Source organism: Euprymna scolopes, chromosome 17 (genome assembly GCF_053919585.1).
Source record: "Euprymna scolopes isolate OS-2025 chromosome 17, ASM5391958v1, whole genome shotgun sequence".
NCBI classification, from domain to species: Eukaryota; Metazoa; Mollusca; class Cephalopoda; order Sepiida; family Sepiolidae; genus Euprymna; species Euprymna scolopes.
Window position 1 is genome coordinate 30951364 of NC_136498.1, and position 72089 is coordinate 31023452.

A 72089-nucleotide genomic window follows, 5' to 3' on the forward strand; every position below is an offset into this window, starting at 1 on the left:
AGTCTTTTCTTCCTCCGGCACATAATTAAATGTGTCCATGCTATTAAATATAGTTGTATGCGAGAAATTAGTACTGTCGACAATTTCTCGATTAGTCTTTAATAGTTCCAGTGTTTTAGCAAAACGTTCATTTTGCCTTTCTTCATATTCAAATTGTAATTTATTCTGTCTTTCTTCTTTTTCAAGTTGTAATTTCTTCTGCCTTTCTTCTTGTTCAAGTTGTAATTTCTTCTGCCTTTCTTCTTGTTTAAGTTGTAATTTCTTCTGCCTTTCTTCTTGTTCAAATTGTAATTTCTTCTGCCTTTCTTCTTGTTCAAGTTGTAATTTCTTCTGCCTTTCTTCTTGTTCAAGTTGTAATTTCTTCTGTCTTTCTTCTTGTTCAAGTTGTAATTTCTTCTGCCTTTCTTCTTGTTCAAGTTGTAATTTCTTCTGCCTTTCTTCTTGTTCAAGTTGTAATTTCTTCTGCTGTTCTTTTTGTTCAAGTTGTAATTTCTTCTGCCTTTCTTCTTGTTCAAGTTGTAATTTCTTCTGCCTTTCTTTTTGTTCAAGTTGTAATTTCTTCTGCCTTTCTTCTTGTTCAAGTTGTAATTTCTTCTGCCTTTCTTCTTGTTCAAGTTGTAATTTCTTCTGCCTTTCTTCTTGTTCAAGTTGTAATTTCTTCTGCCTTTCTTCTTGTTCAAGTTGTAATTTCTTCTGCCTTTCTTCTTGTTCAAGTTGTAATTTCTTCTGCCTTTCTTCTTGTTCAAGTTGTAATTTCTTCTGCCTTTCTTTTTGTTCAAGTTGTAATTTCTTCTGCCTTTCTTCTTGTTCAAGTTGTAATTTCTTCTGCCTTTCTTCTTGTTCAAGTTGTAATTTCTTCTGCCTTTCTTCTTGTTCAAGTTGTAATTTCTTCTGCCTTTCTTCTTGTTCAAGTTGTAATTTATTCTGCCTTTCTTCTTGTTCAAGTTGTAATTTCTTCTGCCTTTCTTCTTGTTCCATTTGCCATTTCAATAATTTCTCCTCTCTACGTGCATCTAGCTCGGATTGCGCTTTTTGTTGCGTCTGCAAAAATTGCATTAACATTCTAGATAAATCTTCCATTTTTTTTGTATCCTTCAGTAGCAGTAATGCAGTTACGAAGAAAAATTGTACAATTTCAGATGCAACACAATATCCGTACCATATAAAATGGCTTGTGTTACAAAAAATTGTTCATAGTTCCTGTTTTCAATAGTAATATCGCTTGCTCGAATAATATTTTCTCACTTTGCTAGGGAGTCAAGCTCATCCAACCACAACATAAGAACTGAGGCTTTTGCTGAAACCACAAAATACGATTTACTTTTCCGTTTTAGGCATTTCCTAATAAATAACAGCCGAACTTAAGTACAACTCTTTCCATAGAAAAAAAGTTTTTCAACTCGAGTCACAATTGAAAAAAATAAAATGTATGGACTACATTTAATTTTTTTTTTGCGTGACGTTTTACTGTCTTATATACGTTATCCAGTTACAATTTTAGTTTTAAAAAAATCTTTCCTTGATTTTAGTTTAACTGTGGTATTATTTTTTTAAATACCGAAGAGAAAATTTTGGTTTACCAAAAAGTCTTTAGTTGGTATTTACAGCAATTTAGGAAATCTAATGGTGAACTTTTTTTTCTTCATATGTTACTTCCTTGTAATTTAGTAATACGAATCTGTTCTTCGTAATTTAGTAATACGAATCTGTTTGTCGTTTTACAAAAATTCACTTTTACAGTTTGTTATTTTTTTTTGTTAAGATGGATTCCACGGGAAACGACGTAAATCGTCGCATTTTTTTTTTGCCACGTTCGAGTTTTTTTTCTTTGAGACTGCAATTAAAGGTTTTGGTTTGTCTGTTTTTTTTCCGACTAGTATTTTAGTAAAAAAAATACTATTAATCGAGTTTTTTTTTTAACCTGAATGTAGTTTTGTTCTTGGAATTTGGGAAACAACCGTTTCTTTCTTTTAGTGTTGTACTTCGCGAGGAAAATATTTTACAGTTTTCCAATGTTTGCTGAATTATTCATTTTTTCCGCTTGAGTCGAACTTCTCTTTAGCGTAAAATCCGTTTTTACGACTATTTCGTTCGTCAAAACTTGTATTCCTTAGAAAGGTCAACCGTTGCGTTGTACTTTTTTTAGTGAGTTCTTTCCATTTCTTCGTCAAACTGTTATATTTGATGTTCATCCTCGTCGTCACTGTTAAGTTTGCAGGTTGAAACAAGTAACGTAGAAAGCAATACAAATGACGACTCAACAAACAAGGTAAATCAAATAAGAAGTGTATTAGGAAAAGGTATATTTACAGGATATTTACATAATGGTGTCAAATAAGAGAGTCTTTGCTGGAGAAACATATCTGCTCTCGGCGGCCTTCGGTGGCTTCTGGTGAACACCCCCCCAGACTAACTGAGCCTTCCTATTTATGTGTAATTACTATCCACATATGCAAAGTAATGTGTGCCACCACAACATATATATATATATATATATATATATATATATATATATATATATATATATATATATATAGTGACGGAAAGATTCTAATATATTTCCCAATTCCACTACAATTACCGATTTCTTAGTAAATTTCAGATTCCGATACAATTGCCGATTTCGATTCTTTATTAATCTCTACATATTAAAGTATTAAGTTGTTTTTTCCCCACGACTAATGTAAAAACGCATGCTAAATGCGGAGATATTTTCCTCAACAACAACAACAACAAAAATAAACTTGTAGGAAATCATCTATCGATTATAGTCTTACTAGTAGTTAAAAATCAATAAAACATTATTTTATCATTATTATCGGTAAATGGAAAAAATTGCTTTAAACATATTCAAATAATAAAAAAAGACAATTAAAAGAATCGTTTTGGCATCGGGAAATGTGCACAATTGTTTCCGGTTCCGATACCCCCAAATGTTCCGATTTTCTTGATTTCAGATTCCGATTCCGATTCCGATTAATCGTTCCAATACTAATATATATATATATATATATATATATATATATATATATATATATATATATATATATATATATAAATATATGAGACAAACAGTTAATAAAACATGTTAAAAACACTTTGAAAATGAGTTAAAACATTTAATCTGAAAAGGAAAGACTAGATAAGTGGATAGTCCTTAATCCGCGGAGTTTCGAAGAAATACTTTTATATTAGCAAAATGCGGGATCGGATTTTGCATGCAAAAGTATTTGATGAAACAATGAGTAAGTCAAAGATCTTACTTGAAAACAAAAAAAAGTGAAGCAGAGGGAATATGGCGAAGAAAAAGGTGATTACACATTAATGGATAGTCTGGTGGAAGATAAATAATCCAGTGACGGTAAAATCAAAGTATATAACCTCAAGAAAGTTAATTGAATTTATATATATATATATATATATATATATATATATATATATATATATATATATATATTGTTTTCAGAGCTACTTTATTTCATTTACTATGTGTGGTTAAAACTGATGTGCATATAACTATACTGTCGTATTTAATCACATATGTGCGTCCGGTTCTGTATGTATATCTGTGTGCGCGTCTATATGTCTGTCCGTGAAAACGTATAATGCACCTATGCACAAGAAGAAGAAGATGAAGAAGAAGAAGAAGAAGAAGAAACAAGAAGAAAAAGAAAAACCCTCTTCAAATTTGTCACTAAAACCGATAAACAAATTTACGTTAAGTCCAATTAGTTTATTTGAGACATTCCAATCTCCGACTGAGGCAGAAATTTATTTGCAGCCACTCTACCTTCCAACCGCCCTAGTGGCCTTTCTTTAGTAATTGACTTTTCTCTTGTTCCTGCTACAGTGCAAATTGTCTTTTCGCTTTGTTTGTTTTATTGTTTGTAACAAATCTTTTGCGTTGTTTCTTTTTTTTTTGTGGAAGAAAATATTGCACATGATAAGCTACCGCTGTTGGCCGCCTCGTTGTTATGCGTATGACAATAGTGATGATCGGCCCCACGAGTCGAAAAGATATGTGACAAAACTTACTTGTTGGGGACTGAACACTTATAACGTAGTCATTACATGTCAACACTCGGGACCGACACGTGGTATGCAGACAATCGCAAGGAAATAAAGACAAAAAAAAAACAAAAAAACTGGACACTCTTTTTTCAGCTGAAACAACAGACATTTATTTACAGGTACTTCCAGTATAACAACTTGTCTTTTGTTCAAAAGTCTTCTCGTACTCCAGTGTGCTTAATAAGACTATACCGTGTCGAACATGTGGCACGTACCACTTTGTCTTTGTCCGATCGCTTCCTGCTTCGCACACGGATCGGCCATTTGCATACACTGCTGCTGCTGCCATACGCGCTTTCACACAATGTTATACACATATTTGACCGTGATTCTTTTAGTGGTAGTTGTTCTGTGTTAATTGCAATTAAATAAATGGATAGAGAAACACACACACACATATAGATAGATAGAGGGCATCGGCCTTATTCTCTTTATTTTTTTAAGAGTTCATTTTCTCAATACTTTATTATTTGCCTCTAAATAGGTACTGTTGAAAATCATATATACGGGGTCGTCTGAAAAGTTTGTTCGTTTTTTTTTTAGGAAGAAATAACTCCAAGATCAAGTTTAGAAACATAACCCAGTTTATGCAATTCACTCTCGATTTGATAATACTGAGAATGTCTGCGATTTGTCTGGTTGTTAAACGGTAATGTTATCCAGCAAAATTTTCTCTTAGTTCAACCATCTTTGATCAGCCAGAGCGAGGAGAATTTCTAAATGAAACGTGTCCTTTACAGAACATAGCAAACCATTTCTGGCACACCTGTTCTGTAAGATAGTTGACAGTAACTAAGTTCTTGCTGAACAAGATTGTCATTTAATAAGCAGGCAAATCGCAGACATTCTCAAGTTTTACAGATAAGGTCTAGAACATGAATTGAATTAACTCAGTGATGTTTCTAAACTTTCTAAACTTGATGTTTGAATTCCTTCTTCCTAAAACACGTGCGCGTATATGTGTATGTGTGTGTGTATGTGTGCGTGCGTGTGTATTGTGTTAAAGGAAATATGCATTGTCTGAAATAAAGCTATTTAGGATTAACAAGAAAGAGATAGATAGAAAGAGAGATGGGGACGGGGAAGAGAAAAAGAGAAAGAAAAGAGGAGAGATCACGAATAGATTGAAAGATAAAAGAAAAGCGCTTTCTTGTTTCTTTGAACATGTTTTACAATAAAAGTTCGTCTTAAGTTGATTACCTGTTTCATGGGAAGACATTGCTTCACACAGAAGAAACACACACGGATACACGTACGACTTCATACACGTAATGCATATATGCACACTTAAATTTATACACATATAGACGCAACATGCCCATATACATCCCGATACGTACACACGTAGTACTCAAATAAAAAAATAAAAAACAAACAAGGATACACCTGTGCATGCATAAAAGTAGAATCACACACGTACGCATTGAATATTCATAGATTTTCATAGAAGCACATACATATGCAAAAGATTACTTTAATGTAGTCCGGGAACCAACACGTTGTAGACTCAGTCGTAAACGAAACAAAGAATAGTAAATAACTTCAATTAACTGCTTTAGGTTTTAAGGAAATACCTTTATTCATCATTCTTCCGCCACGCATGACTTCTCGTTACGTCTGTAACGTCATCCATGTCTCTAACAGGATCGTCATCTCTAACGTACACGTCGGCCTGTGCACACGTTCTTTCTACAGTATTTTTCTTTTTCCTTGCCGCGATGTCAGGTTGAAAAAAGTTCGGAATTTGCGCACAGCCACCAAACGCGCGCCCGCGCTCTGTTACAATACGCTTAAACACATAAATACACACACGTACACATATACAAATGCCTACGCACGCGAAAACTTTTACATATCTAGGGAGCAATCACGTTGGCACATCATTTCTTATTAAATCACAGAAGTTAGGCAATTTTGAGCCTGGTCAGTACCAGATGGGTGACCATTTAAGAATATTAGGCGCTGTATGTAGGATGACGTCTATACCTCCCTACACAGACTGCGAAAACCTAACGTTGTCATCTCTTTTTACAAGAATATGCAAGCGACTAGCCCCCCCTTCCCTTTGAGCATTTGATGTTCCCTTGAACATTTTTACTTGGGGAAGCCGTTTCAACTCACCTAGAGTAAGTGTTGTTGCGGTACGTACGGCTGGTATTGGTTTCCTTCTAGAAAGACACCCGGTACTTGCAGGAAAGACTACGTGAAGGTTGTTAATATCCTGAGTAAACGTGTTTCTGTGGAAAGAACTGGATTCGAACTTGGTACACATTTGTTGTCAATCTGTGTCGTTAACAACTGAGACACTGTCACCTCGCCACGTGAGCATTAAAAGATGACCGACAAAAACAATTCTTCGGTATTCGGTTCTTCCACATGCAAACGTATACATGTAAATGCGTTGCATATCTGTTTCTTAATACAAATAGAGTAAAATAAAAAAAAATAGAGAAAAAAGGAACTAACGCCCGGCACACTGACCTCTCTTCTTCCGAATCTCCATCACAGGAATTACAGCAGCTGAACATTTCAGGTAATTTTTTTGCGGAATTTCATCTAAATTTTTTTTTCTTCATTCTATTTATAAATGACGCACGAAACTCGTCTAGAGAAGTTCAAGAAAAAAAATGGGTGGGGGAGGATACGTATTGCAATTTTGGAATCAGACCGAACATTGTTAGACAACTATGGCAAAACGAAATAGAGACGGGATAAGATAGTGAAGCCTTTAAGACCATTCCTATGTGGTCTTATGTTTTGTAGACGTTGTTCAATTTAAAACTACCTTGGTATTACACGATTTGAATTTTGCCCCTGTTTGATTGTATTTTTAGAAGAAAATCATGTTGTTGGATTCTTTCCGTGGCTGTAATTTCAGAAACCATGTATATCTGTCGATATTCTCTTATATAAAAATAGCAGGGCTATCTGGCGTTGCTCGGAACCATATAAAATTAAATAGAAGCGAAATAATGTGTCTTATATCTTAATTAAAAAAAATTCTATCTCCCTGCCTCTCTCCCTAACTACTTCTGTATCTTTCTCTCTTTTCCTCTCCTCTTTTTACCGGCCTTCTCCGTAACTTTCTCTTATTTTACTGTGTTGAAAAAATGTTATTAAGCATTCCAACAGACTTTTATGGTTCCCTGGCCTTGGGACTAAGATATCCCCTCTGTATTCCTTCCCAATCTACCTATTTTTCATGTTCCCACCTAGCCCCCACTCCCATTTAGAGGTCGGCGTACTTGTTTTCGGTTCTCCCGTGAAACAGTGAGCGATCTAACACTTAAACAAGGGCTAGAAGGGACATCACTAACATACCCCAATAAGCATTTTGTTTGGTTTAATCATTTTTTGGGTGTTTTTTTTTTAAATTTCTTTTTTATTTTTATATTTTTCCACTCCCATCATTAATCATAGATTTTAAACACGCTCATCAGGCAATTAAAGTTTTTACAACAAAGATTCTTTCAAATAAAATCGCATAATTGTTATATGATAAAAAAAATACACACATACACATGTACATAAATTCACTCATAAAAACGATTGGGATTCTATTAAGTAGGGTTAACTCCACAGTGTAAATGTGGTATTGTGGCAAAGGGGCCGGCTAAGAGTAATACCAAAGTATTCTAAACAATTAGAAAGCCCCACAAACCTCCGCCCCCAAAGTTAACAGGGTTCAATGGAAATTATGTTGATTTTTATTATTTTAATATACACATTATTGTAATATTGTATTAATATGATGTCCAACAAACTAAATATACAAGATCAAAGTGTAGTATAAAAAGTCGGTTCGGGAATCTTAGGTAGGACGACTCCTGGAATGAATGTAATATAAAAATGAACGAAGACTGGTTAGAAATAGTTTGGACAATTAAACATGTAGAGTGACAAGAATAACTATAGACCCATCTCCTCCAGATTTTGAAATGGCTTTGTGTCCAACTTATTTATGACTTTTGCATCATTTTCGTAAATGAATAACTGTTTTGCGATCGGTAAAATTTAGTTGTTTTTACGGGAATTTAAACTGCATTCTTTTTTTTTATTTTTACATTTTTTCTACTCAAATCTGTCTTAGACTATATATATATATATATATATATATATATATATATATATATATATATATATAATTATTTTTTTTACTATAATAATTAAATACCTACAGAGACTAGTATTTCATCCTTTCGGGAATCTTCAGTGCAGGATGTCACGATTAACACCAGTCGAACGATTAGAACTCGGCAACACGAGGCATCTCTGGCTCGATTAGCAAAGACCGTATCCATTCGGTTACCATTAACCGCATGAAATAACGTTGAATTTAAACATTTTAATTTTTTTTTCATTTTCTTTACGTCAGTCACAGTGATCTAATCGTTATACGATGATCTATGCATAAGAGCTAAATTGACCGACTTAATTCAACTGAAAGTGTTCAACGATAAGAAACGAGTTTCTTAAAGGGGCTGTTATAATTATTTTTTTACTATAATAAGTAAATGCCTACAGACACTAGTGTTTCATTCTTTCGGGAATCTTCAATGCAGGGAGAGAGAGAAAGGGAGAGAGAGAAAGAGAGAGAGAGAGTAGTTATGGTTATGTAATGCAGATAATTTATACTGGGGTTATAAAATAGTGTTCAATAGTATTGAAAATCTTAATATAAATAGTTCTATTTATGGAGCTATTTATATTAAGATTTATTAATATTTTTCTTTCATTTTACTTAGGTCAAAGTTCTCAGAAATAAAGGAATCTCATTGCTTTGGCTAACACTTGATTTCTACATGAGATAAATAAATATACAAATATTCCATTAAAGTTATATCCTTTATCTCTCAAACACCGAGTTAGTAAAGAAGTTGAGAACATAATTTCCCTCTCCACCATTGGTTATTTCATTGGTTCACTATGGTTATTTCATTGGTTCACCATTGGTTATTTCATTGGTTCACCATTGGTTATTTCATTGGTTCACCATTGGTCATTTCATTGGTTCACCATTGGTCATTTAAATATGTCATAATATATTTTTCTTGTAGTCTTACTGAATGTCAAGACAAAAAATTCATATAGTCTAGTGGAGTATCCAGTTTTGTGCTTACTTGAGGTAATATAACCTGATAAAGGTGCACCATTCCCCGAGGACACTATGTGGGTTAACCATACCGAAGTTTATTTGAGCTGCGAATGCTATGTGATTTTGAATATTTAGTCATGGTTTACTTGCAGGGAAAAATATCCTCATGCCATATTGTCCTGACACAGCCATGTACAGAGAGACCTTCAACTAGCGAAAATAGTGTCTAGTAAGCACACACACACACACACACACACACACACACACACACACACACACACACACACACACATATATATATATATATATATATATATATATATATATATATAGTAGGAGCCCGGTATACGGTGACTTAAGGTTATGTTTTTTTTTTTAGGTTACGGTGTGGAATACGATGTTTTCTGGACCCTGGTTATGGTAGTTGCCCCGCTTTACGATGTTATTTATAATATTATTTGATTATATACATGTGTATTATATACTTTACTGTACTTTGTTACTAATTTTTAATGCCGTATCCCGGTGTTCTATTTATACATTAGGTTGGGGCAAAAATAATGTATTTTTTGTCGTATGTGCATATCTGATAAAAACGACATTATTTTTGCACCAACATAATATATATATATATATATATATATATATATATATATATATATATATATATATATAGATAGATAGATATATATAGATATATAGATATATATATAAGTTTGGTGGTTAATTTTTTTAATTCTGAAAAAACAACATATAGACACATATATTCGAATTAAGAATTCATTGTTTGATAAAAGGAATATATAGAAGGGGTTATGTTAATTTCCTTAATCCATGGATTTTTAATAATGGCCATATCATCAGAGGAAATGAAATGCGGTTAGCAAAATGTTCAGCTATGAATGGACGTTTATTTTTTTGAGTGGTTGTAGATAATTATATGGAAAAATTATACGAAAAGAGAATTTGATACAACCTGGGCAGTCCATTATCGGAAGGAGTACAATGTCCTTCGTGGTTATAAATCCAGGTGGGCAGAAAATAGGTCCAGGGGAGAAAGTAATATTCCCATATAGCAAAAGCGTATTGCTCCTTATTGATTTTTCAAAAGGTATACGGGGCAGCAGTATTCGTTGGTGCGTTGTGTGTGTTGGTTGATGTAGTCCAAAAGCTTTCTCGGTGTTGACAAAGTGTATCCGATGTTGAGTGAATATAGCATTTCGTTGTAATTATCCCCGTAGGTAATAGAATTTGAACATTGAATTATGCATGGAATGGACCTCGAAATCAATAGTAAGGGTAGCAAAATAGCAAAATATTCCGGGAGATGATATTCAGAACGGTGCGTTGGACGATTAGCTTCTGGTGTGAATCCCAGTAGATAGATAGTTCGCTTTCTTGTTGATAGTGGGTGAGGGAAGCCTTTTAGATGAGGGAAAGAGGAAAGTGGGGTGAAGTAGAGAGGGTAAAGAGAGAAGGGAGAGGGTTAAAATTGGGCGAGCATACAGATGCTTAATGGAATGTTTTCGGGGGAGGGAGGATTTGTATTTTAGTATTCTGTAAAAGGGTTGACCTCTTGATTTTAAGTTCAAATGGGAAATGGATATTCTTGTGATTTTCAACGGGAGTGTGCGTGATATGGGGTGGGTGTGCTGTTTTTGCTGTGCGGATGGGTGAGCGGGTGAGGTGGAGATAGAGACGAGTCATGGTCTGGAATTTTGGAATGCTTGGAGGGTTACTTATTTAAGTGATTTCAAGGTTGGGTTCTTTTAATTTTGAGTGTATATTTAAAGGTAAATTGATTAGCTGAGATACAGTTAGTTCATTACCTTGTTGTAGTTGTGTGATCTGGTTTAATTAAGTTTATTTGAAATCTATTTAAAATGTATATATTTCTGTTTGGAGGCGATCTATGGATGAGTTTGTTTTGCTGCTCGTTGGGTTGGAATCGATGTTTGAGTGAGCGCTTTATATACTGTGGTTGATTAGGTATTTTTATAATGGGGAGATTTGATTTACATGCGGGGCTTGGTGTGGGGTTGCCCAAACGTGGTTGAATTTAACTATTGATATAATAATTAACTGTATATCCATCTGTCAAACCTAAACATAAGTGCAGATATAAGCACATATATACCCACAGACACACATACACACGCACATATACATATATATACACACATATACATAGTATACATATACGTACACACACTGATCCATACCATGCATACATAAATACAGACTTATATACACACGCATCCTTATACTAATGCACATGTGTACTCAGTTACACATATACAAATCATAACACATACACGCAAGCACACATATTAGAAACTTATACTACTTATACATCCGGATGTTGTTTTTTTCAGAATTTAAAATTTAACCACCAAACTTATATATTGCTCTATTCTTAAATATTGAACTTTTCCTTTTTGGCTAGGATCACCTTGGAAGTATTACTTCAAGTAATATCTATCAGGATTTTTCATTTGAATTCTATCAGTGTTTTATCTCGCTTATATATATATATATATATATATATATATATACAGCCGACACAATAAGTCCGTACTTGTAATTTTTTTTAAAAATTGCAAAGTTATGCTAAATTTAATGTAACTGTTTAAACACCCTATATCTCAGTTGAGTCGCCGTTTATTCCTCTATAATTTTACCTGTTCATATTTGACTTTTTAATGAAATAATCTTGTGTTCACGTCAATTTAAAAAAAATAACTTCAAATTGAGGAGGCAAAAAGAAAGTCCTCACAATGGAAAAATGTTATTTAAATGTAACTTTAGGACATTAATGCAACACAAATACATCAGGAACACGATTAACTTGTTAATATTAAGTAGCATAGCCCTTCTTCAATCTTTTAGGAATACCTTGAATTAGACTGCAGCAATACTCCTGGGAAAGGGCACCCCACTTTTCTTTAATTTTTATCCAAAGTTCTTCGAAATTTGAAATTTTATCATTGCGTAGCTGTTGCTTGATGTAATATCATATGTTTTCGAAATGACTGAGGTCTGGAGAGTGTGCAGGCCAATCCAAACACGGGATATCATGCTCTTCCTGAAACCTCTTAACATTGCCAACAGTGAATAGGAGTATTATCCTGCATGAAGATGAGATTATCATCCAAATTCCAACCAAAGTAAGGTAGAAAATTCTGTCAACATATTAATGTACTTGGTCGAATTAATTCAACTTTGCAGGCGAACTATATTCCCTAAACGGTTCGTACTAATAATGCCCCACACCAAAACTGAAGCTCCACCATTTTGCAGTGTTGAAACTGAGCACCTAGGATAAAATTATTCGTCTTTCCTCCGACGGAAGTACTGTCTAATATAACCGCCTAGCCTATTGAACTTGCTTTCATCGCTAAAAAGCACTTTTGACCAATATGAAGTCATGATCTTCATAGGCATCTGAGGAAGTCCAGACGGCGCTTTCTGTTCTTTACAGAAATCATTTGCTTGCGTCTTGCAACATATTCTCGCAAATTAAATTGCCTTAATCTGTTCTTGACAATAAAAGAGAGCACTTTTTAACAAGATTGCACTGTTGTTAGATTTGGAGAGCCGTTTCAAATCTGTTTCTTAGGCTGCGGATCTTGATAGCATCGTCTTCCCTATTAGAAGTAACTCTAGTACGAGCAAATTTAGGGGCATCACGAAAACTGCCGGTGTTTTGGTGCTTTTGGACAGTGTTTCGTACCGTTTTCTCATCACATTTCAATCTGCGGCCGATTCCCGATTGGATAAACAAGAAAGGTGGAGAGTAATGAGCTCGTGACAATCACTAAGAGAAAGTCGTGGCACATGGACAAAATGTTACGTTGTATAACCTGGAGCAACAACAAATACGATTAGAGATGCTCTGTTGCCTGTTGGTGGATATTTTAATCTGATTTGGGGCGATAATTTAAGCTGGTTTTAAGCGAATTTGTGGCTATGGACTTTCTGTTTGCCTCCTCAATTTGAAGTTAGTTTTTAAATTGTCGTGATCATTGGAATATTTCAATTTCAATTAAAATATGAACAAGTAAAATTATAGAAGAATAAAAAGCTAAATGAGGTATAGTTTGTTTAAACAGTTACATTAAATTTAGCTTAAATTTGCAGTTTTTGAAAAAATTACAAGTGCGGACTTCCTTTTTGCCGGCACTATATATATATATATATATATATATATATATATATATATATATATATATATATATTAGGTTATATATATATATATATATATATATATATATATATATATATATATATATATATGCATGAATTAGATTTTATCTTCCAGCCTGGAATATGCTTTAAAACCCACAATTTATTTTGTTTTTAAAATATTTTGGTATATACCAGTATTTATTGGATTTTACAGCTATTCTTGTATCCTCATTCATTCAACTAGGGAGAATCCTTTTTACATTATCATTTCAAATTTAATTTTCTATTAATGTGCTAATAAGCAGAATTTATAATTGCTAATATATATTTGCTAATAACATTTCATCCGATGAGATAAGCCATTCAGTGAAAATCAATAGATTATGGAAAAACTTTAATAATTATTTGCACTGAAACAATAAGATTTGTTTTAATTCTACATAAATTAATTCAGACTTTCCATATATATATATATATATATATATATATATATATATATATATATATATATATATATATATATATATATATATATATATATATTAGGTTGGTGCACAAACAATATCGTTTTCTCACATATGTTACTTTTACATACGATTTCTGAATTAATTTATTTATATATTTAACCATGTTATATATCATTTTGAAACGCGTTTTTTGCTCTATCAAATTATGTTATTCGTTACCGTTCTTAATCTCTTCATTAATGTTTTGCATGCTTTTCGACAGCATGGACACCATTCAAATCCGCACGATTTTCAGTTCAAATTAGGCCGAAAAGCTGCCGACAGCTTGTGATATCAATATTGCGTGTGGTCCAGGAACCACTAACGAACGTCTGGCACAACACTCGTTCAAGAAATTTCGCAATGGTGACGAGAGCTTCGAAGATGAAGACGGTCGCGACTGGAAGACTATGGTTGATAGCGAAGATGTGAAAACCTTAATTGAAGCCGATCCTCACAAAACCACATGAAAGGTTGCTGTTGAACTCGAGGTCGACCACTCAACATTCGTTCGCCATTTAAAGCAATTAGGGAAGTCCAAAACGTTGGATAAATGGATGCCGCATGAATTGAAAGATAATAAAAAATCGTAGTTTTGAGGTCTCTTTTACGCTCCTTCTGCACACGAAAAACGACCCATTTATCGAGCGGATTGTGACGTGTGATGAGAAGTAGATTCTCTATAACAGCCGGCGATATTCGGCACAGTTGGATACCGGAGAAGCTCCACAACACTTCCCGAAGCCGTAATTGCACTAAAAAAATGGTTATGGTGACTGTTTGGTGGTCTGCGACCGGTCTCATCCATCACAGCTTCTTGAATTTAAGCGAAACGATTACGGCGGAGAAGTATAGCCGACAAATTGACGGAATGCACCAACGTATATGCACAAGATTGGCCAATATGAAGGGGCAGCGCTTGCTCGCATGTTGATCAACTGGCCATGCAGAAGCTGAACGAATTAGACTACGGGACTCTGCCTCATCCGCCATATTCACCGAATCTCTCGCCGACCGATTATCACTTTTTCAAACATCTCAACAACTTCCTGCACGAAAAATGCTTCAAAAGTCGAGATGATGTCGAAACGGCCTTTAATGACTTAATCGTTTCTAGAACTCTGGATTTCTATGATAATGGGATAAATAAACTTGTTTCTCGTTTGCAAAAATGTGTCCACTCTGATAGATTTTATTTTGATTAATAATGTTTAGTATGAAATGAGTTATGATCTTTTGAAGTTGAACGTAAAAAAACGACACTATTTTTGCACCAACCTGAGAAATAACATTATATTAACTCCAGATAGGTTTGAGTATGACACTATTCTTACGTTTGTTTTATTCAAGAGAAAAATCAATCAAAACCTAGGAAAGTATTTTGACTGAGAAAAACTTGGTATTCGATGTTTTATCATCGGTCTTCTCCATTGACGCAATAAAAAACTATTGCTTTACATTAATGTTGGCTAGACAATGGAGATGAATTCTATTTTATCGCTTTATTTTCTGAAATGTTTTACGAGAAACCATATATATATATATATGTATATATATATATATATATATATGTATGTATTTATTATGATATATGAAGTATAATCGTTGGTAAGTTGTTTAACAAAAGCACACTAGGCTAAAAAATACAAGCGTACCAAAATTACACACCACACACACACACACACACACACACACACACTCTCTCTCTCTCTCTCGCACACACACATATATATAAACACGAAAATTATATTATTACATTAAAAATTGAATAAATATCAATAGTTATTGAAAAAATCAAACAAAGACTAATAAAAAACAGGAAATTAAAAAAAATAATGAAAACAAAATAATAAAAATAAATATCAATCAATATGTATATATATATACATATATATATATTTATAAAAAGTATACTATATAGAATTTTAAATATAAAATATCTTTTATATGTATTTATATAAAATGTAGAAATATGAAAAATATAGAAAAGTAAGGAATTATAATAATAATAAAATAAAGAAAACTAATTTTTGTTTTATTTATTGTCGAAAAAGACAGCTGAAAGGATATCGTCCAATTTCAAGCATAGTACCATTTATATTTTTTATTAGTAAAAGCCAAATTGTAATTTTGCTGTTAATAGGTTAAGACGCTGCAAGAGACATACCACCTTCAACTCCTGTTTCAAATTTTAAGAAAATACGTTCATTTTTCATTCTTTCGCCACGCGTGACTTCTCGTTGCAGCTGTGACGTCACCTACGTCTCTAATATAATCGTCTTCCCTAATGTGCTCCGTCTCCGTTTTATTATCGTTTTCTTTTTCCTTAATGTGAAGCCATTCCGCCCACAACTCAGTATTTGCATATAGCCGCCATACGAGCGTCCTCGCTCTGTTAGAAAATTATATTTTCCTTTTGCTTAAGTATGAAGCCTTCATGGCATTACAAGTGTGCTTACCTGAAGTTTAGCAACAAAGCACTATTTTCTTCTTTAACTGGATCTAACATTGTCTTATATTTTAGTCGAAATGCGATAGCTAATGACTCAATAGTTCCAAAGTTTCATTTACTCTTTGATGATAACGATTATGACGATGAATAAATTGTCAATTTAATGATGAAAAATATTATTACAGGAGTAAATAAAGATTCAATCACATTGTAACCTGCAGAGACTCAGTTCCGTAGTAACTAGTTCCACAGATATGAATGCTACATTAAATAAAATTTAACTTATAGCTAAGATTATTGAAAAAAAAAAACACGTTACAATTTTATGCCAGGACTAAATCATCTACATCCAAAATGTTTTTCGGACTTTAACTCAGTTTTTTTCCACCGGCTGTTTATAAATTTTTATATACGTAGTCCTTTGCGTTATTATTGTACTCTGCAAGAACTTCAAAACTGCATTGTTTTAGTATTAGAGGTTATACAAAGCAATGCTAGATCATACGGTCCTCTTTTTCACATTAGTGGTGGGTGTCGAAATTATTATCATCACTTTCAATGAAGGTCACTTCGACGTATGAAAACGTTTACAATACAAAGACAAAGAAAAGCAACAAACAAAAAATTAGAAGAGAAAAAACTTGGTGGATAGAAACAAACAAATAATTTTATTAAAGAAAGAAAAAACTTAGAGCCAAAAGAAAAGTTCACAAGTTGTCTGCTGCTAAGATTTTGCTCTCAGCTACAAAGAAAGTTGTTTGTGTGGTAATGATTACTAATAATTAAAGACGTGTTGAGAAGGTTTGATATGAGATTTAAACCAGTACAGGATTTTTAAAAAATGTTGAAATACTTTAGCAAAGGCTTAAAAGAGTTCGCTCCCTTTAGTCGTAATTGAAGCTTACATTTGGTAATGTCGTCCATTTTAAAACAAAGTCGACCCGTGTAGATCAGTTGAAACATCTGTAGACAAAGAAAACTTATTATCTGAAAATAATGTTGCGAGGGTGTTCCTTTATAGCGTGGAATTTATTTTCTTATTTTCCTGAAGGAATAACCTGAAAAACAAAAATACACAAATTTCTTTATATAATAACGTTCTCTAATGAGGCAAGGAGTCAGGTAAAAAGCTTTTAGAGTTCTTTCTTTGAATCGGTTCAGGATAAAAAATATTCTTTTGATTTGACTTAGAAAAACTGCAACTTGAGACGTATTCAATTTTCTTTAGAAGAAAATACCTAGTTATTGTGATAGACACTTCCACTGCATGTTCAATATTTCCCAGTGAGAATATTTCCCACATGTGTCTCCTCTCCTGCAGGTTTGTAGTTCTCTGCCATATTTAATTGTCTAAGACCTTGACAGATTTCTTTGATTGCACATCAACACTTCAAGTGTCAAGCTCAAACTGCCAACCTCAACTTGAATTTTTAACACAAAACGTGGGAAAATACAGTTCAACCAATCATCAGGAAGAAATTAGTCGTATGACCAACAATATCAGCAGCAATGAAGCAAACTAAAGGGAAGGAAGAAGAGGAAAAAAAGAAGAAATATATACCCCCCCCCCAATTTTCTACAGCAGATTGTTAAGTCGCTTTTGTAGCCACGTCATAACAGTTTTTATCGCCCCGTTTATGTTCTCAAACGGTTGAGTGTCCTCACTTGAACACACAAGGCTTCCTAGCCAAAGTGGAGGACTTCTGTGTCAATTAAAGGTGCATTATTATGGTCCACAGATCTTGTCTCCTCCTCCTAAAATGTTGTTAGAGAATCATCATGAACGAGGAAGCTTATGCATGACTTTAATCATTCGAGCATTAATTCACATCTATTAAGCAGATGATGTTCATAACTGTTAGCCTTAAACGTAACTGATTCAGCAAAACTCTGTAGCATATTTCCAATTTTGCCATTAACCAATTTTATTAAAGTTCAAATATTCTTTTATGTTTAATTCCATACTGTATAATCACGGTGACATACTGGTTTCCGTTAGATCACATAAGTTAAGCGACGTTGAACCTGGCCAGTATTAAAATGAGCGATCATTTAGTAAGACCAGGTGGTGTATGTGCTCTGGAGTCTGGAGAGGAGATGGGCGCCGCTAGCCTTTTTTTTCCAAATACACGCTGCATGAAATAATGCAGGAGCCCACGACCCCGGAGGCAGCCTTTATATTTTAAACAGTTTAAATTTTCGAATTCACCCCATATCAACCTCGTTTGCATTATTAAACGCCGTAACATAATGCTTATTATAATGGGTTAATTGTATTAGAATAGTAAATAATGAATTCTCATAATTATATTATTTTAACATGTGTCACTATTTAGCAATAGCAGAGAAAAAATATTAGCTTATGCCTTTTTTCAACTGCAAACAATAGATCTGAAGTTATTTTAACCAAGTTGACTTCATACGTCACAAACGTTTTCAATCTGCCAATATTCGGAAATTTATCCATACGGATGGCCTTAGGGAATGTTTGTCTAAACTGTTTGTTGAGATACTTCTAATAATGTCAGAGTTTGAGTTCAGGGAAAACTACAAGGCACATTTTTTTTTCCTTTTTAGAACATTGACTCAACGCTATATTCCACTTGGTGAAGCTAGCGTCATTCTAAACATATTTGACAGATACGTTTTAGATAATGGCCGTCTTAGTTTCAAACATACTTTAACTAAACTTTTGTTTTCTTTATCTATACATATCAATTCTGATGGAATTGTTCTAATTGTTTCCCTTTATATCGGCTCCGTAACGTCTGGATAGTATTCGACTATATTTCTGAGATAAGACACATGCCCAATTGACTTTATCTGTTGGTTAAAATATACTCTATGGTTAATCGTACATCGTGGTTTTGAGTTCAATCCCGAGTAAATAAGAAAAAATAATTGCTCTCTATTTATAGTTAGGTGTATGTTTCTATCTAGAGAGTTTTATTTGGATTCTTCAGTGTAATTTTTGCAATGTTTCGGACAATGGTATTTCCGATCTTCTTCAGGGCCCATGTCGTAGTGGATAAAGCTGTAAAGTTACACTCTTCAGGAGATTGAAATTTAAATCTTCAGTGCCGGCGACACTCAAAATTATAATTGCGAATTACTTAAGACTTTTGCCCAGTCATGGCTGACGGAACGAGAAAATGCTATACCTGTGGATAAAATAAAGCGTTCCGTATGAAATTCCTTGTATATTACCGAGTTTAACAGAAATGTTCCCAAGTTAAACAGAAAGATTCCCGAGTATGACAAGATACACCTGAACAAGGTCGGAGATTAGATTGGCCGAAAAATTGTGAAAATAACACTCGAGATGAGAACAGTAATCCGAAGAATCCAAATGACACGAATTATGAATCGTCATCTTAAAAATGCAGAAAACATAGATGATTTACTTCTAATATAATGAACCGATCATTGTGAACCTTGGAAAATAGTTGCTAGGCGTTAAGTGGGTTATATTTAGTTGAATTTAATTTTATGAAAAGGGTGAAAAGGATCGAAGCTTTTCGTGAGAATTTAGATACCTCCAATTTTTTGTGTGGTTGTTCTAATATGCATTAATTCATGAATATTCTTCATATTTAAGCTTCTTTGTGGATTTTGAAAAAGATTTCGGAAGACATAATATGTGTACATTTTCCCACTTGACCCTTCATCCAGCATGCTTTGAATCGACCTGTTACGCACACCATTTGAAAAGGGAAAATTTTTCGAAATTAACAATGGAATACGTCGCACAGACTTACAAGTAAGACATTTTACCATACAACTGAATATATATATATATATATATATATATATATATATATATATATATATATATATATGTGTGTACTTATTGATTTGTAAATCGCCACTTGTTCTCGTCTCCTCTTACCAACAGCGACTATAATTCATTCCTCGCATTGTGACAGCCTTCTAAATCTCTTTTACACATCTATCCCACACAATGCTTCAAGCAAACTACATATCAATCCTATATATATATATATATATATATATATATATGTATATATATATATATAACTACTTCATTTACTCACATAAAATTAAATACAAAAGTATAAATTTATGCGTAAACTTTAAGTATTTACTTCAAAAGTGCTCAATACGTAGGTAGAGCTAGTTAGTAATTTATAAAATATATATGGCGATTAAGCTACACTGAATATTCCGCGTTTCATCCACTCTATAACTCTTCAGGCTTATGCGCGAATTCTGTGGTTGCCTGTCGTTTTTATATACGCACCTTCTATTCAGATTTTAGTTAGTCAATCAGCTTTCTAGTATCCACCTCGCCCTTTCTATCAGCCAATGAACATGCACTTACAGAACAAAGGCCTATTTGACCTCTGGTTGACCTGATTTTGTGTATGCTCTTTTTAGCCTGGATATCTAGTGTCTTGACCTGTTTTAAATCCAGGTTAGGTATTTTTTTATGTTAGTTTATACACACACATATATTAATGTGGCATTGAATTTGAAGTAGACATTAGATACTAATTAAGCAATATTTCCTGAATCGTAGTTTTTTTAAGCTTAAGCCTTAATTGTTTTATATTTAATCGAATAAAACCGGTATTGTATACCACTTTTTAATATGAGTTAGTTTTCCAAGGGAAGCAGATTGCCAGATGGAACAGCACTTTTCTGTAATAATACTATTCAAACAATTAAATACACGATTGCCTAGCCAGATGTCCATGACTCAGTATTTAATTTTAAGAACTATATGTAGTTATTAAAATTAACTACTGAGTCATGTAGTTATTAAAATTAAATACTTCATTATTATTTGTCATTAGGTGTTATTAAAAAGTCGATTTATATTAAATCAGTAATGGTTGAACATTTTATGTGAACGCTATACTATTTGATTTTGTGTGACATTTACTGCTGATCTGCAATAGAAGACTTACATTGTTGACAATAGAGTCGGAAAAGTTGTTGCATCATTTTACCGATCCATAAAATATCTCACGCCTGACGCAATCCTCTACCTGTATAAGAGCCAGATAGTCTTAAAATGGAGTACTGTTTCCATATCTGAGCGAGACATTCTCAGAGCATTTATCCCACATTAACAAAGTTCAAAATTAACTTCGAAATCTGGTAGGTGATGCACTTTTCCCACAGAAGAGACATTGCAAGCCTGCCTCTGTTCAATCTCTCTGAGCTTCAATCTATGCTTCCCTTGGTAAACTTTCAAAAAACACCCTTCTAACTACAACTATCCACAGTTCTCCCACGCTCTATTTGTGCATACATCTAAACACAAATGAATATAGCTTTTTTCCTGAGAACTGCGTACCTGTTGAACTCTGTTCCGATAGCTTGCTTTCCAACTCACTGCAATATGGTCGTCTTTAAGTCCAATGTAACACGATCTTGTTTAGCCGTCCCCTAAATAATCCATCCGTTCGACCTTCACCTAGCAAATTTCATTTTTTAATTTTCACACTTTTGCACCGATTTTCCCCGGCTAAAACGCAAATAAAGTTTCGTATGGGTTCGAATACCCTGTATATAAAGTTTCATGTCTGCAAACCAAACACTGACAGAGGAATTGTTAGGCAAAATCTTTTAAACAAATATATATATATATATATATATATATATATATATATATATATATACACGCATACATAAATATACATAGAAAGATGTTTGTGTTTACTATAACACTTTTACACGAATATTACGCATCGTAATATTGTATCATATTACGATGATAATCCCTTAAGAAAACCGAAAAAAATTAATAGAGAATTAATTAAAATGAATGTTTTAAAGAGTATCCAAATTAACAAGATCTTTTGCAGATAAGTGAAATTTAACGACTCATATATAACAAAGTTGTATTTTCTTTTAAAATAAATAGGAAAAAGGGTTTGGATATGAATATCAATAGACAAACATCCCAAAATTATAGGGGTACAGATTCATATATATATATATATATATATATATATATATATATATATATATATATATATATATATATATGAATAAAATAAAGCAAGATGTAAATGATGCTTTAGACGTTATGTGAATAAAAAGGAAAAACCTAAAAGAGTAAAAACAAAAATAAAATCAACGTTTCGTCCCCATTTCAAGAAAAAAAAATGCATATATGTATATAACCCGACCCCCCTCCACACACTTGATATAAATTCTCTTTTCATCATGAAATTTTTTCTCCCCAGAACAGAAAGAGAACTAAACTTCTCCTCTTTCGCATGTGATAATTTATATAAAAAATTTATATATATATATATATATATATATATATATATATATATATATATATATATACACACACACACATATGTATATACACATATATATATATACACAGTTGGTAGTTGCTTGTCTAGCCGCAGTGATGAGCTGTGAAACAGCGAAACAGTACTGTACGTGGATGACTATATATATGTATATGTATGTATATGTGTGTGTGTGTGTGTGCGCGCGCGCGCGCGTGTGTCTGTGTAATTAATTTATGTTAAACATATTGGTCCTCTGGCGAACAGTTATTGGTTCAGACAATGTGTGTGTATATATATATATATATATATATATATATATATATATATATATATATGTGTGTGTGTGTGTGTGTGTGTGAATGAGATGAATGAGAGACTGAGAATATATATATATATATATGAGACATAGAGGCAGACAGAAAGAAAGACTCTGTCCATGTACCTGTAAACTCAGTAAAAACCAAGTCTGGCCTGTCAATCAACGAAGGCTCCTCCTCAACCAATCAGACGGACTTTCAGTCACTGCATCTATCTTTCGCGTTTAGGGGAAAAAAGGAAAGAAACAAAAAAGCAGCAAAAACAAAAACAAAAGCATTCGATACCGTCAACGTCAAACTCTGAAAATGTCGTAGAAAACAAAACGTGATATACAAAAGAAAATAAATATATGCAACAAAAAGAAGTTGCTGCCTGTCTTGAGAACGGTGAGAGAGATAGGAATCTTCGGGAATATTGATTTAGCTTCTGGAATTTTCCATTGATCCGGAGAAAGTTCCTTCCTAAAACTAGCCGCATCTCGTCGGAGAAAACTCTTCGCTGTAAACTGATCGTTCGCTGCACTTTTTTTTTCATTCTTCTTTATATTCTCCCTTTTATTGTATTTTTTTTTAACTTTACAGAATCTATTTTCTTATCTTTCTTGCTTATCTATTCAGTAATTGTTTCTTGTTTGAAAATACATTTTTCTCTTACGAAGTCTACCAAGAAATGGAAGCCAACAAGTTCAAAAAACAAAATAAGGACAAACATTTTAAAGATGCGCCCTTCTTATTTGCACGGTTAGCAAAGGAAGTACTTTTAAAATTTAAAGGATGGCAAAGCAAAGTAAGTGTTTTCTTAATTAAACTGTGACAGACGAAGGAATTCGTTACTTTGAATTTAAACATTGTAGAACATAAAAGGTGTGAATTCAAATTAAAGCATAATCGACCAAAAGAAAGTGCTTTTTTGAATTTAAACCTGATTGATGAAATAAATTTCTGTCTCCAATTTAAGAATTGTAGATGAAAGATGGGTGTTATTTCGAATTTAAATCTGACAGACCAAATTAAGGGGCTATTTCAAATTTAAGAGTGACAAACCAAAGTAAGGTGTTATTTTTCATTTAAGTTCGACAGACCAAATAAAGTGTTATTTCGAATTGAAGAATGACAGACCAAAGTAAAGTGATATCTCAAATATGTTAGAATTTAAATATAACAACGGAAAAGCCTAGTGTTATTCCAAATTTGAGCGTGACTTAAAAATAGGTGATATTTCAAATTTAATCAAGACAAACTAGAGAAACGTACTACTTAGAATTGAGATTGCAAAAAATAACGGTCTTTAACTTCTAACTTTTTAATGCTCAAAGAACAAAATGCAGAGATTTACGCCAGGCCAAGGTCAATGTTTTTCTTTTCAATTTTTACTCATTAGCTGTTATTTTTATCTCTAATAACCAAATCGAGATCGTGCTACAGGTACAAATCTATATATAAATATATATAGTGGCGCCAAAAAGAAAGTCCGCACCTGTCATTCTTTTAAAAAAAAAACGCAAATTTTGGTATCCTACACCTGTTTCATTGAATGACATAAATCAAATAAATCATCATAGACTTTTCAGTAGTTCATCAAAGAAGAAAATTTACAGTTATTTTTCCTTGGTTCAAGAAGGAAAGGTAATTTTAAAACGAATTGAATAGGTTTAGAAGACATAAAAAATCCCAAATCCAGTAAAAACAGACAAAAACATCCACTTGTTATAGCTAAAACATACACACACACATACACACACATGCATATAGTATATATGAAAAACAGATACAGAGTCAGTATTCCCGACTATCATCACTACCAGAAGTGGAAAATATTTTAGCTAAAAATCGACAAAAGACAAACCCTTTTGGAATCAATTAGAATCTTTGAAGATTTTAAAAGGTAATTGCTACCAAAAGTTGTCAAATGCAACATCAAAAATTGCTTGAAAGTGTGTGTTCCAATCACGTTTGCTCTAGCAAAAATCACTTAAATCGTTTTACTTGAAATTCTAATGAGATTTCAATAACAGACAAATACCATTAGCTTCTTTTACTTTCTAACATTTGATCCGATCCTAATCATTTATTCGCTTAAGCTCAATTCCCCCAATTCAAACATTTTATCAAGCAAAATGCTCAGTTTTCAACATGACAGAACGATTCTAGAACGAGTGCAGCCTTAATACCTTATGCTACCATATCCGGCTATTAACAGAGAGCGGCTTCCCGCACAAAACAGTAGTCTTATTGTTATTTTCTTTTCCCTTTGCAAAGCTCAATCATGTTCTGCAAAGTCAAAAACTTAAACGACAATTTCTCTCCACAAAACAACCAACCTAAATGCTATGTATAAGTATTTGAAAATATTAACTACTAGAAGCATATTAACAATGTTTCTGTCGATGTGACCTCTGATATTCTTCATATATATAGGTCGCTATGTTTGATATTGGAGAAAGAAATTACTCTATGCTACTGAGGTTTCTTATTTAGGTTCTAGTTTAAAGTAAAAATTACAAATAAAAATATTAAAAATTATCAAACCAAACACCAGGTGATATTATTTATAAATATTTATAACAAAAAGCGAGGTATATCTCCTCACGTTTCTTCCTGCTAAATTATTTGCACAAATGATTGAACTCGAAAAGGATTTATATGCCATAAAACAAAATACCCAAGCCAAACTTCATGAATATTTACAAAATATAAAAAAATTGAAGTTCAAAATTATCGAAGTTGGTATTAAGTAACGAGAAAATTGTTGATATAGCGGAAAAGAAACAATCAGATACTCTTAATATAATATGATCCCCGGGTTAACAATCACAGGTAATATGAACTGGAAAAAATACACTAAGGACATTGCTTAAACTTCTGCAAAGAAGGTGGGCTCCCTCTATCGTTCTAGAAGATTACTCACAGCTGAGATCACTCTGTACCTCTACAAAGCCACTATTCGCCAATGCATGGAGTATTTTTGCCACATATGGACTGGTGCATAATACTACTAGTCTCTCTCCTTGGACAGGGTTAAAAAAAGAGTCTCCAATCTTATTAGTCCCGCATTGTCATCTAAACTCCAGCGCATGTCCCTTTGCCACAATGTTGCACCCTTGTTCCTGTTTTACAAGTATTTTAATGGAATGTGCTCTGATGAAAACTATGCAGTTGTGCTCCCTCAATGTACATACCACCGACAAACCCACATAGCAACAAAATTATAACCCTTCCCTATTGAAGTCCCTAAATGCAAGAAAGCTTTCTACTCTAATAGTTTCTTCCTTCGAACAGCTATAATTTTGAATCATCTTCCTTCTGTCTGTTTCCCTGGCTGTACTGACATGCAGAAGTTTAAATGTAACGTAAACCAACATATTGCTCACCTTCTCTAAATATGGTCCCAAATAGTGGCGATGTGCCTTGTTTGGGGTGAACGTGCGTAAAAAAACGAAGATTATCGCCAAGACAGGAGATGTCTATTGACCTTAGTTTTGAAAATACTAATGCTGTAGGTAAGATGAAATCATGCAGCAGGAAGAAACACGTGGAGATATATCCCGCTTTTTGCTATAAATATTTAGAATATTTAGAAAGAATATCTCCTGGAGCTTTGTTTGATAATTTTTATGATTTTGTAGGGTAATAATGGAAGAAGAACACCGGTTACGGCGTACACCGGAGAGTTACTTCCCTTGAGAAAGAGAGTGTCCTTGCACGAGAAGGGAATACATGTTTTTACTCCTCGTGGACAGTTGAAACAGTAAGACTCTAGAATTAACTATATTACCTACCGCTCACGGTAGAGGCACTATAAAAGTGAGTACCGCTTTATTGAATTGTTTTGTATTGTAGTGTTACTGTTTTCGTTCACATTACTATTTTCATACACGTTCATCAACACTGGAATAAATATGTATTTATACGCTTGGGCCAAGTCTAGTCAGTCATTATGTGCTATTTACATTTGTTAAGTATTTTCTGTTTCAGGGATTCAATTAACAATAAGGCCCTAATACAACAATTTTTATTTTATTTTTTTTACTTTAAGCTAGAACCTAAGTACGAAATCTCAGCAGTATAGCGTAAACCCTTTTTTTTTAATACCAAGCATGGCGCCGTATAAACCTGAAAAACGTCGGAATTCACATCGACAGAAACGTTGTGCAAATAACACTAAAGATTAGAAGATTAGTGTAACGTTACATGGCGTTACATGGCGTTACACTTTACTTTAGTAATTCATAAAAATAAAACTGGAAATAAATAAATAAAATCCTGTTCGGAATTTTTTCTTTTTTAACAAAAGTTTTTTTTTTATTACCGTTATAATTGTTTCGACACCATTTAAAAATATTTCGCCATCGTCCACCTCGGTACGATGTACAGTTTTCTTCTTCCGACCACATGCTGGCAAGAGACAGCCCATTCTCGTCCTCGACTTTACACGTTCATTTTTTTCGACGTCGACTATCTTTCTCCCTAATAACATTATGCATTTTTTCTCCTTTTTTTTCCCCGTTTTCTTCTCGCGCACACCTCCTAATTTGCATATGCGGATTTTTTCGACTACTGCTGTTGCTAATACCTTCGCAAGCCAGGCATCCTGATATTTTCTCACGCGCTCACGTGCTCTATGTTACAATTAGTCAGATCAATCCGAATAATACAAACAATCATTCCTCATCTCAAACATTCAGAATTGTATGGTGCTACTTGTTAGACATTCATTGTAAAAGATATTTCGTGGATAAATAAAAGTTCTGAAAATGTAGGAGTTTCTATGGTAGTATTGTAACATTCAAACGAGGGTAATTATCGAATATATGTATATATAACACCCACACGCGCGTGCGCAAACACACACACACACACACACACACACACACACACACACATATATATATATATATATAAATACATGCATCATATAAAAATGTTTATACAATAACTGTTGCTTTTACAGCAGCATTGCTTCCAACAAAGCCTTCATCAGATGATGACTCTGGATCAAGGAATGGTTTCGGGGCTGAAACATCATTACCACTAGCCAAGAGCGCCCCAGCAGTATCATACGATAACATCAAACTTTGTTGGATTGTTGTCAGTCTGTGGGATTGCCATACCCACGATGATGCAGATAGAACCTTGTTCGTATTTTCTTTATGTATTTTTCCTTGTCTGACTTAGAAAGACCAAGATTATTAAAGAACGTGAAGGTTGAGTATTCAATAAACCTCGGCGTCGGACTTCGATAGGAAATACAATGGTTTTCCAGCCATTTCCGATAGATTCTTCTCTCTCATATATATATATATATATATATATATATATATATATATATATATATATATATATGATTAGTTTTTTTTTGGAAAAAGAATTCCAGCAGAGTGCTCAATTAAAAGGAAAATCCAAATTTTAAGAGCGTACTTATACGAATATTGGCTGAAGAGAGCTTGATAAGGATACCTTAAACGGGCCTTATTATCGGGCTTGAAACCGACGGTACCAATGATCTGTCTCAACTAACAACTTTCTGTACACATATATATATATATATATATATATATATATATATATATATATATATATATATATACTCTTTGCAGATTTGAAACCCTCAAGATTTTGCAATATGACGATACCAATATTTTGCGTATGAGGAAACTTTGTTTTCATAAAAAACTATATGCTAAAATTATTGTCCTTGACTCAAAGTCTATCACAATAAAAAAACATCGTTTCCGAAACGATCGTACAATTTATTGGCTTTGTTGCGCTCCTTCTTATGGAACGGATTTTTAATTTTTAATTTTAATTTTGAATTATAAATTATCAATCACCTTACCATATATATATATATGTATACATATATATAATTTTCAGAATGTGAGAGATTATACATAATTAATTATTTTCACTGCCCAAAGAACGCCGCAACTCATAAGAGCCATTCCGGTTCGTTGGCTGGCATGGCTCTTGTGGGTTGCGGCGTTCTTTGCGCTGTGGAAATAATTATATATATATAGATAGAGAGAGAGAGAGAGAGAGAGAGAGAGAGAGAGAGAGAGAGAGAGAGAGGGAGAGAAATAGATAGATATAGATATAAAGGAAACAACCTGTATTTTCCTGATGAAAATTCTATTATGAATCGAAATATTGAATCCAATTTTAATAATTATTATTTATTGAATGAGATTCTGCACTTGTTTGGCTTAAAACCGTAACAGTTTTTAATTTTGTGTTCTAATATCAACAGTGCTTATTATAAAAACAAACACACATATATATATTTATATATATAAATATGTATGTGTGTGTGTGTGTATGTATAATAGAAACAATTAGAAATAAGCTACCGGAATAGAAAGATGTATTACAACGTCGTACTAAAACAATGGATTTATGACTTATTGTAATACGACCACCATATTTCAGTAGCTTGAACGAATCTACCGAGCTGGTAAGCAGGAATGGTTCAGACGATTCTGAGCAACACATGAGATACTAGTTTTAAAGAAAAAAATAAGACTAGCAACATCACGCCTGTGAGAGAGCGATTCCAGATAAGAAGAAAGGTTTTGAGGCTGTAAAATTACAGATAGGTTTCTGTACTTCATTCAGAAACCTCAAATGGACAGAGATTCACCAGGCATGACAACAATACTCCCATGCATGGTCACATAGTTAAATTTTAAATTATAACACAAAATCAAATAGATTCTCAGAAATCCAGAAAAGCTTTGATTATTTAAGGATCCTATAATAGAGATTTAACGTTAATCACACAATCACCATTTGAATGGTTATCGATTGATTTAAACGTTTTAGATCGATTTCAAGTATTTGGGACTTTGTCCTCTTGTTATTTTAAAGTATATTGTAAGTATTGATGAACTTTTGAACAGACATTTTACTTACCATTGAATGTAATTGTAGCTAGAGCGTCTCTACTCTCGACCAAGGATAGCGTCTATCAAACATATTTATGCAGTGTGATGATTCTTGGTAGTCTGGAGAATGAGGGCTGTGGACATGCATTGCATGAAAAGATATCTGAGAATGATATGATGGATGTGTAATATGAATCTTAAAGACATACTTAGATCTATTTATTTCAAATAATTTATAGCTTGTCGTCTTGCTATTCTGAAGAACGTAATGAAGGGGCAAAAAACATTCCTAATCAACCTTTACTTACCAGTAAATTAACGTGGTTGTAACCATACATAATTGATACAAAATTACCTAAAATTTAATTGATTTTTATTATGCCAAGCAACAGCGCGGGTTTAGCTGCTGTTTGACGTAACCCGCCGATCTCACAACGCGGAGCGTTGAATTAAACGAGGCAGCGGCGCGCGCGCCTAGAAGAACATTTTGGATAAATATTGGAACGGAAAAAAACACCAGTTGTTACATGAAACTCATGTCTAGAAACAATATTATGAATCTTTAAAACTCTTTCTTCCGATTAAAAAAAAACAACAAAAAAATCTTTAAAAAAAAATCTTTAAAAAATACTTGAAAATAATTTTTTTGTTTCTAGTTTTCCTCGACAAAAAAACAAAACAAACAAACTTTAAATCATAAAAAATGGCAAAATATATTTGAAAACAAAAATGTCTATTAAAACATTATAAAACATTTTAAAACAATATAAAACATTTTAAAACATTATAAAACATTTTAAAACATTATAAAACATTTTAAAGCATTATAAAACATTTTAAAGCATTATAAAACATTATAAAGCATTATAAAACATTATAAAACATTATAAAACATTTTAAAACATTATAAAACATTATAAAGCATTATAAAACATTTCCTTAAAATTATTTTACAAAATATTTTTTTTGCTTCTTATAATCATTTCTTGACAGTTATTTAAAAAAAAGGATAATAAAACATCAAATTACGGTAAGTTGTTTTTTGGATTTTGATTTCTATATTTTACATTTATTCATTTCGTTATTTTCTTTTATGTAGCGTTTTAATAATTATATCGGCGACACTCGGCATAATCCAGCTGTTGACGTCATGTTCCGGCCAAAACCGAGCGAACGCCTGGTTCACAACATGCACCAGTACTGAAAAAAAAAAAAGGTTATGAGAGAAAAAAAAAGACTGCAGTGGGAGTCAGTTTTGAGATTGTAAATGAAATATATTACCCTGTATAGAATGGTAGTTTGCTGAGATTAAACTAAATCAAAACAGGAAGAGAAAAGTATAAAACATTTTTCTATTGTTTTCTTTTTTCTTTTTCCTACAATTGTTGTGGCCATTATCTTTGTGTTTTTCTTTTCGAAACCCGGATGCATTTCAAATCGTACAATCAGTGATACGTATCAAACGTTGGAAAACTGACAGCGTTTCTGATAACGATCTTCTTTTTAACTTCGGCATCACTTGCTTCTCCAAGCGGCCATTTTGAAACCGGCAGTTTTACACTTGAAAACTTTAACGAGAACAAAAAAACAAAACAAAAAAAACAACAACGAAAAGAAGATTTAAAGTATTATAGAAAAAAAATTACACACACACACAAAAAAAAAAACGAAAACAAAAAACAATAACAGAAGACGCAAACATTAACTTATTTACGTGATTTTTTTATACAAATATTTTTATTTTAAAACTTATCGTTTTTGCCGTTTATCTTGTTTGTGTTATTGTTGTTTACAGGTTATACATACAGTGGCGCCAAAATGTCCGCACTTGTCATTTTTTTCTAATACCGCAAATTTAAGTTAAATTCAATGCAACTGTTTAAACAACCTATACCGCATTTGATCCGCCTTTTATTTATATATAATTTTACCTGTTCATATTTGACTTTTAATTGAAGTATCCTAATGTTCACGTGAATTTAAAAAATTAACTTCAAATTAAGAAGCTAAAAAGAAACTCCGCAGCAACAAATGAGCTTAAAACAGCTTAAAATATCCATCTTTTAGGAAACAAAGCATCTCTAATCGTAATTGTTGTTGTTTCAGGTTATGCAAATGACGGTTATTCCATATGGCTCGACTTTCTATTAGTGATCGTCAGAAACTCATTAATCTCCACATTTTTGGTTTATCCAATCGGGAAATCGGCCGCAGATTGAAATGTAATGAGAGAACGGCACGAATAACTGTGTAAACAAAACAAAAACAAAAGTTACTTTTCACATGGAAGACAATGCTATCAAGATCTGTAGCCTCAGAAACAGATTTAAAACGGCTCCCCAAATCCAGTAACAGTCATTTTGTTAAAAGTGCTGTCTTTCTACAGTCAAGAACAGATTGAAGAAATGTAATTAGCGAGGTTGTGTTGCAAGACGCATGCCAATGATTTCTGTAAAGAATAGAAAGTCAGATGCAATGAAGATCATGATTCTTCATATTGGTCGAAAGTGATTTTTAGCGACGAAAGCAAGTTCAGTAGGCTAGGCAGTGATGATAGACAGTACGGATAATTTAATCCTAGGTGAACAGCTTCAACGCTGCAAGGTGGTGGAAGTTTAATTTTGGTGTGGGGCGTTATTAGTGCCAATGGTTCAGGGCCTATAGTTCACTTGCAAAGTAGAATTAATATGTGTACTGAGCATTTTCTACCTTACTTTGGCCGGAATTCGAATGGTAATCCCATCTTCATGGAGAATAATACCCCCTCACACAGCTGGCAATCCCAAGAGATTTCTTGAAGAGCATGCTATTCCGTATTTGGATTGCCTTCACAATCTCCAGACTTCAATCCTACGCAATGATAAAATTCAAATATAGAAGGACTTTAGACAAAAATTAAAGAGAAATGGGATGCCCTTTCACCGAAGTGTTGCCGTAGACTAATTCAAAGAATGCCCAAAAGATTGCAGGCTATCATATTGCAGAAAGGCTACGCTACTAAATATTAACTAGTTTATTGTGCTTCTGTTGTATTTGTGCTGCATTAATGTTTTAAAGTTACATTTAAATAACAATTTTCTATTGTGCGGAGTTTCTTTTTGTCTTCTCAATTTGAATTTAATTTAATTTTTTAAATTGACATGCACACTAGGATAGTTTGATTAAAAGTGAAATATGAGCAGATAAAATTATAGAGGAATAAAAAGGCAAACCACATGAGGTAAAGGTTGTTAGCTTAAATTTCTGGGTTTTTAAATGTGCAGCCTTTCTTCTTGGCGCCACTGTATATAAAACAAATGTTAAACACTGCAAAAGCATCGTTAATACCATGCAAAAATATTGGTCGTTTTCAAGACCAATGTTAACAAATTCTTTGTTAGGTCGCCCTATTAAATAATGAAATTCGGCTAGATCACCACCATTATTACCAATTATCTTGGTATTGTATCACCCACTCCTGATACTTATATTTACCTTTATCTTCGAGTGGCTTTTGTACCTTGATAAGTGATGACAGCTCAGTAAAAATAAACTTACATATGTCATCCACGTAATACAAAGAGGTCATCTGTTCAATTTCATAATCGACTGCTTCCTTAATGGGCTTGTGATCTTTATAAAAATCCAGTACAAAGGAAGATGTTTTACTAGGACTTTCACTTGCCATCCATTCTCGTAGTCATACAATGTCACTTGCTGCATTTGTGCCCCCCCCATTAATGCAAATATCTCAGGCAAACCCGATAATTTCACTCCTTTATTATAGAGATCTTCATATGCCGGGAAGTGAAAGAGTCGGTAGACTAAAGGAAATATAATTAAGTACATGGCAAATTAATAGAAAGTAGAATTATTAACAATTCCTCGCACGAAGCAACGTTTAATAACCACAAAACATTTATAACATAGACCTAAAAATCAGGGGACGTACACACGTTAATATAGAGTATAAAATATAAAAACTAGGTTGAAAGATCATTTGTTTTATCATCATCTTTTAGTTTTAAAACTAAAATAACAATAAATTTCTGCATTGCACTAAAACATAAAATATTGAATAAAGACACATTGAAATTACCATACCACACAAAATATAAAAAACACATTAAAATTAACATACTACACAAAATATAAAAAACACATTAAAATTAACATACTACACAAAATCTTTACAATTATATCGATACAAATTTGCTGTGTGTGTGTGTGAGTTCGTTCCTTATAGATTCCGAAACGGCTGAACACATTTTCTTTAGTGTATAAATCTGGGAATGATCTTAGTTAAGTTTTGTTTCAGAATACCCCTGATAATTACCGATAATCGATAATCGAAACCATTATTTTAATTTATCTATTATAGGTAAATCCAGTTTTCCATGTTGTCGCTTAGCAGCAATGATAGAACAACGAGCCGTGAAAATTCTACCGTGCGTAAGTTAATAGCGTTTTTTTTTAATGACGTGGTCTGTAGGCCCAGATTCCGCACGTAAATTTCGGAATTTATTTTTAGTTAACAAAGAATTTTATAAGACTTGAAAATTTATGTGTAGTTTTTTTTTTGCATGACGTGGTCTGTAAGTTCAAACCTCGCACGTAAATTGTCTTAATTTTTTTTAAAATCAAAATATTATAATTAAGCGTATTTTACGACCGGAAAACACCAGGCAGCCTGCTAGTATTTAATAAAACACATTAAAATTAAGCTATAGTTGCACCGACAACCTAGAAAAATAAACCGAAGCACAACAATAACATTATGATATAAATATAAATAATTCATTATTTTCCATTCTCGTAGTCGCACCGTAGAGTAAATCGGTATATATTAGAAGATCAGAGTAGGGTGGGAGGTCAGTTTCAAGCGAAAATATGAGTGTAGGTCGATATGACATATTCATACCGATATCGTTAAAGGCGAAGATGAGGCGTGAAGGAAAACTAGATTTTCTTTTTATAATTCTTTGATGTTTGAACGACTATAACCGTACATTCTACCCACAATGTTTCTCATTCTCTTTCGCCATATGGGCTGATTCAGCAGCACTTGTGTTCCTCTCAGACAAGATCCGAAAAAAGAGCTCTCCAATCTAATACGTCACATACCCTACATTAATAAGCTTCATCCTTTGTCCCACATGCTGCACTTGTGCTATGTAAATAGCTCAGGCAAACCCGACATTCAGGAAAATCGCACCCCCTTATTGTAGAGATCTTCAGATGCCGGTAAGCTTTCTATTCTAATATTTACTTTCTTCCAACTGTAACGTTGTACAATTTTACACACAGGTGGAGTTTTCGTTCGTAAAAGGAACATAACTCGAGTTCTTATTTTTTTGTAATTCCGTTATTAATTTCCTCATTCTCCCTACCACGCAGGAGTATTTGTTACGGCTGTGACGTAACTAACGTCTTTAACGTGATCTTTCTTTTGTTTATAGTATTTTTCTTTATAGTGACGTCATTTCACATTTCGCATGCATTTACGCACGTGCGTGCGCTCTCTCTGACAGAATTGTTTGATCTGTAATTCCCCCACCTCCTTGTTTCTCCGATTGTACAAATATGCAAACCTGCAGATGTGTAAATACGATGTAAATATCATATGAAGTGACATTTCGTTGCACAACTTTCCGCTTATTAATTTGAATGCTGTAAATGGTGTCTCTTTTCGTCTCAGTGGTAATGTGCCTTGTTTGAGATAAATTCAATTAAAACAAAAGTAAATTGAATATAGAATTATGCTTTGTAAAAACATAATAGGTTTTTACATCCTACATCTATATACCAAGTCTTATTTTCCTTTATTTATTTTATCTAATTCGAATTTAGGGATTACAAAATTCGACTAGCAGCAAGGGATCTGAAGTTGTCTCCCTTGACTCTCATGTTTAAGTTACTTGTTTTTTTTTTTGTTCTTACGTTTGTAATATGTGATTATATTTTTACATAGTATCTATATACATACGTCCTTATTTTAAATAAATATTCCTAATTTTAAATACATCTTCCTAATTTTAAATATAATCATTTCCACAATTTCTTCTAAAATAGAATCTTTGGAAATATTTTTTCAAAGATTTGTTTACTAAAGTTTGAAATGTTTTTAGAGCGACACAACACGTATGTTAGTATATTTGGGCAGCATTTTCCCTCTAATGCATGCTGCATTCAAGAGCAGAAAAAAATCCATTTGTTTTTCTTGCAATCCATTTTTTTCTTTTTGATGGGCTAATGTTCTGTTCGAGTTTAAAAAGAAATTTGCCGTAGTCGCGAACGTTTTCGACTTCCATAAGTTGTCTTCAGGCGAGTGATGAATTAAAAATTGCGTTAGTGAATTTATTGAAAATTCAATTAAAATCATTTGAAATGATTAAACGCTCTTGAGCGTGCTTTCCCCTTCATGTGGAGCCTGGCATATGGATGAGGAGGGCTTCAATATATATATATATATATATATATATATATATATATATATATATATATATATATATATGTGTGTATACATATATATGTGTGTATACATATATATGTGTGTATACATATATATGTGTGTATACATATATATGTGTGTATACATATATATGTGTGTATATATATATATGTGTGTATATATATATATGTGTGTATACATATATATGTGTGTATATATATATGTGTGTATATATATATGTGTATATATATGTGTGTATATATATGTGTGTATATATATGTGTATATATATATATGTGTATATATATATGTGTATATATATGTGTATATATATATATATATGTATATATATATATATATATATATATATATATATAAGTCCCAATTACTGTGTTTCCTTATTACATCGACACATAAATGTATGTATGCCAATATATGATTTTGTCTCATAGACTATATATATCTTATATATATATATATATTATATATATATATAAATTATATATATATATATATATATATATATATATATATATATATAGAGAGAGAGAGAGAGAGAGAGAGCAACAATGTTAATATTCTTTTTTGCATCTGTATGTATTTTTATATAATTTTTCAAGTTATATTCTCTCAATCTCTGAAGCTTTCAATTATTGTGTTAACCATCAAAATTATGAGTATTTCCTCTGCAGAAAAGGCAAGACTTTGAAGCTGTATAAACTACAGAAACACTTGGTTAAACGCAAATCTGTATCAAGCTAAGACAATCCTTAATAGTTATGCATTGAAGATATATGCTTTAAGCAGAAAATGTTGTTTATTTTATTTTCATAAGATGCAAATGTTAATATTAATTATATTTATTTCAGTTTTTAATTTATATATATTTTTTATTTGATTGTGTTTTATGAAATGTATAATAGATTCTCTGGCCCAAGAATGTACTAATTTTATTTCGGAAGCTGATTTAAAATACAGCATAAAAAGATCCGACGATTCTATTCTCCGCTCCCCACTGCACCTAGTATTGTTTAAAACGACACTAGTTCAACTGCCGAAGGATGACACTTTTTAAAAATCTTGTTGAACGCAGAGTTGTATCAAGCTAAGACGATCCTTAATAGTCATGAATTGAAGCTATGTGTTTTTAGCAAAAAAAGTTGTGAATTCCCGGTATTTATTTTCTTTTTTAATGGATGAAAAGGTAAATATCAATTATATTGATTTCAGTTTTTAATTTATATTTTTATTTGATTGTTTTATTAAATGTATAATACTACTGTTAAAATTTATTATTAGAATTGGTTGTTGTCAATTTGCTGTTTCTGATTCGATTGCTATTTTCCTCAAAATAAACGCATTCTCCAGCTTTGAACGAATGTCTCTCCACGCGTTCTTTAACCATTTAGCAAAAAAAAAAAAAAACAAAACAAAACAAAACAAAAAACAGAAAAAATTGCACTATTCTTTAGTAAATTTTTCAAATAGTCATACTAATAAAGCACAGCTTACTGTCGAATATGTTAGTCAAAGAGGTAGACAATTTACATTTAAATCAAGTCGGGAATGACTCAAGGAAATCAGCCGAGTTGTTGCAAAAGTTACATACGTAAACTTTGCTAACTGAATTCTTTTTTTATTTCAGTTAGTGAGAGGCGAACCTATCGCTATACTTTCCCCTAAACATGTCAATTAAACTTATATTAAGTAGAATACATTATTATTATTATCATCATTATTATTATTATTATTATTATTATTATTATTATTATTATTATTATTTTAATGAAGAGTAGACAATTCAATGTGGATGCGTTATTGGCAGCTTCCGTAACTCTCGTTTCCTTTCATTTGTTCCAAAGTCCTCATTTAGAATGAGTGATCTTTCTGAGAAAGGGAGAAGAAAAAGCTGAATTATAGATTGGCAGTATTTTTGTGTGAGCTGTCGCCTGAGATATGGGAAATTTTCTGTTTCTATGTCTAGCCTTGTAGCTATGTCACTAATAAGGGTGCTGGGGTTAAACGTTTTAACCGCCTGATAGTGAGGGACCCGAACATTGGGTTAACCACTAAAGAGGCCGTCCTATCAGCAGGTGCAAAGTCCTGGGGCTTCTCGATACCATATTAGAGCGTAATTGTTACGGCTTTATCTTATTATGGGTTACAAAAATATTTCTTCGTTTCTTTTTCTCACTTATTTTCCCTCTCTGCTCTAAACAAGTCTTTCAACCTGTTCCACAAATCCCAAAACTCCATCATAAAAAATCCCAGATAAAATACACGATTAAACCCAGAATCCCTACATGTTTCCTTTTCCAACATCAGGGGTGTACATTCCAACCATTCCAGAGGTTTAAACCCAATTACAGGAGACTAAACCAGACCTATTTTTCCTAAGCGAAACTAGCATTGGACCGACTATTTCCCAAGATGAATTCGTTATTAAAGGATACTCTAATTTACCATCCAAATCTAACTCCCAAGATCGCCAAGGGCATAGAGTATGTGCCTACATTAGATATGGCTTTCCATGTGATAGGGACATCTCGAGAGAATAACATAAATTACCCGTTATGTGCTTTCGGGTTGCACTTTCTCACAACACTGCGTTTATATTTGCCCCCTATCGCCCCCCACAACAACGGAGTTCCTATTTTTAAGAGCATATCTAAGAAAATTGACCATATCTTGTCTGCCCATCCTTCGGCTAACATTCACATCTGTGGAGACTTCAATGTAGAATATTTAGCCCACCCAAACAAGGCATAATAAGTGGAGGTTCTGTCACGATTTCTCCATTGCTTATCACCTAACCCAAATTGTTCACTAACCCACCCACTCAGTTCTGTCTCCACTGGGATCTTCTGATCATGCGGTTGAATCAGTTAAGATAAAAATAAAATATAATAAGTCCTCAAATGTACCTCTCCATTTTACAGTACATCGATGCTCGATGGCTGACTGGGATAGCTTCTGTACATTTATATGAAATCTACATTTCCGTGCCATGTTTAAAAAGAATGTATCCTCTATAGTATCAGACCAGACGGAATAGTTAATTGTAGGTATAGACCGTTTCATACCCTTCAAAAAATTCCAGCAAAACCCTGATAGCCAGCCGTGGTTCTCTCCAAAATATGTTGCTGCCATTATGCACAGAAATTACTTTTTCCATTGCTTCCAACGTAATAGATGTTCTGAGACTAAAGTCGCTTTTAGGACTGCTAGCAACTACTCAAAAAGAGCAATAAAGAACGCGAGAGAGTTGTATACTCAGTTTGTAAAGTTCAAAGTAGCTGAGCAGCAGCTCAGCTCCCACCACTTTGGCAAATTACAAACAGTGCCCTGAATAGAAAGGTGTGCGATATCGCAACCATTATCAATTGACCTAATCAAAAACATCGATTCCAGCAAAGCAACTAGTTCTGGCGTCATTTCAATTATACTGCTGAAAAAGCTTCAACGAGAACTAGTTCTCATACTTAAAAACTGTTTAAGTGTTGCCTTAAAGAGAAGTTTCCCAACACATTGGAAAACCTCATCAGTATTTTCTTTCTCAGTACAGACCAATCAGTCTCCTGTGTGTCATGAGTAAGTTATAATCCGTGTTAAATAGAAAAGTAGTCAACCACCTCAGAAAAATAACCTCCTTTGTGACATGCAATATACTTTCCGTTCTGGTAGATATACAACAGATATGCTAACGATTATATCTCAAAGGATTAATGAACCGTTCGAAGAAGGCTTCCTTTTTAAGGCAATTGCTCTTAACATATCAAAACCCTTAGATAGGGTATGACATAAACGTCTACCCCACAAGATCTTAAGCCACGGTATAGCTGCAAATATCTTCTCAATTATTTAATTATATCTCTCTGATAGGTTTATAAGAGCAGTCATTGATGGGCAGAAATCAGAAGCTCACAGTATTTATGCTGGAGTCCCTCAGAGGTCCATCCCCTACAATCATTCTTAGACATTTTTGCTTACGACACTACCATATATGGGAACACATAAAAGGCAGTAAATGACCAAGTTCTCTCTGATTCTCTCTCCTCTGATCTCGAGCACGTGATACAATGGGGAAAGTGATGGCTTGTTAATTTTAATGTACCTAGAACAAAGCTTCTATTTTTACATCATAAACGCTTTGATCCTCGACTGGCATCAATTGAAATGAATAGCTCTCGTCTTGGGGATGTTCCATATTTTGATAAGCTTCTGGATCTGACCTTTACTCCTGATCTGAAATAGAACACATACATCAAATCCATTGCTAAGGTTGCTGGAAAAATTATAGGGAATATTCTACCTCTCCAGTAGATATCTCACTGCTAATGCAATTCGCTACCTGTATAAGAATCAAATACGCCCAATGATGGAGTAGTTGCCACATTTTGGCAAGTGCTGCTAGAAGCAACTTATCCTACCTTCGCAGAGTTCAAAATAGACATCGTAGCCTAGTGTCGGATGCCCCTTTCTCTTTCCCACAGAAGAGACGTTGTCAGCCTGTCTCTTCTTTATCATTATTATTATAGCAAGCTGAGTTCCAATCTGTGATACCCTCTCGCCAAACTTTCACGAAAAACACTCGCATAGTCGAAAACACTATCATTAATTTCCTTCACTATTTATTCTTGCCAAAACCTTAACGTAGATTCCAAAAACAAATATTCTTTCCTAGAAATGTACGCCTGTGGAACTCTCTTCCGTTTTCTTGCTTTCCAGCTGACTACAATATACTCGTCTTCAAGTTCAACGTAAACACGTTCTTAATGAACTGTCCCCTTAAGTAATCCAATTTACCAAATTTCCACTACTAACGATTACTACGATATTGTCCCATTGACTCGTGTACACTTATTAACACTTATCCCCGAGTGACCCCGGGACCTTGATAAGTGGTGTAAAAAGAAATCTTCTTTTCTCGGTTTATAAACAACACGTTTTAAATTTTAACACTTCATATATATATATATATATATATATATATATATATATATATATATATATATATACAGGGTGACCCCCCCCCCCAAAACGAGTCCCGTGTACACTTTATGTGATATCTCCATTATTTATTGACCGATTGCCCTTATTTTACAGGACATGGCAGAATCAACGACCGTGAGTACACCAAGACCCCATTGGGAGCTGGGACAAAGAATACACTGTGTTAAATCTTACTACAATGAGCGAGTACTGGTTCCAGCAGGACGGAGCAAGTTCTCACATCTCAAACCAGTTCCGAGATTGACTGAAAGAGAACTTCGGAGGCCGAGTGATCAGTCTCAAGACTGATTTTGAATGGGCTCCCCATCGCCCGGACCTAAGCCCCCAGACATTTTTCTTTGGGGTTATCTTAAGGACAGAGTCTACGCAGGGAAACCCAGAATCAGCACAGAATTCAAGGTAGCCATCCAAGAGTAGATGAGAGCCATTACCAATTCGGTCTGTAAGAAGGTCATGGACAACTTCGTGCTGCGCCTCAAGAAATACACGGAGCTTAATGGTGGCCATCTAGACCATATGTTGTAGAACGGGGAAAAAAGGTAGTGTTTTGATGTGATGTTTTGAATATAATAAACTAGTTATGACTAAAATTTAATTTCATTCGGACAAAACACTAAGAAACGAGGCCTAATTAGAGTTATATATTTTGTGTACAGAAAGTTGTTAGATGAGACAAATCATTGGTACCGTCGGTTTCAAACCCGATAATAAGGATCGTTTACGGTATCCTTATCAAGCTCTCTTCAGCCAATATTCGTCTATTTTATAACCGGAAGTGTGAAATATATATATACCTCTCGAGTTCTCGTTTAAATCTCGTTTTGTTAAATCCCCATCCCCCCCCCGCGTTTATTCATCGGATGATGATGATTTCATTAACTTTAAACTTTGAATTATTTAAATTTAAAATCAAATTTCGAGAAAATTTTCCCTTATATAAATTGATTTTAATTTGAACCAAAATTAATTCAAAAATCTAATTTTTCTTATGTATAAAAATCCTTAAATTTATATTGGTATCGGTTAAAGACTTCAGATTTCGTTTAATTATATCAAATTACGTTTAAAAATTTCTAAAATAGGTTCAAAGTTTTTTAAAAAAATTTTAATCTTTCGTTTAATTATATCGAATAACGTTTAAAAATTTCGAAATACGTTTAAAATATTTATAAAGACCCAAATCTTTCAAGGTTTGGGGAAGTGAGTATTTATCTATCCTAAGTGATTTTCCTAGTATATCAACATTATTATATTTTTCTATAGTTTTAAATTTGAAATAGATTGTAAATTACATTTATAAAGTATAATTTAAAAAAAATTATATATAATACATTAATTTAAAATCTATAATATAATTACAATTAAAATCCAAGTTTACCGACTAATCATTTTAGTATTTACAATTTTTTTTCCTATTACGATGGTTAGAAGCAAGAAAAAACAAGTCTTACCGTGGGTGCTCAGCGAGTGAGTTCAGGCGAAGAAAAGGAAGAACAAACATGGCGGCCAGCATTTTTATTTCGTCCGTTCTCGCGTAATCTCGTGTGTGCGTGAAGATCGAAACTATAAAACGATGTTCATTTCTCGGTGCTGGGAAATTATTCCCGATCAGGCAGGAGAGAAGGCAACGAGAGCAGAGACAGAGGACTGTAGCGATAATCTTTCTTGAACATTCCGTTTGTGTATTTGAGGTGACCCCCCCATTATACTTCAAGCGATGGCCAACGCAGGCTTAAGCAACATGATTAAGCCTTTTAATGGCGACGGTGATGTGGTGGCGTGGCTTAAAAAAAGTGGACCTTGTAGCAAGGATTCAGAGGCTGGATGATGTGACCGCAGTAATACCACTGTTTCTAGAAGGGGACGCACTGGCCCTCTATTGGGACCTCAGCGAGCGGGAACAGGGTGACGCGGACGCTATCAAGGGTCGACTGATCGAAGCTTTTGTAGAGGGGCCTTTCGTGGCCTTTAATAAGTTGAAAGAGAAGAGGTGGACTGGTGAATCTGTTGATGTCTACGCGAATGAGATAAGGAGATTGGTTGAGTTGTCGGGCATCAGGGGACACGCCACGAGTCATGTAGTCAAGATGACTTTCGTTACCGGGTTCCCGGAAGAGATATCGAAAAGGTTGCAGCAGGTCCCGAGAGTGGAGACGCTGGATGTGAGTGAGCTGCTTAAAACTGCAAAAATCTTGGTGAGCACCCAGCCCACGGAGCCTGGAGGAACGACAGCAACGGTACAGCAGGATGTGGGCAGGAATCTGCCGAACCCGGGGATGGCATGCTTCGAATGCGGGGAACCACACATGAGAAGAGACTGCAGGAAGTTCTTGCAACGGACAGTGTGTTACAAATGCAATCGGAGAGGCCATTTAGCGGTAAAATGCACAAGTTCGGGAAACTGGCGAGGGGAGGCCGACGCGCCAGCGGCCGCCCCGATTCGAGAATAGTGGGGCACCCGCAGCAGATGCCCAAACAGAAGATTGCGGTGGAAGGACGGGAAGTTATGGCCCTTATTGACACTGGCTGCACCACTACCATGGTACACACTACCCTGGTCGGAAGATGGAAAGGGAAGGGTGAAGTAGTGGCATTCGATGGGTCGCGAGTGAAGTGTCGAGGGAGGAAGACCGTCACTATTGATATTGCTGAACGTCGGATGAGGGTCCATGCAATTGTCACTGATCGCCTGGTGCCTGGCGTCCAAGCCATCATTGGAATGGATGTTATATGCCGCCTTGGAGGTCTTACCATCACATGTAACAACGTGAGGTTCGGACTAGCTGAGTGCGCGGTGACGGAGCAAGCCCCCAGAGGGATCAACAAGACCGGGGAGGAAAGAAAATTGTCGATCAAAGATCAGGACTTCCGAGCCGAATTCGACGGAGAGCGGTGGACGGTGGAGTGGGCATGGAAACATCAAGCGCCATCGCTGACAAACAGGGTGGCGTGCTACACAAATTCGCTTAGAGGAGGGGTGAGAAAGGAGTTTGAGCAAGAAGTCGACCGATGGATTGAGGAGGGGATACTGATGCCTTGGACAGATGACGTGGATTCGGGCATTTTGCCGTTGATGGCCGTTCTGCAAACAACTAAAGGGAAAATAAGACCGGCCCTAGATTTCCGAGAGCTGAACGGCCATGTTAAGTGCCACACGAGAGGCGACACCGTAGATGTGTGCAGTGAGACCATTAGGGAATGGAGGCAGATGAATGGCGCATCTACGTTGATAGATCTAAAATCTGCCTATTTGCAACTCGATGTTGCCAAGAAGCTCTGGAAATATCAGTTAGTCAAGTACAAAGGCAAAACCTACTGCCTTACGCGAGTGGGGGTCGGGTTAAATTCGGCACCCAAGATTATGTCAACTATCCTCAGGAAGATTCTGGAGAATATGGGAAAGGGAGATGGAGTAGTGAGCTCATACATAGACAACATTCTGGTGACTGAGACTGTGGTAACTGCCAAGGAGGTGGTGGCTCATTTAAAGAGGTTCGGGTTGGTCGCCAAAGAGCCGGAAAAATTAGACGGAGGGGCTGCTTTGGGCCTAAAACTGAAACGAGGAGCGTCAGGCGGCCTAGAGTTTCGTAGGGGAAACGAGATCCCACAACTGAAGCAGGAGCTCAACAGACGTGAACTTTTTTCCATATGCGGAAAGTTGATCGGACATTACCCCGTTGCTAGCTGGCTTAGACCAGCATGCAGCTACATAAAGAGACACGCCGAAGGACGAGGTTGGAATGATAAGGTGGGAGAAAGAACGGTCGCCATGATGGAAGAGCTACTGAAAGAAGCAGAACGGCAAGACCCAGTCCGGGGAACCTGGAACGTACCGCGAACATTGGATGGAATCGTGTGGTGCGATGCGAGCAGCATCGCAACAGGGGTCGTTTTGTAAATTGGAGGATTAGTTGCAGAAGATGCAGCCTGGTTGAGGAAAAAGAATGACGTCAGCCACATCAATGTGGATGAATTAGACGTGACAATAAAAGGAGTTAATCTGGCCTCTCTCTGTCACGGTGTTTGCTTGGCTAAAGTCTCTTATTTCAAGCGAAAAAAGGATAAAAACGAAAGGGGCTGTGGAGATGTTAGTGGAAGCGCAGGCTTGGGGTGCTGGCTAAGCTGATGCAAGAGTTTTGTTTGAAGCTTTGCGAAGACATGGTGGCTTCTGAAAAGAACCGAGACAAATGCTCTCACGAGAGTGAAGAAGAGTTGGCTGTTGCCAAAGAAAGATGTTGTTGCTGCATCGGGTCTAGATGATGTTGGCATGCGAGAACTGCACAATTTGCACCATATGGGGGTAGAGAGGACTTGGTACTTAGTGAAAAAAGTCGACCCGAGGATCACCAAGGAGCAAGTGAGGCAAGTGGTCAGGACATGCGACAGATGTCAGTCGATTGATCCTGCTCCAAGCACGCATGAAGCTGGCCAATTGGAGGTGAGTGGGACCTGGGAGAGACTAGCATGCGATGTCACCCATTACAGGGGTGGACTTTACCTGACCATGATTGACTGTGGGCCCGGGCGATTTGCTCTATGAAAGAAGCTACGTGGAGGAACAGGCAATGAAATAGCGGCAATCCTTGATGAGGTGTTTTTGGAGCGAGGCCCCGTGGAAGAGTTGTTAACCGACAACGGGACTGCATTCAAGTCAGTAGCAGTGACAGAAGTACTGAAGAAATGGAAGATCCAACAATTTTTTAGAGCTGCCTACAGACCTAGTGGCAACGGGATCGTGGAGAGAAACCACCGAACCATAAAGGCAGTCGCGGAAAGAGGAGGCACCTCACCTGAGCAAGCCGTCTTCTGGTATAACATGTCGCCTAAACTGGGACAAGTACCAGAGACGGTCCCACAACTGTCAACGTTTGCATATTCCTGGAGACATCCCAGGGTGGAGCCGGCAAGCCGAGAAGTAGAGGCCACAGGAACAATTAAACTCGGGGACGAGGTATGGGTGAAGCGACCGGGGGCGCGCTGCACCACACAATGGAGTAGAGGTCGCGTGACTAGGAGGACCACCAGTAACAACATTGTGGTGGAAGGAGTCCCGAGGCAAATTCTCGACGTCAGACCAGTGAGAGGCGAAGCAGTGGAGGGGAGTGTGCAGCCACAGGAGGAGGACGAGACACCTCAGAGGCCAAGTAGAGAGAGGCGACCGCCACAGTGGATGAGAGACTACGAAATGTGATCTTGAGATCAGGGAGGCATGTGGTTAGAAGCAAGAAAGACAAGTCTTACCGTGGGTGCTCAGCGAGTGAGTTCAGGCGAAGAAAAGGAAAAACAAACATGGCAGCCAGCATTTTTATTTCGTCCGTTCTCGCGTAATCTCGTGTGTGCGTGAAGATGGAAACTATAAAACGATGTTCATTTCTCGGTGCTGGGAGATTATTATCGATCAGGCAGGAGAGAAGGCAACGAGAGTAGAGACAGAGGACTGTAGCGATAATCTTTCTTGAACATTCCGTTTGTGTATTTGAGGTGAACCCCCCATTATACTTCAATTACATATATATATATATATATATATATATATATATATATATATATATATATATATATATAATCAACATTTAAGTTTTGCTCTTTTCATTGATCCAGTTTATTAAGAGCCCCTTTCTTCTGTGTATGCAATTTTTCAAAGCTTCACTCCTCACATTTAAACATTTTATTTTTGAGTCATGAATTGCCCGGAGGACGTAGTATTTTTCTGCATTACAGAGTGAGCATTGACTTAATTCCGGTGCGTATGCTGCTTTTTGCTCTATTTTTCTCCATATTATGGAAAAAGGTGTATTTTTTTCTTTAAGCTCCCACACCCGGGTAGCTAATGCTGTATTCATCCTTGTTATAGCTCTAAAGGAGCTCATATGTGCGTAGTATCTTTGTTTAAATTGGCTTTTTGTCATACCTATATATATTTTTCGGTATATTTGTGGATTGGTCCGTTATTGTGGCCTCATAAACAAGGGATTCAGCTTTATAATTACCCTCCAATGGATACCATGAAAAATAAATTCCCAGATCACTTTTTTGGGTTATATAGAGATGATGGAATTTGCCTATCGCGTGACTACAATGGATGTGCACTAGACAGGCTTAGGAAAGACCTAACTGAATTTTTCAAGGAGCTAGGCTTTAAAATAATAATACAGACAAATTTAGATAGAGTAGATTTTTAGATGCAACTCTAGATCTCGATACATAAACCCTTCCACAAACTAAATGAAAAACTTATGTACATAAATAAGGGTTCATGCCACCCACCCACAGTGTTTAAAAATATGGTAGCAAATATTAGTCAAAGAATTTTACGACTTTCTTCGAATGCTGAAGTGTTCAAGCAAGACACCGTATTATAATGAAGCACTGCATCAAAGTGGTTTCAAAGAAAACATAAAATTTCAACAAACCCAGGATAATAGAGAAAATAAAAAAACGAAAGAGGAAACGGAAGATAATCTGGTTCTTACCTCCATTCTCATTGAATATTAAAACTAGAGTAGGACATTTTTTTCTTAGTCTTCTAGACAAGCATTTTCCAGAAAAACACAAACTACATAACATTTTTAATAGAAACACGGTGAAAGTTAGTTACTCAACAGCTCCATCAATTAAGTCGATCATATCTAAGGGACCCAAAAAGATAGATAACGCAAGCTGCTCTTGCAGGACCAAAAATAGCTGTCCATTGGATGGTAATTGTAAAGCTGAATCCCTTGTTTATGAGGCCACAATAACGGACCAATCCACAAATATACCGGAATAATATATAGGTATGACAAAAGGCCAATTTAAACAAAGATACTACGCACATATGAGCTCCTTTAGAGCTAAAACAAGGATGAATACAGCATTAGCTATTTCATGCATGCAATAATATAAGCAGATATAACGTTATATGTCTCGATTTTCAAGATTTTCAGTATTTGCTTAATACGCGAGTTATGAAAATATGGAAATTTAGATACACAGATTTTTTCACGTGATGAAACATCAGGCTATTGCAGATTAGCAAATCATATTCTTTGTTATTCTTGCAATAAATAAATAAATAAACCAAACGAATATTCACAAAAATATAAGCGGACAAAACACCTATGCTAAAACTAGATAACATTTTAATATACAAAGAAAGTGGTCATCTCTCTGTAAAATAAACAAAGACCGAGTCAAGTGAATCTTTGTCTGATATGCGCACAACCATTGGCTGCTGAAAAACCTGTTGGAGAATAACAAAGAATATGATTGGCTAACTAGCTAACCTAAGACTTCGTAAATATGAAAAAATACAGTAAACATCAATTCCACGCTATAGCTTAATGAAACACGGAAATCTGTTAACTTAATTGACATATTTTAATAAGTTACTATACTAACACACACACACACACACACACATATATATATATATATATATATATATATATATACAAGGTGTTTATAAGTCGCTCTCTCTCTTTCTCTCTCTCTCTCTCTCTCTCTCTCTCTATATATATATATATATATATATATATATATATATAGGGTGTTTATAAAGTCTCCTTACAATTTATAATGCCGAAAGGTGTGCTGGTGGACGATTATTATGACCGGCATTAATATTTATTAAAATGGAATGTCAGAAAGAATGTTATCAAAGCGAAATAAATATTTACAGATAAAATTATTTATGTAAAAATGCTTTAATAGAAAAGAATATTAGAACATAAACAAAATACGTGACGAAAGTAGATAATTCGATTTAGTCACGTGGAGTTAATAACGTACAGAGAAAGAGAAAGAGAGAGAGAAAGAGAGAAAGAAAGAGAGAGAGCTTGGAAATACACGTATCAGTTACTCAAGTGTTAAAAGTAAGAGAGAGTAGATATGGTCGGTAGTCACGGGGAGAAAGATGATTATGAACAGTAATGGCACCTAGTAGGGGAAAATGCCGGTGGAAAAAATCTACTACAAGCCTTGCAGCTTTCCAATGGAGGAAACATCCGAAATAAAGCTGCTGCAAATACCAACTAAGACTTCGAGTTGTACAAATCTTCATTTGCAACTTTTCAGAGGATCCGCCAAAAGATAGATCAGGTATGGTTTTCCATCACCGATGTAAAACCCCAGTGATTTTTATCACTTATATTATAATTTATATACACGTCAAAATACATATCATATATATATACCCCCTATTTTATATCACGGATTCAGATACATAAATATACGACAGATTCTTTAGTTTTAACTGCTGTTTATGTTCGTTTTTATCAATATAAACTAATAGCTCTCATGTACACGAGTTAAAATCTTCAAAATACATAAATTAAGATAACTTAAAAGATATTTAACCTGTATTCATTATGAACTTTTTGAATTGTAAAGATTCTTGAAAATAATTTGTTATATTTTTGAATCGACAGTAGGGCGAAAGAAGGAAATAGTTGCGGATGTAAGTTATGTATCCGCTCAGACAAGGTCATATATTAATTCATATATCAGCAAGACGAGTACACTAGTACGTATATACATACACATTCAGCAACTTCTTTTTTCTCTCACTCAGGCCTTTTCATTCAATTACTTCATATTTATTTGTTACATTTTTAATTTCTCCTCAGCACTGCTATAATTTCAAGCACTTCGTCTAACCAAATGTCTTGGTCAGTACTTTGGACACCTCACATATAAATTGTCTATGGATACAGAGCAAACTATACATTTATATATAAATAGTAACATACACACGTTAGAAGATATCATTATATATATATATATATGCTTACATGCACACTTACATATTCAATTACCTAATATATACATGTCACTCACTCTCATTTTCTCTATTTCTCTCTCTCTCTCTCTCTCTCTCTCTCTCTCTCTCTATATATATATATATATATATATATATATATATATATGAATGCCCACGCGTATATCTAGAAAATATACATATATAGAGAGAGATACAGATACATAGAGCTAGAAGACATCATTTTATACACACACACAAACATATATATATATATATATATATATATATATATATATATATATATATATATATATATATATATACTAGACTACCCGTGACCCGTTGGGTCAGTATGTTATATAAGCCATGAATTAATGTATTAGCGTGACACTTGTGATGTAAAAAAATAGTTTTTTTTGTCACATATTAAAATGAAAAAATATAGATAGATTTCTATGAGTCGTTCTGTTTATAATTGTTTATTTTAGAAAAAGGAATTTACAGCCATTGAATTATAAGTGGTTTGCCATACTTATACGTAAATGTGCAATGAACAGATACCATAATACTTAAAGTTAAATTAAAATTTTTATATATCTTTTAATTAAAACGCGACCCCCAAACAATTGGGACGCTGAAAACGTACACAGTAAACAATACGTTTTATTGTCGCGTTGAATCTTTATTTGTAACGCAATTTAAAAAACATATTTTCGTGGTTATTTTTTGATGTTGGTTGCGTAGAAGAAAATGTATGAATGTTTTTTAAGAAAGGTGTATTAAAAAATGGAGAATAAATTAAAAAAAAGGAAGGCGGTGGGTAAATCGCCGTTGTAAAATGCTCTTATATTGTCAACGGCTTAAAGTAGATTTATTTGGAAGAAAATATCGTTAAAATAACTTAATACGGAAATTACTGATGTAAAAAATATGCATAAAGTATTAACAATTGTTTATTTGTATGATTTAAACGCAAAAAAACAAACAAAAAAACAAAACAAAACAATTGGGACGCTAAAAACGTACACAGTAAAATGCGTTTTATTTTCGCGTTAATTATTTGTTTATGTACGCATGCGCAACCAGAAGTGGTAAACCGGATGTTGGGTTATAACACCCGTTACAAGGTTAGTTGAGTTTTATAATTATATAGATATTAAATTTTCACATTTTTATCCCAAACAAGTGACAGTGACATCATGACGTAGGGGCTACTATCCGAGACATAAGTTGCAGGGATATTATGAAGGGAGATGAGCAGCAAGATGTCTATTTACATTCTTGTTCTCTTTCGGCGGAGGAGAAATCCTTCACGACTGAGACAATTTTTATTTTTGTATCTTTTCTCCACGTTAAAAAAACGACCCTGGTGTCTAACTCTGTCCCGTGGAGAGGCATAGTAAATAGGTACATTACACTTGAACTTCTGCATGTCAGTACAGTTGGGGGAGCAGAATCTCGGAAGGGAGTTCCAAAGTTTAGCAGTTCTGGGAAAGAAACTACTGGGGTAGAAGGCATTCTTAATCCCAGGGATCTCTACTGTGTAGTGGTGGGATTTACCTGCTTGTCGGCTTTTTCGTGGGTATTAACGGCGAGGGAGTACAAGTGCTTGTAGTTCGTCAGAGCATTCATCATTAAAATACTTGATAGGACAAAGGCCGAAGCTTAGACGATAGTTCTGGACCTATCTTTTTAACCCTGTCCAGGAGCGAGATTAGTAGCAGATACAGCAGCCCAAATCTGACAACAATACTCCATACATGGGCGAATGGTGGCCTTTCAGAGATACAGGATATGTCAGGCGTAAGTAGCTTTCTAGCAAGATAGAGAGAGCCCAGCTTCTTCGCAGCAGCCTTGGCAATTCATCTAATGTATCTGTCGCAACTCATGTTTCCTATGAACGTTAGGCCGAGGAGTTTGAAAGAAGTATTTTCAGGTAAATTATTGGTGGTTGAGAAGATTTCTTGTAATTTTTGAAGGAAACAAGCTTAGCCTTGACAGCATTGGCAGTGATTCATTTTAATCCCTATTCCACTACATATTGGCGGTCTTCCTTTAGTGTTTATGCCATTTCCTTAGAAATGTGTTCACTTGTTTTCCCCTCGTGCCTGTTATAGAACGTGGTATCATCAGCAAATATACTCATCTCAGTAACAATTTCACCAGGGAGGTCATTAATAGATATTAGGAATAATAAAAGTCCAAAGTTAGACCCCCAAGGTACCCCCGCATTTATATCATATTGTTTTGATGTACGACCGTCGAGGAGAACCTGAATTCTTCTGTTACTTAAGAAGGGTTTAATTATGTTAAGTATTTTTCCAGTGATACCATATGATCTGATTTTCCCGAAAAGACTATCGTGCCATATCTTATCAAAAGCCTTAGATATATCTAGGGCTACGCTCTAACCTCCTCTGCTTTGTCCAGTGACTGATATATACGTTCAGAGATTACAGTTAAGATATCTAGAACGGGCTTGCCTAAATCCATATTGTTGATCGGTCAGAAGTTTAGCAGTTGTGAGATGATGGGCTAGAGCTTGATTAATTATGGACTCGAATATTTTGGCGAAAAACGGGAGGAGACTAATGGGGCGATAATTTAATGGGTTCTTTCGCCAAAATTCTTGAAAACTGGTACCAAAGAAGCAGTTTTACAGCAGTCAGGAAAGCAAGATTCTTTAAGGCCATTTTTGTAAAGTTTGAAGAGAACTAGAGCAACCTCGGCAGAGCATTCTTTTATTAGCACAGCCAGGATGAGATCGGGTTCATACACTTTCGAAGTGTCCAGATTGTTTTTATGATACTATGCACCTGACAAGAGGTGATTTTCAAATCATCTAGCGCCTGTCCGCAACGGAAAGTCAGGGAGAGAGTAGCTCGGTGGGTCCAATGTGGAGTTTGAGGCAAACCGACTGGCAAGCATGTTAGCTTTCTCGGTTGCCGTGAAAACAACCTCATGATTGTTGGATAGTGGAGAAATTGTTTGTTACCTATTATTTACTACACTGTTGTAGATTTTCCTAAAATCACGGGTTCCTAATTTCTGTGCTTCGATGCGTTTTATGGTGGTTTCAGTATATTCTCCCCTAGCTGTCGCTATTTCTCTCTTACAATTACTTCTAGCTTATATAAACTTCTCTCTGTTTGAATTATACTTATGTCGGTGAAATCTGCGGTACACATGCTGCCTTTGAACAATGGCAGCTGCACAAGTAGAAGTAAAAACCATTGGGAAAGTGGGGCTTGCTATAGAATTTCGGTGCGATTATATATATATATATATATATATATATATATATATATATATATATATATATATATATCGAGGCTGTTGGATCGTAAACATGGTCCAACATTCGAAACATATGTAACCAAACATAAAACGGTAATAAAAAATAAAACACATATTTGCTCTGCAATAGTATTGAGCACTCTCTTCAGGGTTTTACTAATTACCAGTTTTACTATATATATATATATATATATATATATATATATATATATATATATAGAGAGAGAGAGAGAGAGAGAGAGAGAGAGAGGGAACACAGAGAGAGAATGAGAAAGACAGAGACAGAGAGATAAAAACAGAACAAACCAAGTTATGTGTTCATGAAAGTTACGTCTTTATTGCGAAACTTCCTCTGGATAAATGAAATTAAGAAAACAAAATACCGGTATTTGAAAATACATTTTTGATATAATGAAATATGGAACCTTGTTCTATTTCAGAAACGAATAAAATTTTTTGCTTATTTATCCTGGAGAAAATCCTTGAATCTGCACTTATTGCAAATTCTAGTACAATTAAATTACGTGGATTTTTCTATAATGTAATTTAAAAGTAAACTCATATTTAATAAATTATTAAATTGTAGACGCAGGTTAACTCTCTCACACCAACGAAAACACCACCTAAAATAATTAATAATATAATCAGTGAATAAACTATATAACAAAAATACAACCATTTCATTTTATTTACACACTCATATTTGAAATATAACGGGCATATTTGTTTCCCAAAGAATACGAATTGCATCATATCTTTATAAATATATTAACGGCTATATGACGTTATGAAAAAATCTTACTCTCTTTCACAACGCTTTGTTCCTCCCGTTTTTTTGAATTTCTAACAACTGTTTTCGTTTCTGAAAATGAAGAAGGTGATATATTTCATGTAATCAAAAATATATTTTCAAATATTTGTACTGGTGTTTTGTTTTCTTAATTTCGTTCATTCAAAGGAAGTTTCCCAAAAAAGACTTGGTTTGTTCCTTTTTTGTCTCTTTATCTCGTCGGAATACTATTTCGATTATTCTCATCATCATCATATATATATATATATACATATATATACATATACATATATATACATATATATATTTGTGTATATATATATGATGAGAATAATGGAAATATATATAATATATATATATTTATATAAAATGGGTTAAGAAATTCCAACGAAAGAAAGATGTATATTTAAATAAGGGGGTAGTCACCAACAATGTGTATTTTTTAACATTATTTTATTATTCCGTATCTTGGTTTTTCATTGGGAATTATGTTTAGATGATTGTAATAATGTTTTTAAATCATTGAAATCGTTTTTAACACGTTTCAGACGTTCTGTGAAGCTTCCTCTTCAGAAATTATTTACAAAATGTGTTGGAGATGTAAAAATGGCATTTTCGTAGTTCATTTAAAGTGTTTCCAAGAAGTATAAATGTATAAGTGTCTACTATTCATTGGAATGTTCAATTTTTATTACTCCTCTATTGGGCTGTGGTCACTCCTGTGTTGTGTTTCTCTCTCTCACTCTCTCTTTCTGCTTGGTGGTTTTTCTTTTCCTTTAGGGTAGGATGTGTGTGTGTGTGTTTTCTTTTATTGGTTTTAAGAATGTGTGTACTGTTTTATAGTATTATGAAGTTATTTGCTTCCCTAGGAATGTGACTGTGATCCAAGGTCGTTACTAATGTGTATGTGTGAGGAGGGGGGAGAACCAGCTCTTCTGAAATAAGGGTAGGGGTGCTTTCATTATATTTTGATATTTATCTTTGGATTCTTAGATTTTAGTATTGTGATTTTTCGTTTCAGTCTTAGACTGTTCGGGTATTCTTTATATTATGTTTGTTTAGATAGAGGGGTGTATTTAAAAATATGTATGCGGAATTTTTTAATGTTTCTATTTATTTCTCTCCCCATGTGGGTATGGCCAGACCCAGGATCGGTTCCTAGTGTGAGGAATATATATATATATATATATATATGTGTGTGTGTGTTTTGTGTCTGTGTGCGTGTGTGTGTATGTGCATGTAACACACATACATATATGTCTGCGTATAAATACACAAACTTTATTAACACTACCCAAAGAAATACATATATAAACATAAATATCAAAAATGTACGCCTAAATATATTTAAAAAAATCAAACATTATTATTAAACTATATCGTTCATACGCTTCAATATATTGTACATACAAATCCATACGCACATACAAATATATACGTATATATATTTACATGAATACACACCCATATATGCACATACAGCTCGTATATGTACTTATCTACACATCTGTATGAGCATATCGACACGGCTATTATTCACAAACCCATACATGCAAATATGCACAAGCATTTGATTTCATCTCTATACACTGCTTAATATTTTTCAACGCGTTTTGTTGAAGCCTTTGGAATTTTGATCAGTTTGTGTAAGAATTTTATAATCTCAAATTTCTCATTAAAACACAATAATTACATTTTTTTCATTAATGCCGAGGTAGGCACGCAGTGGTTCACAATGAGATAAAACAAAACGCAAACTGTTACATATTCTGCAAATATCAGCCGCACTGTGTGTATGTGACACTGCCGATTTTCTTAATGCTAGCATCCGCATCTTAATCGTCTGCCAAGTCCTTGTTCGTTAGTTGGTTGCTCAATTTATTATTATTGATAATTATTTTATCTTGATCTGGTCGAAGTCCCAACTTGTCTCCAACTGTATCAAGCTGGCAAGTATTCTTAACTATTGCAAACCAAAAATAGTCAATAAACTTCCGTAATTGTCGTAAACAGTCATAAATTTTCGCAAAACTAACTGACCGTTTAGAGTTAATTTAACTAAAAATATGCTATTAAATTAGTTTCATCAGAATTGCTCACAAAAAGGAGGTTTATATCGATAGAATATAGTTGTTTTGTGCCGCATTTTATCTATATGACATTTTCGACGCCCAATATTCTTGCTGTTTAGTGAACCTTATATCATATCCTCGCGACTATCTATATTGACTGTTTTAGAGAATACTGCTTTTTTGCATGAAAGTTCGTATGTAAGGTATTTAGTTATTTTTATCATTCTGGAATGACATTTGAATGTCAATAAGATATATGGCTTCATCACTTAACATTTTTGCCCTATGAAGATGAAAACGGGTTTCATTTCCATAAATTTGCTTTCTGATGAAGTTCTTTGTTTCTTTTCACTATTACTTTCCCTTTCAAGGAGACACATACACACACAACCCCCCCACACACGCACACAACCCCCCCATATATATATATATATATATATATATACATATATATATATATATATATATATATATATATATATATATACTAGCAAAGATACACTGGCTTCGCGCGGGACTTTGCTATACGGTCCATTACCTGCTTTGCAGGCACCCATGTAGGAAGTAGATGATGTAAGAGCAACTATTACATAAGGTGTATAAAAGTGACTGAAATTAAACAGACCTTAAAAAATGGATTATATTAAAGCTGACATATATATTGTTACACATGAAAATTAAAACAATTACAAAGAATCACATTAGGTAACATGTTTTTAGTATCACCAAAATTTTTTTTTATCAAAGATATAGCAAAGGTACCTGCGCTGCACCAGATATGACCTTAACCTTTTACCTTAACCTTGAAAAATGGTGTGCACCATCCCTAGTTGGGGGACCATTATCATGCCAAGTTCATTTATGATCAGTCTAGTCGTGTGGGCTACTTCATTTACTCACATAAATTTAATATACGAAAGTATAGATTTATGCGTAAACTTTAAGTATTTACTTCAAAAGTGCTCTATACGTAGGTAGAGCTAGTTAGTAATTTATAAAATATATATGGCGACTAAGCTACACTGAATATTCTGCGTTTCATCCACTATAGGATTCGTCAGGCTTATGCGCGAATTTTGTGGTTGCTTCTTGCTTTTATATATGTTGAGGATTTTTAGTTAGCCAATCAGCTTTCTAGTATCCACCGCGCCCCTCCTATCAGCCAATGGGCATGCATTTTATCGAACAAAGGATCTGTTTTTGAACTAGGTTAGTGGTTTAAGGTAGATCTTTTCCCTCTTTTTATATATATATATATGAATATACCTATGTGTACACACACATATGCACACACATATGCATATATATATACATATATGTGTGATCGTTTATGTATATTCATGTTTATTTAATTTATTTATTTGTTTGTTTTCTTTTGTTATTGTTAGTTTTAAAGCTATTTTGTAACGCTATCCTAGAGTGAGTTTTATTTTGTGAACACAGTTGTTTGCTATTTCTCGTCTACAGTTTAATAGATTTTGAGGTTCTTTAAAGTACAGGATAGCAAATTTTTCATGGAGGCATAATTTACATGGGTCGTCTAAGTGTCTGAACGTGGTAGCTTGTCTCATTATTTTCCATTCGACTACCGGCGAATGTCCGCTTTCTTTGGGTTCCCAGTATTTATGTTTTTATACGGTGTTTTTTTATTTTTGAAGGTACTTTTGTGGTCATAGTATCGGGTTTTAAAATCTAGGGAAGTCATGCCTATGTAATATTTCTTGTTATTCGGGTTTTCTTTCGCAAATATTGTTGCTTGATAAACTACACTTTTTGTTAGGCATTTATTTTGGACTGGGCAAATTGTGCGGTGTCTACAATTGCATTTATCTTGTTCGTTATTATTATTATTATTATTATTATTATTATTATTATTATTATTATTATTATTATTATTATTATTATTTATGGTATGGTTGTTCTTGTCCGGGGTTGGTTTGTTATTATTATTATTATTATTATTATTATTATTATTTCTGCTAGTATTGGTTTTATTTCTGTCATGGTGTCTACTTTTTTATTGTTTATTTTGTTGTTGTTTACATTGTTTTCATTTAGTATTTTGTTATTATGTGCTTTAATTATCATCTCTAAATTTTCGCAAAAACTGTAAGATAACTTCAAGGTATTTTTATTGAAGATTTTGTGTAAGGGGTTGGTTGCGGGAAAGTGTTTTTTTAATAAGATCTAGAAATTTCTTGCCAAGTTTTGTTTTTAACATTTGATTGTATGGGGCCGTATACCAAGTTATAGTTCTTTTTCTTCTATTTTTACTTTTATTATAGTTGTTGGTGTTTTGTTGCTTATATTTGATATCGATATTTTTGTATCCACAATTTTTTAGGGCTGTTTCGTAGATATTGGTTGACCTGTTAAATGCATTTTCATCGCTTGAGTTATTACTGAGTCTACTTACGATCGAGTTAGGAATGTGTTTTATAATTGATGGTGGGTGGTTGGACTTAGGGTTTACGTAAATTGGAGTAGCGTTATCTTTTAAGTATGGTTCATATATATATATGTGTGTGTGTGCATATGTGTGTGTACACATAGGTATATTCATATATATATATATAAAAAAAGAAAAAAGAGGGAAAAGATCTACCTTAAACCACTAACCTAGTTCAAAAACAGATCCTTTATTCGATAAAATGCATGCCCATTGGCTGATAGGAGGGGGCGCGGTGGATGCTAGAAAGTTGATTGGCTAACTAGAAATCCTCAACATATATAAAAACAAGAAGCAACCACAAAATTCGCGCATAAGCCTGACGAATCCTACAGTGGATGAAACGCAGAATATTCAGTGTAGCTTAGTCGCCATATATATTTTATAAATTACTATATATATATATATATATATATAGATATATATGAGGAGAATGTTGTAGGATGTTGGAATTATCAACATAACCGAACTGTACGACACATTACTTTGGAAAATAAATATAATGCAATTGCTTCAATATTGTCATTATACTTTTATGTCACCGGCGTTTCCCAAAAGCTGCATTTTAATAGCCTTCAAAAACAACTCTTTTCACACACACATGTATATATAAAAGCACTTTGTGCATGTATGTGTGTGTATGTGTGTGAGTTCGTTCTCTACAAACTTATAAGCGGTTGGACTGATTTTTTCTTGTAATAGTACTTTGTGTGCATGGGAGTGTTCTTGTGTAGGTTTTGTATCAAAATTCCTCAAATGATTTCCAAAACTCGATAATCTCATTTAAGAAGCAGGTTAATTTGGACCAAGGTAAACACATTTATATAGCTTAACACTACAAGTACATTTGAGAAGTTTTATCATCGCACAAAAAGAAGGGCCCTGCATATAAAATCAACGGTAGGTTTTTTTTCACAATGAATGTTTCTGTGTAGAGCACAGTTAAACCATTGCGCATGACTTTTGCATTTAAAATTTTATTCACATTATATAAATAACAAATAACAAAAAGGACCCTGAACAGAAGTGTGCGTTCTATCCCAACCATTATCAATGGACCTGCGGTCATCTCGTCAGCATCAGACAAGGCCAAACTATTTGCCAAGAACTTTGCAACTAATTCTACCCTATGCGACGAAGGCAATAAACTCCCCATATTTCCTCCTATAACACAGAACACGCTAGGTAACATACAAATATCTGTGCATGAGGTCGCCAAGCTAATCAAGAACCTTGATTCCAGTAAAGCAACTTGCACTTATAGTGTTAAAAAAGCTTCAACCAGAACTTGCTCCCATACGAAACTGTTTAAGCGCTATCTTAAGGAGAAGTGCTTTCCAACACCTTGGAAAACTTCATCAGTATGCCTTGTATTTAAGAATTCAGGTGATAAGTCATCTCCCTCTCAGAACAGACCAATAAGTCCCCTGTGTGTCATGAGTAAGTTGCTGGAATCCATATTAAATAGAGAAATAGTCAACCACCTCAGCAGGAATAACCTTCTTAGTGACACACAATATGTTTTCCGTTCTGCAAGATCTACCGCAGATGTGTTAACGGTTATATCTCATAGGATTAGTGAATCTCTTGACAAAGGCTTCCTTTCTAGGGCAATTGCTCTTAACATATCAAAGGCCTTCGACAAGGTATGGCATAAAGGCCTGTTTTATAAGATTTCCAGCTCCGGTATAACTGGAAATGTTTTCTTTATCATTAAATCATTTCTCTCTGATAGGCTCATAAGAGTAGTGGTTGATGGACAAAATCGGAGGCCTGCAGTATTAATGCTGGAGTCCCTGAAGGATTCATCCTGGGATCAACTCTTTTCCTGATCTACATCAATGATCTCCCTAAACACATACTTAAATCATTCGTTGACAGCTATGCTGATGCCGCGACCATCTACGGCAACACATCAAAGGCTGTAAATGACAAAGTTCGCTCCGATCCTCTCTCCTCTGATCTCGACCGCGTGGTTCAGTAGGGGAAGACGTGGCTGGTTACCTTTAATACATCTAAAACCAAACTCCTATCCTTACATCATCAACGCTCTGATCCCCATCTGGCATCAATTTAAATGGATGGCTCTCGTCTAGGAGAAGCCCCAGGTTTTGACAAGCTTCTGGGTTTGACCTTTACTCCTGATCTGAAATGGAACATGTACATCAAGTCTGTTGCCAAGGTCGCTGGAAAAATGGTGGGATCCTTCCACCGCTCCAGAAGATATCTCACTACTGATGCAATTCTCTATCTATATAAAAGCCAAGTACGCCCAAGGATGGAATACTGCTGCCATATCTGTGTAGGAGCTGCTAAAACAGTCTATCCTGCCTTGACAGAGTACAAAATAGACTTCGTGGCTTAGTGGAGGATGCCCTTTTCTCTTCCCTGCAACCTCTCTCCCACAGAAGAGATGTTGCAAGCCTATCTTTGTTTTATCGTTATTTCCATGGCAGGTGCTCGTCTGAAATCCAATCTCTGGTCCCCCCTCGCCAATCTTTCACGAAAAACACCCATCTAGCTGAATCCACTGTGACAAATAACCCCTACTCTATATCTGTGCCTAAATCAAAACGCAGATTCAATGAACAAAGCTTTTTTCTAAGAACTGCACGCCTGTGGAACTCTGTTCCGTCTGCCTGCTTCCCACTGGACTACAACTTGGATGTCTTCAAGTCCAACGTTAACAAATTCCTAATGAACCGCTCCCTTAAGTAAACACTTCATCAAATCATGTCATTTACAGCCTTTGATGTGTTGCCGTAGATGGTCGTGGGATCAGCATAGCTGTCAACGAATGATTTAAGTATGTGTTTAGGGAGGTCATTGATGTAGATCAGGAAGAGAGTTGGGCTCAGGATTGACCCCTGAGGGACTCCAGCATTAATACTGCAGGCCTCCGATTTTTGTCCATCAACCACTACTCTTATGAACTATCGGAGAGAAATGATTTAATGATTGAGAAAACATTTCCAGTTATACCGGAGCTGGAAATCTTGTGAAGTAGACCCTTATGCCATACCTTGTCGAAGGCCTTTGATATGTCAAGAGCAATTGCCCTAGAAAGGAAGCCTTTGTCAAGAGATTCACTAATCCTGTGGGATATAACCGTCAGCACATCTGCGGTAGATCTCGCAGAGCGGAAACATATTGTGTGTCACTAAGAAGGTTATTCCTGCTGAGGTGGTTGACTATTTCTCTATTTAATATGGATTCCAGCAACTTACTCATAACACACAGGAGACTTATTGGTCTGTACTGAGAGGGAGATGACTTATCACTTGAATTCTTAAATACAGGGCAAACTGATGAGGTCTTCCAGGGAGTCGGAAAACACTTCTGCTTAAGGCAGCGCTTAAATAGTTTCGTAAGTATGGGAGCAAGTTCTGGTTGAAGCTTTTTTAACACTATAATTGGGATGCCATCAGGACCAGTTGCTTGACTGGAATCTAGGTTCTTGTTAGTTGCTTGACTGGAATCTAGGTTCTGTTCTGTGTTATGGGGAGCTGATGGCCTTCGTCGCATAGGGTAGAATTAGCTGCAAAGTTCTTTGCAAATAGTTTGGCCTTGTCTGACGCTGACGAGATGACATCTGGTCCATTGATAATGGTTGGTATAGAACGCACACTTCTGTTCAGGATCCTATTTGTTATTTGCCAAAAACCGGTGGGAACCAAGCCGCTGATCAGCTACCTTGGATTTAACAGACTGGGCATATAGCTCTCTTGCATTTTTTATTACTCTTTTACAGTGGTTGCTGGCAGTCCTTAAAATATTTAGGGTCTGACATCCAATGCAGCCGAAAGCATAGGTAACCCGAGGTCATATTTTGATCGAAACGCTGGCTCTTTTATCGTTGTGACATAATGTAATTTGTTGTCTAAAAAGTAAATAAAATATTTTGATTTTTTTTCATATAGAACTGTCAATAACCTCGTTATATTCATTGTTTTTTACTTTTGGATAAATGTAACCTGGAACCTGGAACACACACACACACACACACAAGCACCCACACATATACATATATAATCCTTCTTTCAATTATAGCATTTACGTAAGTGCAGAATCTGGGCTGCTTTACAATCGATGACAAATAATATAAGCGTCAATAATATTTATGTAATAAGTAATATGCTAAGCAATTAAACTGATGGATTATGAAATAAGTACTGTAATGTGTGCGCCTTATTATAAACAATCATGCCATTATACAGTTATGAAAGTATAAAAGTATAACATTTAGAATGGTCTCACAGAAGAATTACTATACTCCCGAACGAAGGAAAAAGAAATCTTCATAAGTGTATTTTATCCGTTATTTCACACACACACACACACACACACACACACACACACACACACACACACACACACACACACACACACACACACACTCTCTCTCTCTCTCTCTCTCTCTTTCTCTATCTCTCTGTCTCTCTCTCTCTATATATATATATATAGTGTTACAGGGAAAGGCTGTCCCCTTTCTGTGTAAATAAGAATATTAGATAAGTGAAAATGAGATTAGGATAAGCCTAGAATCGAACTCTACAGGCAAAGTTAAGGAATGGAATGTGAGAAATTAAGCCTATTGTTATTTCTGAATATTAAAGATGTCAGTAAAAGAATGAACAATGAAAATTAAAAATATATTATTAAAAATAGGTTAAGTTAAAAATAGGTTAAGTTAAAAATAGGTTAAGAGAGCAGTTTTTTGTGTGCAGAAGCGTGTTTTGGACAAACACACGCATAACCACATGAAATTAGTCATGTTTGAAACACACACTTATGACGTCATAGACAAAGGATAATTCTCCATATAGTTCTGTGGGTTCATCAGTATGTAAAAGCCAGTCAGAGAGAAAGAGAGAGAGAGAGAGAGGGAGGGAGGGGGGGAAGGGGGGGAGTTGAAAGTCAGTCAGTTGGCAGTCAGTGATCAGTTAATCCCTGGGAAGCGAAAGGATAAAAGATTAACCATGTAGATACAAGTGAATTCTTGACGTCAATCAACCGGTCGATCCGATAAATAAGAAAGTCATCATTATGTTTTTTAAGCGTTGTCTCGTGGCGTCATTCATTTACAACAGAAATTATAACGAACTCTTGTCTAAACCCTTCCAATATTATGTGTCACCACCATCATCATAAGTGATATATCTCCTCCTCTCCTGTGTATTAAGAACTTGTATACATTTCGATTCAGTATATATATGAAGTCCCAAACATCCAAAAACTGTAATGTATAAAAAGGTCTTCTCTTTCTCATTATATCCGTTATATGTATTGTCCCAATATGAAACCCCCGTCATATCTCTTTAATATGAAACCTCACTATTCAACTAGAGTAATACTGTCGATTTCGATGTGTAACGTCAGCCACTGCAGAATGAAGACATTTTTTGATACAACTGCTTATCCCAGTTGGTGCTATGGCTCCTACAAGATAGAGCAGACAGTAGTTATATATATATATATATATATATATATATATATATATAATTCATCCAGATAAGTTTACGTCCGCAGAGCAGAATCTAATGAATTCTTACTATGTTTATATTAACATGCTCAATACTAAGAAGCCGTTTAGCATTGAACTATTGCTAATTAGAGTTCTGACCAAAATATGTGTGCAAATATCTAGCGAAATAATCTTTGTGTGAATTAAAAATTACACCATTTAATGTTAATGCCTGTTGTGAACATGAAACATATCTCTCTCTGGATATTAACTTATTAAATTAACTCTTTCTCTTTTCTCTCTCTCTCTCTCTCCCTTTCTTTCTCTCTATACACATACATTTATATATATATATATATATATATATATATATATATATATATATTCATACAGTTATATTATAGCATTTACGTTACTGCAAGTCGGTAAAGAATAATATATATCTCTTCTATTTGAAGACATTCTCTTAGAATAGAATTATTACAGGTTTGTCATAACTAAAAAAATATTGAATGGTGATAAGCCTTCATTTTTTTTCTCGAAATGAACATTTTATTGGCATTTATTCTTCTGGGGATGACCGATAATTGTATTCCTTAGAGTTATTCGTCTTTGAAAATTGGCTATTGTCAAACTAACACATTTTTAAGGAAAAACCTCAGAGTTAGAGAGCGAGTTTGTCAAGCAAAATAAATCGCCAATTTTTGGAGATCCATGGAAATGGAGGCGTTGCACTGTTTGCACCGTTTCCTACCGACAGTAAGAATATCCGAATGAAGTAATCAGGTGAAAGATAATTTTCCTGGAGTTTCCAGGCAAAGCGAAACTGGAGAGGCAGTCGCAATGTCGACGTGCAATCGCCAGAATGTTAAATAAGGCGTGAAAGTTCCAACCTGCGATGCTAATATTCTCATCAGAAGGCTGGAAATGAGTCTAGAGGGAATTGCGCAAGTGGATTGATTTAGCTTTAAGACACATCATGGCATTATTTGTCAGTGGTGATGCTTGATTTGCCTGCTATTTCCATATAGTACGTGGGCGAAAGAGAGAGAGAGAGAGAGAGGGAGGGGAGAGAGAGGGGAGAGAGAGAAGGAGGGGAGAGAGAGGGGGAGAGAGAGAAAGAAACATATATAGAGGGGAGGGTTATAGATGCTAGCATGTTGTTGGGAAATTATCTATCTATCTATCTATCTATCTATCTATCTATATATATATATATATATATATATATATTAGCTGGCTGCCCGGCGTTGCCCGGTCGTACAATACGCTTAAACATGATATTTTAAATTATGCAGATACGTATATGTTATTAGAGAATCAATTCTCTGTTGATTATAATATATTATAAGAATAATTTTACCTGTGGAATATTTAACATACACCGGACAAGAGAAATAATAAAATTATTTCTTTTCGTCGGTGTAGCGTTAAATATTCCCCTGTAAAGTTCTTTTTTATCTATAAGAGAAGAAACACTATTTTTAAGATCGGACTTTTTCGATTTTCAATACTTATCAAATGGATTTCTGTAAAAAACATATCTAGGAACACTGCCAGACATATAAATTACCTTTGTGTGAAATTTGAAAAAGATAGGCTCAGCTGTTTCGGAACTTATGAGGAAGTAACTCTCACACAATAGATAGATAGATAAATAGATAGATATGGATTAGTTCAAATTGTATATATCTCTTTAGAAATCTATTTATTTATCAATTGATCCACCCATCCATCTATCTTTTTAGTCTTTCGGAGCAATGCAAAAGTCGATCACTTTTAAATATATCCATATATATATATACATATGTACACATACACACACACACCCACACACACACACACACACACACACACACACACACACACACACACACACACACACACATATATATATAAGCTGGCTGAATTATGCATACATTTTTACAAGGATGCTGCAACTTATCAAAGCTGAAGGCCACTGAAGGATAAAGGTTAATAAGTATAATGTAGTTATCGGGACAACAGCGTAGTGATCGTTGGTAGTGGAAATCTGGTGTAGTTTGATTATTTATGATGTCGGCTCAACAAGAACTTGTTTACATTGGACTTGAAGACGACCATATTGTATTTAGCTGGAAAGCAGGCAAGGTGAACAGAGTTCCACGTGCAGACAGTTCTAGGAAAGAAGGTTTGTTCGTGAAATCCACGTCTAAATTTAGACAGAGAGTCGGGGAAATTGTTGATAGTGATTTTAGCGCGTATTTTTGTGAAAGTTTGGCAAGAGGGAACCAAATATATTGAGTTGGCAACTAAGTTCTCGCTGTGTCTTCTTTTTTTTTTTTTTTAAATATACTGCGGTTTTTTAGAATTTATTTGTTATGTTTTATTTTTCGCGTCAAAATCAAATGATTTTACTGAAACTATATTGAGAATCTTGTCGAATGTTGGGAAAAAGTTATGAACACTGTGTTATGAATAGAGTATTCATCATTGATTAAATAGTTGTCGGTTCTTTATTTTACTTTAAAAAATGTAGATTTAAAAAACGGCAAGAACTTAGTTGCTAACTTAATATTATATTTAGATTTCTTTCTATCTTTGTGGACCAGGTGATAAACGGAGCTTCCTGGAGCAGTTTCTTTTCAATGTCAGTCTGTGTGTGGGACCTAATAATGCAAGGCTGCTTATTTGATGACTACAGCATACTCCAATGTTAATAAATTCTTTTTGAGATTTTCTATTAAATAATCAAATTTATACCAGTTCAAACAAGGGTCTATAAACCTCTAGATGTTTGTCTCACCATCCGTCTTACAAAAACATTTAAGCATTGTATTCAACTGGCTTTTGGGTCTTGGCGAACAGTAAATTCTTAGTCTTTTGGCTAGGAATAAAGCGTAGTATCTGTTCTGATACTACCCATCCGATTTTCTGTCCTCAGTCAGTGGGAGAGAAATCCTTCTAGACTGAGGTATGTTTTGATTTTTTGATTCAGCAATGCCCCTTGTTAGGGAGCTAGGTTTTCCCTGCATTCAAAAACGATCTTCTGTCCTAGCGAGGCAAGTAAATAGAAATAGTAACTCCTTAGTAAAAACAAACAAACAAACAAACAAACAAAAACAAACATATAACAAGTTAAATTTGTATTATTTTGATTTTTCCGACTACAATTCTCATCGTGTCATTTTCATAACTTTTCGACTGATGTTATTTCCGATCTCCTTTATATGCATCTTGTCCAATTCTGAAATGTGTATGTAATTTCGAACGCAACTCTTTTATTCAATTCACTGGGGTAGCATGCTCTAATTCCATCAGCCATGGTCGGATAGAAGTTTTGTAATAATTAGCAATTGTATCTGGAGTGCCACCCGCACTGAGGATCGAACCTTTAACCTCTAGAAGAGTATCACAAAGAACTGAATTTTACTTAGTATGTTACGCGTTATGCCACTGGTGCTTTCGGCAGGTTATATAAGGAGCTGGATGGTACCCAAGCGAAGACTGTCAGATGATTAATTTAAAACACGGTGTTCACCCTTTTCCCCATGTTAAAAATGGCTTTCATATTAAAAAATCATTGTTTGACGCTTTCATTAAAACTGCTGAAGACTGATTGGTTTATTGTTTCGGTATCTTCCGGATTCTTGCGTAATCTTCCGTAAGTACCGATGTGAAGTTCTGGAGATTAGGCTGTAAACTGCAATATATTGGTATTTGCGGTGTGTGTATTACCTTCGTTTTTTGCACTATCGATATTAGCAGCAGCTGAAATCTCATTTTGCGGCAATCATTTCACATTAATTAATGCGAAATGATGATAAATTAATGATATTGAAGCTGGTGGCAATATCCAAGGATTATGATTCCCATTCTGTGTCCACAGTGCCAATTCTTCTGAGTACAAACCTGGCTTGCAGTGGTGTGTAAAAAAGGTTTATTTGCCGGTGAATACGTGCTTAATAAACGAAATTCTAATAACTTGAAGAACTAGGTGTGACAAATTGAACGATAAGAAATGGGCCGCGGAGGATAGTGATTGGTGGTATAAGAGAGAGAAATGAGGGAGGGGAGTAAGTTGTGTGTGAGAAATATATATATATATATATATATATATATATATATATATATATATATATAGAGAGAGAGAGAGAGAGAGAGAGTGAGAGAGAGAGAGAAAGAGAGGGGTCGCATGGCATGGGAAAAGGTGAACAGGTGGAGATGATGTTACGATTGAGATACGAGATGCGTTCAATAAGTTTCCAGATGTGTTTGTATAGGCATTTAACATTGTTGTAGAATCTTGAAAAGTCTGTATGTTATTGCTATGCATCTTATGAGACTGACTAATGTTTATGATTTCAGATTCAAATAAACAGCTACGCGAGGAATTGGAATACATCCTACTAAAGCTTGATTGTCATAGCTGATGAATTTAAAAAAATGCAATCTAGTCCAGATCTTGCTCTGTGCGACTTTTGGCTATTCCCTAAGCTCAAGGAAAATCTGAGATGCTGTTCTTATGAGACAATTGAGGAGATGAAAGAGACTGTAACGAGGATCATTGATATGCTTATGCAAAAATTGTTGGAACGGTACAACAAGTGCATTGATGCCGGAGGTAATTACTTCGAACGGGGACTGGAGTTTCATGTGTGTACTATCAATAAAAGTGGCCATACGAAAAAAGGCTGGAAACTTATTGAAAACACCTCTGATCTTCTGGAGCGAACGCCATTCCTTAGACATTATCTGGTAACTTGCAACAAGTAAAACCATGTCCACATGTTATCTTATGAAAGTATAGAAAAACATAGGAATTGATCTATTAGGACAACCACATTTTTCTAGGATCTGACACACACAATACAGACGTCGCTGTTAACTTTTTCTACTCTATCGTTATTTCCATGGAAATAGCTCGACTGAACCCCAATCCCTGGTTTCTTTCTTGCAATATATTTATCTCATGCAAAGAATTTACCTTTATTCTATCATGTGCCTAGCACGAAACCGAATTTCCGTAAACGTTTTCAAGAACATATTGCCACAGAACCGCTTCCCTACGAACTATAATATTATTTAAACCCAATGTCAGCAAATACTTGCCATGGATCTTCTCCATAAGAATTCCACGGTAAAGTAAAAAAAAAGAAGAAAATTAAGCACACAAAGTTAGGACGCCGGAAGTAGACTCGGTTTAGCTAAATATGGAACAGAAGTCACTAAGCATAAAACGAAATACGAAACCATATGGTTACACTTCTCGTTTTATCATGAAACAAAACAAAAATTTGTTACTTTTTACATTTCTTTGAATATTTTTAACGTTTAAACTATATTCATATGGAAATACTTCATTTTAAAACAGTAATTAAAACTTTCATAATTTACATTTCTATAAATAGTTTTTAATATTTAAAATATATTCATAAGGAAATAATCAAAAATATTTTTGTTGCATTTTATATTTTACATTTTCACATTTTACATTAAAAATTTACTTTAATGTATATTTTTAAACTCTTGGATAGAATGACTTTCACAAATTTTATCACATAATTTTGTCATAAAAATGTATAATAAAACAAGATAGCAACCTTCAGTTGAATTACGAAACTGAAATCGATGTTTATTTTTTTTTAATTATTTCTTGATAGCACAGCAAGTGTTAAAACTAAAATAATTTTAGATATAAATTATTTCCATATGGTTGTATATTTCGTTTAATGATTAGTGACTTCTGTTCTATATTTTAGCTAAACTGAGTCCACTTCCGTCGTCTTAACTTTGTGTACTTAACTTTTGGACATAATTGAACACCAATAAGACAATTCCATTCATCATTTTCAATCTTTTCATAATATTCCTTGCGAGAAAACTAAAAATATTAATCAATCCCATCAACTCTTATCCTTGATGATGTTTGATTTATTTCTTTCGTTTTACGGCATATTAACCATTTTTCGGATTATTTAATGCCAAATCCAATCATTAAAAAATGGTTATATGCTTAAATTTCTTTATATCTTCAAATATTGATTCATTGTGTTTTGTTGTTTTGTAGATGAAAATTGTTGTTTCTGCTTTTGGCTTTGTAAAACATAATTGAGTTTTTGCAAAACGAAAATAAACAGAAGAACCAATATTGTCAATGGTTGATACATATTTGGCCAGGAAGCTGGCATATTCAGACAGCCTGATCTGGTAGCACCTTCCTTATACTTGAGTAGCTTTTAACCTAAGTAAGTGTTGACTTATTAGGAAAATGTTTTCTAATGTCCATCTATGTATATATACACTTCTTTATACAAAGGTAAATCTGTCTGTTAGTCTGTATTTCTGATTATTTATCTAAAAATGAATCTGATTAGTTAGCTAACCTTACTAGACACCATGTGGATATATAAAACAATTAGGTAATGTTGCATAAGGGACATATATACAACAATGATGAGAGGGGCAGATATTTATACAGTTCTGGGATGTTTCTTGTAACACATATAGAGAGGAGGAGAGATACATACTCTTGGGAGATTTACGCAATGTTCATAATAAGATGATTAACACATTACTTTTTAATTTGTGGAATGACGACACATAGACAAACAGTTACAAATATCGATTGTGATTCTTTATTTTATTGGACAGGTCGAATGATGATGACGTCAGGAATTCACATTTGTTCTACAAAGTTTAATCTTTCTACCCTTCGCTTCCAAAAGGGCAGCTTACCACTGACTGACTCTCCTGATCTCTGCTGACTAGCAGACTCAACTGTTCTGCCTCAACTACCATCCTGATCTGACTAACTCTAGCTCCTATATTGAGAATCTCTCTTTGGCTATGACGTCAGAAGTGTGTTTCCAAACGTGGCCAATTCACGTGGCTAAGTACACGTTTTCCACACACACTTTTGACAACAAAGAATTCTCAACCAACCTATTTTTTAACCCAACCTATTTTTTACAATATATTTTTAATTTGTATGGTTCATTCTTTTTAGCTGACATTTTTAATATTCAGTTTTATAAAAGAATGAACAATCATTTCTTTTTACAATATAAACAATATCTAACTATTTATAATAGAATTTATCAAAGACCTGATTAACATTCCGATTTCTAACATTCTATTTCGTAACCTTGCTTACAAGGTTCGAGTCTCGGCTTATCCTAATCTCGTTTTCCACTTATCTAATGTTCTTCTTATTTACATGGAAAGAGAAAGCCCTTTTTTCTGTAACAGTAATACGAATTTATACTGACGAGGGACATGAAACTCCGAATATTTTGGTTAGCTTTATATCTATCTATCTATCTATCTATCTATCTATCTATCTATCTATCTGATACAGAGCACGGACGCGCGTATGTAAATTCCGAGCCGTGTGCAAAGAAACAGACTACAAAAAGAGTGTGTGCACAAACCGACGATAACGTTCAGCATGTTCGAGAAGACAGATACCAGAGAGAAGGAGCACGGTCACAATTTATTCTTAAAAATACTCGGAAACAAATGTCGTTGTTACAAACAAAAAGGGAGACGAGTTATTACTTGTCCTATGTTCCATGCAACCTACTCTGCTACAACGTGTTGGGTCTACGTGCGTAAACGTTACATATCTATCTATCTATCTATCTATCTATCTATCCCTTTCGGTTACCTCATGACGATAACCGAAGATCTGGAATGAAATTATTGCATCAATCGTACTCATCTCTTTGTTTAAATGGTGTTATTTTTCACACCCTTATTCTTAAATTGCTCTTATCCTCGGTAAGTGTTTACTTATAAACAAAGAGTTTGCTTATATCATACACATTTACCTAGCTAACTAATAAACTAAGTACGTATATATATATATATATATAATATATATATATATATAAAGAGAGAGAGAGAGAGGAAGAAAGAGAGAGATGTGCATATATATTTATCTGTAAGTATATCTATGTCATATACAGTTGTATTATCTGTCAGTACATATATCTGTCATACATATTCACCGAACTATATATCTCTAAGTATATCTACCTGTTCATGTCTATGTATGTATGTA